Genomic DNA, 70,170 nt, shown 5'->3' on the forward strand with positions numbered 1-70,170 from the left:
AAAAATTTCACAAACCCAGATCTGCAAATTAAGAATAAAAATTTCACGAACCAGATGCGAGGAAGATTGAAGATTGAAAATTTTCACATACCCAGTTGTGAATATGGGATAAACAACGAAAATTTCAGAGACCCAAATGTGAGGAAAACAAGATGAAGAACAAGGGAGTATTTCACTGACCTAGAAATGGGATAAAGAACTTGTGTATTTTGGGTGAGTGTATTATATTCGGAAATATAAGAAGACTAAGCATTAATTGTCTCTTCCCACGTTAACTTATCCCTTGGAAATGAAGAAATCAGTTTTTCTTACTACAATGGAAGATTTAGTGCTTGAATTCGATTGTGGGTTTTTTTAAATAAAGCTTCATTAATGGTGAAAAGCAGTGATGTTGAAAAAGATAACAATATATACTATTTGGGGAAGCTAATAAAAACTATTGTGGTTCCTCTGATTTTTTTTTAAAATTAAGGTTCATCAATGGTGAAAAACAGTGATGTTGAAGAAGACAACTATGGCTAATTTTTGGAGAATTGTAATATAAGCATTTGTTTCATATATTCATATATTTGGGGATATAACCAAAATATAATTGGTATTATAACTGTGAACATTTTACATATGTCGATCTAGTTGGGAGTAAACATTGTGTAGTAACAACATATTTGGAGTTATAACATAATATATTTGTCGTTATAACATGATATATTTGGGGTTGTAACATAGTATATTCGGAGTTATAATAACTTATATTTAGGATTATAACATAATATAATTGGTATTATAACTGTGACATAGGTAGATGTAGTTGAGAGTAAACATTGTGTAGTAACAACATATTTGGCGTTATAACATAATATATTTAGGGTTATAACATGGTATATTCGGGGTTATAAAAATAACTTATATTTAGGATTATAACATAATATAATTGGTATTATAACTGTGAACATTTGACATAGGTTGATGTAGTTGAGAATATAACATTGCGTAGTTTGTTTTATAACATAATATAGTTGGGAGTATAATATAGTTTAATGGGTGTTATTACATAGTTTAATTGGGATTACAACATAGTTTATTAGGGGTTATAATATAGTTTAATTGTAATTATAACATTGTTTAGTTTGGGGTAACATTATTTAGTTGGGATTATAACATTACTTTATAAATCTAAAATATTATAAACTACGCACAATTATATACACTATTATGAATCCAAATACACACTATTATACTTCCAACATAATTCCAAATATGAATACATAACAATACGACAAATACCACTATTATAAACCCAAATACACAATATTATAAATCCAAATACATAATATTATAATTCCAGCTGCTATAAGCCCTTTGTTTGGGTACTTAATCAGTCACCTTTAATTGTTGATGGTTGTCATTTTGATCCTTAGAAGAAATCTTTATGATACCTTTGTGAATACAGAAGTCAGAACGACACCATCACTTATCTTTCCCAAATTTTAAACCCTAAAATTAAAAACAAGTAAAATCAAAAAACAAACAAATTTAAAATTTTAAAATATCAAACTATAAACTTAAATTAGGTTAAAATACTAACTTACTTTCTTTCTTCAACATTACTATTATTTTTACTATTGTTGTCTTCTTCGATATCACTATTTTCACCATTGTTGTCTTCTTCAATGTCACTATTTTCACCATTGATGAAGCTTAATTTTTTTTAAAAGAAAATAAGAGGATTGTAATTCCAACTAATATATAACACAATTAACCCAAAAAAAAAAAGGAAAGCTTTGAAAATGAAAATGGTGAAGATGAAACATAAATACATACCTTTGATGGTCTTACAAATGTTGAAAAAGATAAACAGATAGTAAACGACAAATAGATTTGAGAAAGAAAGATGAATATTAAAAACTACAAATAAAATTTAAGAGAGAACCATAAAAGGTTTATGTCATGAAAGAGTGAAATGAAAAATCGAAAATAAAAATTAAAAAGTTAACAGAAGCGTGTGTGTCTTGCACCAAATTAACAACAAAACTCAAAGCGTAAATCAAACATTATTGGATGTAGTTTTTATATTTCAGTTTAGTTAATTTTTTCGCACGTGACTAATCAAGAAAGTCGAAATTAGAATTAGCAAAAGAAGCCTTCTAGCTTTTTGTTTAACACACTCTTTAATGATCTTTTAAATAAAGTATGTAGCTAAAATAAGTTAGATAAGCCTCCAAATAACATAAATTTTCTTATGTGAAACAATTTATTCGTGAGACGTTATTTATATATGGACTTAATAATCTAATTAATACAATTATTAATATATAGGCTCTTTATTTTAATATCGTCTCACTAAGAAATGATCTCTCGTAATAATAGTTCTCAAGATAATGAATTACACGTCCAAGTGAAGAATTTGGGCAAAAAGTTGATTAAGCTAAAGAGAAGAATACCAGTGAAATTATTTTAAAAATATGTTTTATCATAAAACATTCTCAAAATAAGTTTGGGTGAAAAAAAATCCTAAAATATATAAGTATCTTTTAGTTCGAAGCTAAGACCTATGTATATTCGATATTATTATTAGCGAACAAGACAAACTTTAGGATAAAAAGTAAAAAAATTTGGCTACTTCGTCATTTGTTGTTACTAACAACGAACAAGAAAAGCTAATCAAAATTTGTCAATTTTCTAGTCCGTTGTTAGTAACAACGAACAAAAAAGTTAACTAATTTGACCAGCTTCTTTTATTGGTTATTAATAACACTCCAACATTAAACAAGATCGATCTAAATAGCAGACTGCTTCTTCACCATTTTATTAACCCTTAAAACGACCAAGTCTCCCATAAATATGCCATTAAATCCACTTCAAGCTTTAAAATTTCTCTACTTTCTTCCAATTTAGACATTCTAAAGTGTTCTGCGACGAATTATGGTTGCTTTAACGTATAAATTACTTCAATTATGCCTTTTTTTTTATTTCAATTTAGGCTTTTTTAAATGTTTTTCTTGACCAAATGTGGGCCAAAAATTTGCAAATTAGTCCTCTATTACTCATATTCATTTGAATCAAGATATTTATTAATTCATTTTAGTACTTTATTATTTGTTTTTTAATTATAATATAATATTTGATGGCGAAATTAAAATTTATTCACTACTCTTCCACAAAATATAAGATTGGGGTCCATACATTATATCTGTCAACAATAACAATGTCAGACCTTAATGGCTCTACATGTTTTCACTACCTTCACATTAATATTTTTATATTGCTTATGATCTCTACACGTTTCCACAATTTTTATTTTTATGATCCTATTCTTTTCTATAAAATTTGTTATTCAAACAGCTTTCAAATTAAGGCAAATATCCCATTTGATTTTTTAAAATATTCATCGATCACTTTTAATTTATAAATTATTTTTAATGTAAATGTTAAAATATAATAGTTAAGTAAAATTTTATTATTTTAATATAAAGTTTATTAATATTAAATTTTTATAATTTTTAATTATATATAATTAGAGATGTTTAACATTAAATTACAAAAATCATACGAGACACTTGGTATGGCATGAATTGGAGTGAGTATATTATTTTTAATTTCAGTAAACATTACATGATAGTACAAGTTATTAAGACTTAATCTTCTTTTCTCCTCCATTTTTTAAATTCCTTTCTCTCATTATCTTCTCAATTTTCCACCATTGACGAAAAACTTGAAGAAGCATTACTGCTTTACCATCTCCGTAGTTCTTCACTTTGTGTCCGAAAAAGGTTGAAGTTGCTGAATTTTTTTAACATTTGGAATTTTCATCAGTTAAAACCATGGTACGATATGGCTTTACTCTTCCCGTCAGTTTCCTGTATACATTTCATGCAATTTTTAATATTTTCCGTTTTAGTATCATCATTATTATGTTAAATTTGCAGTAATTTCTGAACAAGTAATTCAGTAATTGGGTATAGTTCAACTACACTAAGACTTTATACAAGATTTTTAAAATGGAAAATCATGGTGGAAAGCTTACTTTTCATTGTAATATTTTTCTCCAAAGCATGATGAAAACAATTTTCCATTTTAGAATGATAGTTTTCCTTTTAAACAAACAAGAAAATAATTCTCATATGCATGTTGTATTGGGAAATTATTTTCTGTAGAAAATATTTTCCATAAAACAAAACACCCCCTAAATGTATTGTTTCAATCTTTATCAAAACTCTAAAAAACCCACTAAAATTTTTGATTAGTGAAGTGGAATACCAGTACAAATACATTGTTTGGTACTTGGGGTTCTTGGAATAAGAAGGGTCCCAGCAAGATTGAATCTTGTAAATGGGTTTTTGTATATTTTGATGATTTTGTGCCTTGTGGGCTGCATTATATAGTTTTTTTTTATTACATTTGCCCACACTTTTTCATAGTTTATTTGTATTCCCTTTACACCTTAGTCCCCACACAGCACAGCAGCAATTTTCTAAGGTTTTTTAGTAGGGTTTTGAAATTTATTGTGTGAATAGGACAGGTTGAACAAAACTACAAATACCCTTCATTTCTTAACCTCAGCTTTCCTTTCATCAAAGCTCCACAGAAATCTACAGTTTAAAAAATGAACAATGGTAATGGCCAAATGGGTAGCACATGTTTTGTAAAATGTCTCATGGAATAATGTGCAATTCATATTTATGTGAATTTGTTAATATATTTGCCATGAAAACAACCTTTAGAGTTTAGTTTGCGTACATTTGACCCATTGAATCTCGGGTAGATTATAGCTTAAATGGAACATTAGGGTACTGAAATGTTGTTCACTTTTCTGAAATTACTTTATTATTAAGCTCCTTTACTTCTGTATGTCTTACTATAATGTAAGCTTGTTTTCTTCTATGCTTAATATTTTGATCTTTTACTGCTTTTTATGTCATTAAATTCTTGGACAAATAAACTCACTGATTCTGTTGTAATGTTCAGCTATTTGTGCATGGAAAAACTTAGTTGATCTGGTGGGTAACCTACCCACTACTAATAGACATATAAATATATTTGTTGTCGGTGAGTTGGATCCCACTACTTCCTAATATCTATTAGTGGTGGGTAGCTTACCCGGTGCTTAGATGTAGCTAAGCTCTCTGTGGATATATAGTCCTAAAAACAGGGCATGATCGTTCAGATAAAAAGCACTTGAATTATTAATTAACATAAAACATCTAGATAAGTGTGTCATTGGGCATCAATATGTTGATTTTTGTCCCCCTCCCCAAGTTTATTCTTTAAATTCCCATAGTAAGGAAGATATTATTTTTTAAGTTTGTTTCTCTGTTTTGCTGTATTATGCTTCAGTTAGCATTTGTGGTTAATTTTGCTACTTTCTTCTTGTTTGTTTAGCCAGCATACATTTTGTTCAGTTAATGTTCGGATTCTGGTAAAGTTCGATTCAAAAAATTTTAATCTGGCTACATTTCCTTATTTAAACCATTACCATTACCTTTTGCTTTCAAGAGATAGACCCTTTTTGCTTCGATTGTTGATGCCTTTTCAATTTTGTTACATGGCATGTACAAATGACTCTTTATGTTTCTGTCATTGTGGTTTTCTTCACCATGTGGAATGCATATGTGAATTATGGTAATTGCTAATATCACCTTTTTTTTGGACTTTAATTTTTTATGAATATGAAACTATCTTGAGGGGTGACAATGATGATGACCGCTGCTGTATAATCTCAAAATTTATGCCATATTATTGTGATGAGTGTCTTGTGAAGCATTCTATAGTCATCATTTTAATCTTAACAATAATGAAACTTATACTTTCAATCCTGTGTTTGTGAAATGATAACGTGTTGAATCCTTCACACGTAGATTTTCATCACTGCTTGTGAAGCTTCAACTAGCGGAGTTTCCTACGAACAACAAAGCTCTCCGAAACTATGGCCATAAAAAGGAGTTGTTGTTTCATTTGTGAATGGCTGTTAACTCCATAGTTTAGCTTTATGTATGGTAATTGCACCAAGTCAAGCACACACAATGTATGCAAGACAACTTTGCTTCAGCCTATGCTCCTCTTTGGCACAGATCTATGTTCTGATGACTTTGTAGAAGAATGATGTTATGCTGTTAGTCAAGCAATCTTCATATAGTAATTAGTTTGGAAGGAGCTATGTGGATCAAAAGTATTTATTTTCTGCTTTTAATTTATGTGCAGGAAAAACCATGTGAAGTATGTGGGGATACTGGCTGGGTACATGCTATAGTCATATGCACTAAATGCAAAGTAACTCGTGAACATCGGTATAATAGCCATCTCTTATAATTTCTCCATATTGAGTGCATTGATTTTCAAATTATCTGAGGGTACCAAAATGTTGTCTCAAAGTTGGCATATTCATGGAAATTAACTAATTAAGACTAGTTCAAACAAAATCGTCACTATGAGAAAGCTTAACTCATTTCAATCTTTACTACAACAAGTATTAGTCAAAATCTTGAGCAAAGTTTTACAATCATAGTAATATACAATCATAAGCAGCATAACGCTGTTAAATTTAGAGAAGCATGTCCCTAAAGAGATCATGGTGAAGAGGGTTACTGCCATACAACGGTATTGCATGCGTATGTATGGTCATAGCTGAAAAGACGGCTTTATCGTCAATGTGCAGATTAATTAATACTTGTATGACTTTGGATGACAAAAATGTGAAAGGGTAATGGTATCTTTTACGCTGATGGTTCTTTCAAGATAAGCTTATTGTACTTTCTTTTGAGATGAAGAAGAATGATTGGTAGATTCCTAGACTTCTAGAATTTATTTCTATTATGAGATGTTTATTAATTCCAAAAGAATTTTTGCTATCAATAGGAAATGTTTAAAAGTTAAACTTGTCATCTATCAAATTAGGTGTTATGAGTTGCGTTGCTATCAAGTTGAAAAGGAAATGCATCAAGGTTTGATAGTTGCTAACCACTCACTGCAGTTCTCAGGATTCCCAAATTGTTGGAAATTTTGTGCAGATTTGGTTTTCAAAACTTTCTTTATAATGTATACATTATTTGTCCACTTTTCTATTTAGTTGTCATATTTGGTTACTTTTTCCATATGTCAAAGACAATGTTGTTTCTCCATCGTTTAAATCCGTGCTGGCTTATGTTTGCGTAGAATGTATTGGAGAACATATTCCATCTTCATAACATGGTCCCTTATCTATGTATTTCAGTATTTTTTTCATTGGCTTTGTGTTTGCTTCTTGCATCTTAATGAACTTTGAAGACTGTAACTAGTGTCACATGATTTGTTAATCTCCTTGCGAATCGCGAATTGAAAAATGGGAATAATGGTCGTTTCTGGTCTATTTTTGGACATATTTGAGCAAATCGTGAATCCAAAAGGCGAATTAAGTAGCGAATTATGTTACACTGACTTAAACTGAAGTTGCAAATGGTAAAAGTGTGCGTTAGTATCTTACGTGGATAGTGGTTACGTAAACTTTTGTTGGGGTCAGTTATCCTGTTGAATTAAACGTAATGAAGACAATTTTAGTGTCTTGAGTCTTGACCCCCTTTTCAAATTTAATATTCCAGGTATTGCATGAGAGTAATGCTAGAACATGATCCAGAAAATTGGGTCTGTGAAGAATGTGTCTTCAATCATTTACATTTATCCAAATTGGGTATTTTTCTTTACTTTTGAAAGTAATTTCAACTCGGTAAGATATTTGTACCAATGTATGCTTTGTTTTGCAGCTCAACGCAAGCAACCTAGTGGCTCAGGTATGAGGTTTACACTTAGGAGACCCCCACAAGATTCCAAGGTTCGGTATATATCACCTGAAGAAGCAATAGGCTTAAAATCTGGAGAATTGAGAAATAACTCGTTTACACCAAGGAATGCTCACAGATCACCAGTTAGAAATCCTTTAGCATCTAACATAGAGGCCATTCCATCTTCCTCTGCACCTTTTAGATACAAATTTAAACCAAATCCTTCAGCTGTGCCTTTGGGAAGAAGGGAGCCCCTGATTAACTCCAGCAGGCGTAGCTGTTTGAAGGATAAGAAATTGTCACCATCCACAGGTAGTAGAAACCCTTTTAAACTATGTTCTTCCAAATCCTTGTAAATATAAATCCTATGTTTTTATTTAAGTGCACCAGTACTCCTGATAATCTTAGGAAAATTTGCATCACAAGGTTTTTAGCTTTTGTAAAATGACGCTTTTTGATGTCTGTGGCAGAGAAAGATTTTTTACACCAGAAACAACTTTATCGGAAAGAATCATCTACAGCTAAATGTTCCTCACCTACAAATACACACACATCATATGCCATGGAGCTGAAAAAAAGTTATCCATCCATACATTTATTTCTAGTACATGCCTATAGTAATATCCCGAAATATGCATTCTTGTTTAGGAATTAGGATTCTGAGTAATTAACCTAGAGTTTTTGGGTTTGATTATCCCAATTCCCCCTCCTTGAGGCTTGTGGAATGTGGATTAATTGTTGGGTACTACTTTGTGGCAACCTTCTGTGTAAATATGCACAGTAGGCCATAGTTGTTGATTCCCTCACAAGCTCGTGGAGGTTGTGTTCTCTGATACTAGTGATTTACATAAATAAATATACTGTCAATCTAAATTCTTTCACCTAGGTTTTCTTCTAGCATATTATCTAGCTGATCTGGTGCAACAGTATGCTGCTAAAGCTAAAGGGATTAACCTTTCTTCATGGGCCTTTATCAGATGGACCTGTACAACAGCATACTGAGGAAAACCTGACAGCCAAGTGTGTTACTTTTGGGAATCTTCCCAAATCTGGTGTGAGTACAGGTACATGATGGAATTGGTGTTATTTGTCTAAGATGTTTATCTTGAACTTAAAAACTTGTCTTATTGGCTATGCTCGAAAGGGAGCACTACCTATGCATGAATAGAGATGCTAATTTAAACAGTTTTCAAAGGCCTCAAAACATTGTCACTTGATTCTAAAGCTTTAAATTTGTCTGCTTGTTGATGCATTGTTTGTATAAAAAAATCTCTGTAGTTTTATGCTCCGAACTGATTTTCCTGATAAGATAATATTTTTTGAGCAGGAACTGATTATGATACTGGGGCTCAACCCAAGCATATTGGTTCCAAGGGGAGGGAGTCTTCGAAAGTTACAATGGTGTTCGATAGGTACCTACCAAACCATCCTGCAGTGTCTCCAACATGGAAGTAAGTTACATCTTTCAATTTATGATGAATATATGACTCACTCAAATTTCATTATGATGAATCCTCTGAATCATTTTCGGAAACTAACAAATTATTAAGTCGTCTTTCTAGTACTAATCATGCAAAACTATTAGTTGATGGAATCCATTCCCGAATTCTATATAGTTTTAGGTAACTGGAATTGCTTCATGTCTTTGCTTGGGGGAGATTAGACACGATAACTTGGGATATGCCTCTAACTTGAGGTGTCAATACATGCTCAGAAGCTAGTATGGTACACCGTCTAATTTGTATGTTTTAAGGGTCTAAACTGGAAAGTTCTTAACTTGCTGCTGTGGCAACTGGAAACTCGGTTACGATTGTTATAGATGACAAAGTCTAGTATAGTGCACAATAATTTATTGTGAACCACTCCTCACTTTCTAGCGTACTAATTTATACCCCTTACTCTCCTCTCCACTATCCCGCACTCTTCACTCTCCACTTCACTAGCCCACTAACATATGTTATAAGGGTCTAATCTGGAAAGTTCTTAACTTATTTATGTTGTGAATAAATTACTTCACAATATATGAAGGCTTGCGCATTTTGGCTATCAACCCTCTTCCCCTAATGAGCAATACTTTATTGCCTGTTATAAATAATGTTGAATTAAGTAATATGAACCAATTGCAATGGATTGGCAATTCCAATTTCAATATTAACAAACACAGGTTCTTAGTTTCAGGAGTTAATTCTTATTGATTAACATCTTAATTATCACTTTGCTGGAAATCCATTTTCCTAATTCTTGAGCATACCTTGTTCAATATTCAAAAAATTTATGGCCTATTGGGGTAATTCCTCTTTTAAAGTTGCAACAGTTGAACAATTAATTTTTCTCCTATTCATTTTATTTTTTATTTGTTAATATGACAAGCATGCATGTTGACATACTGAAACATCTTCCGGTGTGCTGTGTGTGAATATTTCTCGTGTATCTCTGAGTTATTAATGGAGTAGTGCAAGAGTCGATAAATATTAATCATTACTGTATGATACTTCTCTTAAACTGATTCCCTATATGTTGCTTCACATTAGAAAAAACATGATGGAACTTATTCCCTTAAACAATCGATAAACATAAATAGATAAATATTGTTCAATTAAGAATAGCTTTCGTTCTATGTTAAAGTTTCGCTGGTTCTTAGTGTGCTTTGTTTTGTAGTTTATGCTTTGTCTTTCTTCCGAACTTTCTCTGCTTACTAAAATGAGTTATTCCCCTTAAACCCTAAGGCCTAAACCAGTGTCACACGATTTGTTAATCTCCTCACGAATCGTGAATCGAAAAAAGCAAATTATGTTCGATTTTGGGCTATTTTTCAACACTTTTTAGCGAATCCCGAATTCAGAAGGCAAATTAGCTAGAGAATTATGTTACACAGGTCTAAATCCTAAAAAAACAATTTTACTGCCTAAATGCTAAATCCCAATAGCTACGATCGGCTACATGAACCAAAAGTTTATCTTCTAAGATTGTCAACAACAATCCTCTTTTTTTCTGTTCACTCCTGTCGCTTGTCTAGTTTTAGATCCTGTAGACCCAATTCCTTTTATTCACTTTTATTAGTAAACAGTCATTGCCTTTTCTCAGAGAACTTTCTAGACGAAATTCCTTTGGTGTGATATTTGTGATTTATTTACTTGCCAATTTCGTTTTTTCTAATCTGACAAATTCTGTTCGCCTTTAAAGGGGAACTTTCAAAATCACTGGAGATGTGCATTGGAGTTTCGTTGTTCATGCACATCCTCCGTGTAAAGTTCACAGAAAAGTCTACATATTGTCAAAACAACTACCCAATGCGCTCCAGTTCAAAATGCTGCCTCGACAGAAGTCTTGGCTGGACATGTTCGATGGCGATGTTCCCAGTGAACTCGACATTGGATTGTACTTTTTCCCTTCTATGACCTCTCACTTTGACGGAGGTGGTGAATCACCAAGAGTAACATATGATGAACAAAGTTGTTGCTCCCTTTTGGAGTACCTGGATGAGCGCGACTTGCTCTTGGTAAGCTACATTGGTGAAGTGGAGATTTTCGTTCTCTCTTCAAAACATCTGCAAGAGGCATCTCAGAGTAAACTTCATCCTTAAAATTTCGTATGTTTAGACAACTACATCCCTCCTATACTGCTTTCTCACTTTTATTACTGCAGAAATCAACAAAAAACGCTTTTTGTGGGGCCTCTTCCGCCCTTCTGAAGCAGCGTTAAGGGCAGTGGATTCGATGAGGGCACATGCAGCACAATGCTCTGTCTCCCAGCAAAACCGTTCTGATCTGTTGCAACAGCGTCTTTTACTGGACGGTGAATCGATGGACATGGATGTTGACATGCAAGGAGGACACAACGTCGGTTTTGTTGATGTCGTTGTGGCGAAACCCAATAGAGAGTTGAATGGTAAAATTGAAAAAACTTTACCTTTTACAACCTCTATTCTACCCGATTCGTTGGAATTTGAAAAACAACTGCAAGAGAGGTTCGAAAAGTTCACTGCGTTTATGAAAGCAGAAGAGGCAGCGAGAGAATGTATGAAAGTGAAAGTGAAAGAAGTGGATGCCTAAGAGCTATGCCACTCGAACATATGCTCGTGTGATTACGATTGCAACATTAACATCTGACTAAATAGGTTAGTACTCGAATGTACAGTCGTCCAAGTAACTTGTTAGATGTCGTGCATGTCGATATAGGACGGGATTAGGTTTGAATCGGAATTGTGTATATTTTGTTACACTTTGTATGTGCTCTGTAATACTAAACCCTTGACTTTTGTTCCCTTCAACTGCTGGCCTGCTGCTGCCTTATGTTGGCTTCGCATCGACTTAGCATATTGGTCAATGGTCATATTACTATCGGAAAGGTTTACGTTGGGTAGTGTCAAATTGTAAAAATATGAACCATGCTCCCTCGTCCATCATATTGAGTTTGTTGCCGTGACATTACACTCTCACTAGAACATTATGAGGCAAACTCATGGGATAGAGGAGTGTCCTTCAAAGTTTTGAGAAGTTACGATTCGTTCTTATCTTTCAGAAATGTAAAATAAATTTTGTTCCACCGCTTTTAGTAAGTATTTATTTGCATAATACGATAAAAAAAAACAAAGCGTTAGACATTGTTGTTAAAAATATGACATTATTAGCCTCATGGGATGCGAGTGAGATACTCTATCCCCAAAACTTGCTCCATTTACTTGATTTTTGTGATAGTTTTTCTTGATATTTTAAGCTAAGTTTTTAGGAATCGATGGTAAATGTTTCCCCATTTTTACATTTTACTTTTACTTAGATTATTATTGTACTTCTTAGCCTGCTAACAATTTAAATTATGTGGAAACAAAATACAATTGCTAGCTAATAGAATTATTACAAAGAAGATTGGGCCCGGAAAAGTATGTTAACCATAGGCAAAGCTATGTTGAAAACTTTCCATTTAAAAAAATACTAATGGTATATGTTTAATTGTTGACACTAAATCGTGAAAATGATAATGAAATTGTAATTTAGCTGTAAAACTATTAGACAAGATGCATGATTATGCTTGTTTTAGTCAAAATTTTTGTATTCATTCGTTAATGACCTTGCTACAAATCACTTCATCATCTAGCTGGGTGAGCATCTAGTTGTCGATACTTACAAAATAGAACTTATCTTGATCTGTGGCAAAATTTTATTAGCAAGTATATTACAACCCGAAAATGTATAAATATAAGTATTTGCTCCAATTGTTACAAAATCCGACTCTCCTTTCAATTCTCTTTCTAACTAAACTACTACAAAAAATGTTCAAATTAGTGGAAATTAATGATTTCTAAAGAACAAACCTATGACACAACCATTCATGACTCAACCCAATTCCATGTGCATGTCAATTATGGCTAAAAAGAATTACACTGTATCCAAAAATTCTCTTTCACAGTCAAAAGCAACAGCAAAAATGTTTTCCTCCCAAGTTCTAGCAAAACAAAAACAACAGACAATATTGGAACGAAGCTGATTTACATTCCTGAATCCTGTCATTTGCCATCAGTATGAGGGAGATGAATGTGCTAGTGTGGTGCAGTCTGCTGCCTGGTTTTTTGATCTTCAAATTCAAGAGTCTAGATCATCTAGATTTCAATGATGCATGACCCGACTCGCTTAAATGCTTGTGAAGTTTTGTTCTGTGACATGATGATAGCACAATATTATCAAAATTACGACCAGGATTACAACAAATATAAAAGAAATGGGATGCAAGAGCTTCAGGAAAGCAAAAAAGTTACTAAAATTACCTTGACTCGAACTCCTCTCCACATTTCTCACAAACTGGGTCGCGGTTTTTTAATTTTTCCTACAGAAGAACATGTTGTCAATCATTAATGAATGTAACAAGCATGAAGAATGCAGACACGAGTTACACATTTCTTCTTTTCCTATGAACCAGTCAGCCATAATAAAATAAGACTTTTCAGATCAATGGATAACATCATCGTATTAAATGTTATTTTCAACAGTCCAACACAGCATGACATTACCCAATGCCATTACCGTGGCTGCCGCCTAGGTAGAGGCGTAGGGTAAGGGTGGTCAGGCGTATGTGGTCCTTACCATTGTACAAAGAGGTTGAGTGATTGCAAATAGCATTTACAGCTTCACATTATAAAACACATGGTCGGATGTACACAACCTTACCCATATTAAAGATAAAAGAGGTTGTCTTTCAATTGACCCTTGGTGTAGTATTTTATCAAACAAAAGTCATCATATATAGAAAATAAAGTTCACCAAAGACCTAAGTGAGGCATGACAAGTCATATACTACAATACATACCTTTTGTTTCCTTCCCTTGGAGTTCTTCGATTTGGATTCAGTATCTTGCTTGACGTTACCTTTCCTCCCAAAAGATTGTTTTTCAGCCTTACTAGTGCTACTACTAGCTTGTGTATGATATGCACGATCATCTTCTCCATTATTTGGGGCATTTGAAGCATCAATATTATTTTCCTCCACCTGAACATCATTTGCTCTTGTTGCTTCTGCTTCAGAAGCTTTTCCCTTCTCTTTCATGGCTCGTCTGCTCTTCTTTTTGCCTTTCTTCTTATTATATTCCATAGGTTCTGCATCATCCTCACTCAGGACATTATTGTTTTCAATAGATTCATCCTTTATAGTAACATTTGCCTTATTCCAACGATTGGAAATCAGGGTTTCAAGAAAAATTGACTCGTTCTCAAATCCAGTAGACTCCTCCTCATATCCAGAAGCAGACTCCTCAATCCCATTTCCTTTTTTATCGTTACCAATGACATCATCATCTGAAAGGAGTTCATATCTACTTCTTTCCTCCTCAAATCCAACACTTTCTTTAAAATCTTCAACTAAATCATCAGCATCATCCTCTACAGACACAAAACCATTACCAGAAACATCATCATCAGCATTATTCCCACCCACTTGCTTACCATCTTCATCTTGATACTGAAATTTACTATCAATATCCTCCTCAACATCCTCATAAATGTCTTCCTCCACAAAAGATTTCCTCAACTGATCCACCTTTTCCTTATGCTTCTTAGACTGCTCGTGATTTTTCCACTGTTTGTCTGACTTAAACTTCTTCCCACAAGCAACACAATAGAACTCCTCTCTTTCCTCCTCTCCTTGCTCCTCTTCCACTTCAAAATCCTCTACCTCCTCAACCTTAGCCCAGTCTGGCTCCTCGTACATTCTAGCCCTCTCCAGCTTCTCCCTTTCTCGCTCCTTCCTCTTTGCCAACTCCTCCTCCTGTTTCTTTTGCCTCTCCTTCTCCTTCTTCACCATCATATCAATCACCCTCTTATCTCTCTTCTTTACAAATTCCACCAGCCCACGAACCGTCTCATTAAACTCCCTCTTAGCTTTTTTCCTCAGCTTTTTATTCTCCTCCTCCATCACCCTCCTTGATTTTCGATTCACCCCACCTGCAGCATCCCACTTATCCACCCACCCAAAATCCATAACAGTACAAAATCCCAACCAATACCCATAAAAAGCATTAACCTGACTATAATCAGAACCCAAATCTCCAAACAACGGGGCCTCCTTAACCAATGCTAAGCTCAACCCTATAACCTTACAATAATTGATCTCATGGGCATAAATTTTATCAAAGACATCACCATAAACCTTGTAAAACCCAGTTTTCGAATTGGTATAATCAGTGTAGCACGTGGGTGAAAAATAGGAAAATAAGTCTGGGAATGGAGAATCAGAATTACCACCAGAACTGGAAGAAAAAAGGATTTGTGAACGATGGGAATCATACCAAGAACGCTCTTTTGGATCGGATAAAACTTCATAGGCACGAACAAGCTCTTGAAAAGAAGCATTTGCATCAGCAGAAGGTGTTCCAGATTGAACAAGCTTATCAGGATGACGTTGAAGAGCTAGCTTTTTGTAAGCGCTGCGAATTTCATCTTGCGTGCAGCTTTGTGGAAGACCCAATACCTCATAATAACACCTCTTTTCTCTTTCAGTATCAGCCATTAATTCACCTTCAAAATGAAAATAGGTGAAAAGTAATGTGTTATATTCTAGTAAAGTTCATCATGTCAAAAACCATATAAATAACAAAAAAGGCACTAGAATTTGTAGTTAGTTATTGTGTAACAAAAATAATACGTACATTTATTCACAGAATTTCATCCACAGACTTAATCAGTCTCTTCAATAAATCTTCTAAATTCAATCCACTTATTATTTTATCCCATGACTACAACTTAATATATCAATTTTCAATACTTTGTAGCTTTGTGCAGTATCCGAGGGACTAAGAAGTAGGTTTTCACTTGTGTGACGATACCTTTATCGTCAAAAATATAAATGAGTTTGGCAAACGGCAAAAAGCTTGAATATGATTGGAGCAGCTTGTTCAAAAATAGCTATTTCATGACATGTTGTTTCAAACCATTGGAATTACAAAGCTTGACAATCCAACAATCTATTTGTGTCAAAATAAGCTGTGAAATAAACTATTTCAACAAAGAGATATCCGGTACCAAATGTTATAACTTTCTCCAACTTTAACAAAACATTAAAAGAAAACATAAACAATTAGGGTTAACAAAATCAAGAGAAAAACATAGATGTACTGATTAAGGAAAGCAATTGAGCACACAAAGTAAGATATTCAGATCAATTCATTAGACGAACCCTCAACCCAAATCAACAAATATAGATATAAATTGACATAAAGAAGAATTATGATAAATTAAGCTATCGAATCAAAACTAACTTGAAATTTCCAAAAATTTGGGAATAAAACAAACTTTACCAATCGCAGATTGAGCAAATAAAAATAAGATAAAAGATTACTTAAATTGGTAATTTATGTGACTTTTGCTAAAAATTTATCTTCTGACTTATATTTTGATTTTGGTACTTAAATTATCATTGCTTGGCGGGGATGTAAATTCATACGGCTGCACTAACAACACCAAATGAATGGTTAAAAAATACTTCTACAAAAAAAGCTTACTTGATCAGTACTACGCTTGCTGGCTGCGTGACGCACCGAAAAAATGGAGGACTTTTTTCTGGTATTTTGGCTGTCTTAAGGGAGGAAACGAGAAGACAGAATGGGATTTTCGGCTTTGCGGACTAAACAGTCGGAACAACCTAAAGTTACTACGTAAGTTTATAATATTAATAAAATCGAATCTCTTCTAATCCTGTACTTCCCTCTGTTTGCCCAATGACTAGGGGGGTTAAAAACCAAATCGATCCATATATATCCTTTAATTTGAATTGGATATCAAATATTCGATTTTCTTTAGCTTTTTTTTAACATTTTACGTTTTTGTACACCTTATTTTTAAAATTCATTTATCGTTCTTTCTATTCAATCGAAATTGTATTTTAAAGTTTGACAAAAAATCATTTTGAGAATATGGTTGGATTTTTAAAAGTCTAAATTAATTATAAATTAATTAGTAAAGCAATTGAGTTGCAATGTTGCAATTGAGAATTGTAAATATTAGAATATTCAATAACCTAAATAGAGTATTATATATATATGAATTATGTTATTTGAATTATGAGTACTACTACATACTTTGGGCATAACTACTTTATTTCTTTGAATTTATATATACTTCTTCATTTCATTTTATAAGGGTTATTATCTAGCCTATGTGTCCTTAACCTCTTATTTGTATGGTTTCTTTTTTATTAGTTTTTTGTTTTCCTTTTGTAGTGGTTCTATCTTTTATAGGCTTTTATGTTATCTTTCTCATGTAATCACGTCCCGTTATCTTCTTTGAGTCGAGAGACTCTTTTGGCCGCGCTCTCCTTTATGGGTATGAGTTGCCGCTGTTTTTCCCTCTCTAGACCCCGACCTTAGTTTTCTAAGAGTGTAATATCTTGTGTAGGATGATGATGATTGATGATGTAGCCTATGTCATAGCCTCATAAGTTATGATTTAAGAGGCATTAAATTTATAAGTTTGATTAAAGCATCCACAATGGCTTCTCATCTTAGATGTTTAAGGATGAGGTCTAAAATAAGTGATATTTGGAAATCTATAAACCATTTATGATATTAAAAAATATAAAAAAATTAATTAAGAAAATATATATGACGATAAAACTATTGGACAATTTACATTTGTATATTAGGTACTCTTATGTGTATCTCCTTTTAAATTTGCTTCAAAGAACATAAATATGAATATCTATCTACAGTGGTAATATTCTATTTCTTTCACATCTCTCGTGGGTGAACATTACTATTGATATTAAATGAAGGTTTAACTCCGAGTGTGTACAACACAAGGATGAAGGAGAACAACAAGAATTGGCTACAAGGTTGACATACAATTTACAAACACGTGCAATGATATTTATTTAAGGGTGGATTGAAAGTGTTAAGATAAAATTTCTCACTTAAAAAGCTAATATTTAATGTGCGAGAATATTTTTGAAAAATTTTTTTGATATAACTTTTGTGACAAAGAAGATATGAAATTCTTTAACTAATTTCAATTGCTTTGAAAGTGAAGTATTTAGCCTTATTAGAATCAACTGTTTATAATAAACAAAAATAATTATATTAATGCCCCTCAAAACATAGGTTAGAACATCCTTTTAATATAACACTCAAATATCAAAATCCTTTTAATATTTCAACTTCTGTTTAGATGTAAGTATTAGTAAAACAGGAGCACAATTTGTTTTTATTTGAACTTTTAACAGTATTTTCTATCATGTTGATTTATTTGATTGATTTTGTATATAACATAATTTAAATTCAAATGAAATTAAATCAGAGTAAAAAAAAATCATAAAATAATATTAAGACAAATAAATGTAAAAAATATAATGAGATATTTAAAAGGTTAAATTTAAAAGGTCAACGGTTGATTTTTTACTAAATTGTTGTAAGTTTGTAACATGAGACACTCAATTTTTTTCAACTTATTTGTCTAAAATACTTTGTTCCACTATTAAATGATAAATTTATCTTATTGTTAAACGGCACAAAAATTAAAATGTTGTATATAATGTGATATTTAAAAATAAAAGAAAATATAAAACAAAAAATTGTGAGTCTTATGAAAAATGAGATAAATTAATTGAAATATATACTAATTAAATTAAAATAAGACAAATTGAATGACTAAACAATTTAACTTTTTTATTTTATACATAAAAAGCAAAAGGTTAAAGAGAAAAGTAAAAAGTTTCCCTCCAAGGTAAAACCAATAAACCAAATGATTTTTTTGAAATGAAATTGAAATGTCATTTTAAAATCGGTGGCAAAGAATTTCCATGATTGTCTCTCCATCTTCCTCCTTAGATCATTGGGGTGAACTGGAGTAGACTGAAAGAGATATACTTTACATCCTTAGAGAGAGAAACACAAGAATTGGAGTCGAATTCGAAGATAAAATGGCAGAAGAAGGAACTTCAGACATAGAAAGCTCTAAAAATGATAAGATACGACGACGTGTAGGGCTAGTGTATGATGAAAGGATGTGCAAACATTCTACTCCTGATGGTGATGATCATCCTGAGTGTCCCGATAGAATTAGGGTTATCTGGAATAAACTTCGCACTTCTGGTCTTATTGAAAGGTTAGGTTTAGAATTTGTTGCTACCTTTTCATTTTAATTTCAATTTTTTTGTTTTCTGATGAATTGTTTCAAATTTGTTATTTACAAATTGATTTATGCTAAATTGTTATGTGTGTTATTCAAGGGAGATTTTGAATTTTTATCAATTCGGTACGTGAATTGTTGCAAATGATGAACATTTCACTTTGAATTTATGTTGGAATTTCGAGTTTATAATTGATTTCTTTCTGTTCAAATTTGGGAGCTTTTTTCTTCTTCTTTTTTGGGATTTGGTTTAGGGTTTATGCACATGAACTTTTATTCAAGGGAAACTAAAATTTATCCTTCTTTTTCCTCCACTGCTTTTTTCTGTTTATAGAGTGGAAGTACTTGATTTGAATTTTCCGTACAAAGGGAGTCTGATGTGTTCCAGTGAGTACAACTATGAAGTTGCACGTTTTTATTATTATTTTTTTTTTATTGTATTTTAATTTTTATTGTTTGAACTTTGTTTTGTTGATTGCTCACTTTGTACTGCTATTGATTTTTTTCTTCATATATGGAAATTATTAGTGTTGTTTGCCATCAGTAGCCCAATGAAGACTTGCCAAGCATTTGTAGGAGCCCGATTTTGAGGAAGATTAATTTGCCTACTAAGAGTATAGGCTAATTATTTAGACGCTTTTTTTAGGGAAAATTGTAAAAAATAAACCAACAGTTGTATATTGCAACAATGCAACTCATAAGTTAAAAAGAATGATGAAGCCATAAGTCACTATGAAAGAGCATATTATGAATGAAAGGGCCATGTTGTTGAAATTTTTCACAGGACATGAGTATATGTGCCTATATATTTAATGTAAAATTGAAACCACATCAAAAATGAAATGTTCGGTGAAATAATCTTCAAACGCACAATCTGTATTTTTTCAAGCGGACCTTCTACAGTTATTAATTTTTGAGTATTGGGTAATAAACAACAATTAGATTGGATACTCATTGTTATAATATGGTTTCAGGTGTGTTGTTTTGAATACAAAGGAAGCAGAAGATAAATTTATACAATCTGTTCACTCCAAAAGCCATGTTGAGCTAATTCGTACTATAAGCTCCAAAAGGTTTGACTCTCGTAGGGACAGGATTGCTGCCAAGTATAATTCCATTTATTTTAATAAAGGTTCATCAGAAGCAGCTTATTTAGCTGCTGGCTCTCTTTTAGAGGTAATAAGATCAGTACTAGGTTTCACATGATATTGACCGTATTTGAGTGGTATACTAGGATATAAGGACTCGATGTAAAATACTGAGTTGTTACTGTTGTGTTGACAAATTGAAAGACTAGAAGGAAAATTATGACAGAATACGTATTATTAATATATTCAAATTGAAAGCATACCAACTATTTTATTAAATTAATATCAAAAGTAACTTGAACTAACATTGCTTTATATCCTAGTAAAAGTTACTACTTGGAGTCCCAAAATCTAAATGAGTAGCATTTAAAAATAAAATATAGAAGAGAACATACTGCAACCTTAGGAACTAAAATCATACTAAAAAACAATCCAACTCTTACAATGAGAAGCCATCCAAAGTAATGAAAATTAAAACTAATTGCATGCAAGAATTTGGTTATTGTATTCGACATTGGTGTGCATTAAAGGGAAAAAAAATTGACAAAATGTTATGCACATCAAAGGGTTTTGCTGTACTGGTATTACAATTGAATTGTAATATGAACAGTATATCATGATATACTTCTGTTGCAAAAATAAACCTTTTATTTTTCTAGTGAGAAATGCTGAGATGGTGTTGTGCTTCTTTTTCTTGTTTTGTTTCAATCTATCTCATTAACTTGACCTCATCTTTTCAAATGATAGGCATCAGAGAGAATAGCCAAAGGGGAGCTTAACTCCGCATTTGCGATTGTGAGGCCTCCTGGTCATCATGCCGAGGAAAATGAGCCCATGGGGTTTTGTCTATTCAATAATGTGGCCGTGGCAGCAAGTTATCTGCTGAACGAAAAAGTAAACCTTCTCTCCTCTGCCCCCCATGAAACAAAGTATTTGAATCAAGTAGAAGTAAGCAATATTTTAACATCGTTTTAATTTTATTGTTCCAGCCACAATTGGGCATTCACAGAATATTGATTGTTGACTGGGATGTTCATCATGGCAATGCTACTCAAAAAATGTTTTGGAAGGATTCTCGTGTTCTTTTCTTCTCTGTACACAGGTAGTTAGTATACATTAAGATTTCTTAATCTCATGATATACATATCTTTTTGTGATCTTAGGTATGAGAATGTACACACACAGTGGCGGATCCAGGGTTTAGAGACATATGGGGCACAACAAATGGATGAAATTTCGGTTGAGTAAAGTTTATAGAATTAAAAACTAAAATATTTTTTATTGTGTAAAATGACATGTTGAAGCCATTGTGTAGCAACAAAAAACAACTATTTTGAATTAATAGAAAATTGAAGATATTACTCAACTTACAAAGTCAAGAACAAGTCCATTGAAAGCTAAGGTGAAAACCAACATCATTTAACTGCACCAAACTCCATCACTAGTAGGATTCACAATGGGTTAATGTCATTAGTTTGTTTATCTGAAAAACATGAATACATGTGTGCTTACAGCAACATTGAGCAATATGAGATATGGACAAGAACCTAAAGTTGCTTAATATCCAAAAGCAAATACATAATTGTAAAACAAACATAGCAAAAGATACTTCTTTCAATAACAGACATTTACTCACACAATTCAAATCAATCAATAGATAAGTTACTAACACAAAAGAAAATCATAAGAGTCTAACTTATGCTCATTCGTGTAATAGAGTGATCAACGTAATCAATGTGACGAAGTAAATAACCAGCTAGAGACAAGTAAGTGTATCTACCTTCAATCCTGCTAACAATCTCTTTTTTACCTGAGCCACTGTATATGTATCCAAGAATAAGAATTACACCCAGTGCCACAAGTAAATAACCAGCCAGAGATAAGTAAGTAACTGCACCAAACATTTTTACATAATTAACCAAATCTCTAACTTATTAAACAAACGAAAATAAGATCTAACTTCAAAATTTACAACATTCAAAAACCATGATAGAGAACTTGTCCCTTACATCAAGATGAAGGTCATTGGCAAAGGAATCTGATGGCAAAATCAAACTATTCTGCAAATTACAAAACAATAGTAAAATTTTATTTAAGAAAAGATGAAAACATTGATTGGAGAAAAACATGACAAATTGTAAACACAAGATAAACAAACACATTAGCATTAACAAATATTCAATAATTCAAAGAAGATTAACATAACAAATCAAGAAATAACATTCTAACAAAATTTAAGAATCAAAATTAAGATCAAGATTAAAGATTAAAACATTAAGATTAAGAATTTAAGATTGAAGATTATAACATAAAGATTAAGATTAAGAGTGAAAATACTTTGAAAATTCAAGTTTCTGATTTTTAGGGTTTTTGCTTCGTGAGACAGCAGCGACATAGCAGCCAGACATATGGCTCAGTGCTGGCGTCAAGGCTAGGGCAGACGGCGGTGATAGACAACAGTGGCAGGCGGCGGCAAAGCTGTGGTGGCTGCAATTTTACCTTCTTGTTTGTTAGGGTTTTATCTTTTAGAGAGAGAATGAAAAATTATTGAGTGAATTCTAATTTTTGAAAGAAGCAAATGACGCGCGTTTCACATTCCCCTGATTTCTGATTTTAAAATTTTTTATAAATTTCACCCGGGGCACTTGCCCGGGGAGGCCCAAGTGTAGATCCGCCACTGTACACACACATAGCCTTATTTTTTCTTAATTAAGTTGCATTTGTATTTTGTTAGACATGACTTTGGATGTTTCTATCCTGGAAATGATGATGGATCTCATGATATGATCGGAGAAGGACCGGGAGAGGGATACAATATTAATGTTCCTTGGGAACATGGTCGTTGTGGCGATGCAGACTATTTTGCTGTTTGGGATTATATATTGCTCCCAGTTGCTTTGGAATTCAATCCAGACATGATTATTGTTTCTGCGGGGTTTGATGCAGGTTGGTTAAGCTTTCACTAATTACTGTGTGTGATGTGGACTGCTGTGCAGTCCTAGTTATTAGATCAGTGCTGAATAGTCAAGTTGTTGTTTGGTTCATGTTTTATGTTAATCTAAACTGTATAGGATTCGAAAAATTATGCAAAACCATTTATGAATTATGATATCTTATGGAGACCAAAAGTCTAGGAAATCTTCACAAAGAAAATATATTGTCATGACAAGTTGATTTACTTGGATGCAATCTCTAAACACATGTTGCATGCCGTGCCTGTGTTGATTGTACGACGTGCCCATTAGATACTTTCATAGTTTTTAAATTTAAAAAAACAAGTACCTACAGGATACAAAATGCTTTTTACTACTATACTAATAAATCATTTCCTATTTTCTAAACATGGTATACTGTTGTTATCCTAGCTGGTAATTGTGATTTTTTTCTCAGTTTGTTTACGTTATTCTTTACTTGGAGTTAATATACTTTTTTGGCAATAGCTCTTCGAGATCCACTTGGCGGTTGCTGTATTACTCCATATGGATACTCAGTTATGTTGAAAAAGGTCAGTATTAGAAATGTTTAGGCATATCTGCTTGTTAACTTGTATCATTTTAGGTCGAATCATCACCTTTTATGCCACTATGCTTTGATGTATAAATATTTCTGATTTGATACTTTTTCAAGGTTTTTTAGTTGAATATGATCATACAATTTTTATAATAGTTTTAATTTTAAATATTTTGAAATGCTTTATGTATAACTTGCTGTACTGCACTGGGCATTGCCCAACCACGATAAAAGAATGAAATATATCATAGCTATACTTATTATTATGCCTTTTGTTTCCTTGCATCACCTTGTTTTTTTTTCCTCACAACTTCTTGTACATTGTTCTGTAGTTAATGGATTTAGCACATGGTAAAGTTTTACTATCTTTAGAAGGTGGATATAATCTTCAATCTTTAGCAAATTCTGTCCACGCTTGTGTGCAAGTATTGCTAGAAGAGAAGGAAATTGTTGGATCTTCAGAGGCATATCCATTTGAATCAACATGGCGAGTAATAGAAAATGTAAGTTTATGTTTTTCCTGCTCGCGATTTTTAGGGCATACTTCTGAGCTTGTAGCATTACAAACTGTATCTATAAAACACAGGTTCGGAAAAAGCTAAGTGTGTATTGGTCAAGTCTCTCCACTGAATTACCAAAGGAGTTAACAAGCCTGAAGTCGCCTACTCCACAGGTAGTACTCAGTATTTTCAAAACCTTAGTGCTAATAAAGTTGCATTTATGTTGATGATCAATGACGCTGCTGAAGTTTCCGAGTTAAGTATATTTGATCTTTATTGTTTATCCTTTGAAAAGTATTATTTTTACTTTGTGGTTTTTTTTTTCCTTGGAGGCATTGGGAAAGAAGACAATAATATGCAAGTCCACGGAGCCACCTCTTCTAAAAATGATAACTTATAATTTTCTTTTGGAGGTGGAGTAAGGTGGGGATGAAGACAATTTTATTCTAGTCCTTGAATCACTTTTCTAAACTTGGCATATCTAGGGCTATTTAATTTAGATCCGTGGGAGGGGGATAAGTTATACTCTTATAGCTTTGTTTCAACCGACTATTAACAATAACAATAACAATAACAATAAATATGACTTCAATCCCTCTTATTATGAATTAAATCGTTTATTCCACTTGCATAATATTGCTTCAAATAGATGGGGAATACTTGAGGCAATACATACTTGAATTCGTGTTTATTAAGCTATAAAATTGACAAATGGTTGAGGTGGTTGATTACACTTGAATTGGGCTCCTGTACATACTATATCATAGGTTCCTTCTTTCTTTTTTAGGAGTTGTGAGCATTTAAATATAGGTAATGTTTATGTATAAGTACACATGGAACACTTGGTACATGACACAGTTGTCACCAAGATAGACTTGGGGACATAGGAAAAAATTGCAAACGTCGTGATTGCGGTAACTGTCTCGTGGTGTTAATATTTCATATGATTTATCATTTTGTCACTTTCTTATATATACTAATTTTCCCTTCTCTAGAATAGTCCTCTTCTAGAAAATACTTCATAACAAACCAATATTAAAATACCTATAGTACCCCCATATCCAATACATGACAATCTTGCTTTTAGAGATAAACATGATTTCTCATCAGCGTTTTTAAATTTTGTGACGACAGAAACTAATCAGGTATATGTAACATTCACTTTTATCTTACAGCCGTGCTTCCTAGTAATCATTTTTTTTGTATCTGAGAACCTCAGTTGGGTGATCTGAGCTCTGAGTCCGAAAGTGAAGAGATTGAGGAAGCTATCAAGGATATCCTACTACCCTTTTCAGAATTGCAAGTTAATGAAGGTGAGGGTTAATAGAAGTCTACTTTTTCCAATTAAGTGTACAATTCTCTCCCCTTCTAGCTACTTATGTCTATTTTTTGAAACTTAATTATTTGGGTACAGACCAGAAGAATACTCCAATCTCCTGGAGAGTGGAGCACAAATTAGTTGATGTTTGGTATGCTTCCTTTGGGTCAAATATGTGGAAACCTAGATTTCTCTGCTATATCGAAGGGGGACAGGTAAACCTTGTTAATTACTTTTTTTTTACTCATCTCATTTTTTTGTTGTAAAATAAAATTGTACCTGCCTTTCCTACATTTCTGAAACTCTTAAATTAACGTTTCTTGTTTTTGTTTCAATTTCTGGTATCGGATCAAATTTCGTTTTAAATAGCATTGTTTTAGATTAAAATATTTTTTCATTTAAACATAAACTTGGAGTTTGGGGCAGAAGTTATTGAAATGTTAATCTAGAGTTTGGGCACGAATTGGGTGGGAAGTTTCCAGTTTCTGCTTAGCCACCATTTCCGATTTGTGTCTATACTTCCTTTCTTCATCTTCTGAAGGGGAGTGTGCTTGGGACTTTTGTGAGTCTTGTGTACTGCTTATTTCAACTGCAAATTACTCCTATATTCTTGTGTTCAATGATTCATTTTCCCCTGCATCATCATAGGTTTCATTAACTAGGAGCTCACTGTTTGAGCCTCATTGGAACTTTTTCATGATCAATGAAATCGAAGATGATGATGCAGTGATGCACTTACTTCAAGGGAAGGATTTCTTCTTTAAATGCAACATCCTTACCGACAAACACCAAGTCACATCCCATGATAATGAACCAAAACTTAACAGTTGACCGGCTAACCCCAACCTTTTGTGATTACAGCTTTGGCATTGTTGTAGATTTAAAGGATATGCAATCATCAAAATTTTCCATTCTTCAATCAGTATTCTAGCATAGCACAAGGAAGCAACCACCCTTAGGCCTTAAGTGATCATTTATTCATATTTAAGGTTAATTCCATAAAGTTTCTCATATACTGTCTTCCATTCTGTTTCTGTACTAGGGGAATGGTTGGGCAAATATCCTTGAAACCTCCAAGATCTAGTTGTTTTAAGAAGGAACCAGTACTTTTTTTTCAAGCCTTTCATTTTGATGTGGATTTTCAGCAATGCTTTTTTGATGAAATGCCCATCTCATTAAATGTTGTTCACATGTACAGACTGCATATTACATTTCCAATTTATCTTCTCACAACATTTAACTCACATTCAAACTGATTGATCCTTTCACTTGCTCTTTATTGGACTATATGTGTTGCAGTTGCGCCACTTAAAATCATTATGTCCAAGTTACCCTACTCAAGTTGCTCTTTATTGGACTGATTTTGGGTCTATTAATGACAGTAAAAATTAGCAATAAAATTGGAAGTTTTTGTTAGACTTCAATGTTTTTGGCTTGGTGGTTCTCTGTTTTTCAGAGGTCCCTTTTAATCTTTCATTTTTGAGTTTTGTGTGTGTTGACTTGCTTCAGATCAAGTCCAAGGTTCTTTTATATAGTTTGTGGATCCTTAGTCATTACATTAATCAAAAAAGCAGTAAACAGCTGAGAAAATATGTCCTGGAACAGACAAAGAAAAGCTTCTTCCTAGAAAGTTACCTTTGCACAAACCTCTCATGAGACCACAAATAGTAACTGAAGTGAATTAAACACCAGCGCCCTAAGACAATTTTTTATCTCCCCTTGCGTTTTTTTCTCTTGAAACTTTACTCTGCCCGTACTTGCCTACTTGCTTTTTTCTCTCCCTTTTAAAATACAATATATTGCAAATGAGGCATTCAGAATGAGATGTATAGGGTGTACAATAGAGGCTTACTAGTTATCCTACTACATACAGCTCAATGTAAATGACAAATTTTGGTTTGTGTTAATTTTGGTTTTATCTTTTTCATGAAGGTTACAGGGAAAGTTTTCCCATAGTTTACTCTGAAGTTTGAAGGTTGTGACTTGTGTACAAGTTTGTTTAGGATAGTGGAGTTTATGTTGACCCTAATTTGACTGTTTGATCTGCTGATGATATCAGGTGGAAGGTATGCAAAAACAATGTTCTGGTTCCATGGATAGAAGCCCACCAAAAGATCTCATGTGGAAGAGTATTCCACATAGATTGTTCTTTGGCCGTGATCATACTCAAATATGGGGTCCTGGAGGAACTGCTTTCATTCATCCTGAAAGTTCTGTAGCAGAGAAAGCTTATGTATGCATGTATAAAATTACGTGAGTGTTTTTATGTATATTTTTTTTTCAAATCTGTCCTGCAATTTGGTAAATTGTGCTTTAGATGAATCCTCCTTGTCCCTTTTCCCTCTCCATGTCTCCATCTGCACTAAAATATCCTCAGAGCTGCAACTTGGCAGTTCTTGTAATGATTTGCATCTTCTATGTGCAAACTAAGATGATAAGATTATTCGTGTGCAGGCTAGAGCAGTTTAATGATGTTCTGTTTCAAGAGAATTTCTCAAATTGTTATGTTAATACTCCCTGGTTTGGTTTGGAAGCTCTCAATGCTATTAGAAGTTCTAGTTGCATCTCCATTGATAAGGTGAGTTGCATACTTGCGCATGCTCACCCCTCTTTGTTTGCACATCTAAACTTTGAGACTGTAATTAATGTGGCTTCAAGTTCTATTCATGATTAACCCCTCTGTTGTGCTTGGATTTAAGTGATAAAGTAATTTACAGAATACGATTTAGCTATGGAAGCTCTCCAGTCCAATATCACTCATTTTACATGGAGAAGTGGGAAAGGGGTTTATCGGTAATTCTCATCTCCTATTCTAACTCCAACTGTTTGTGTCAAATGCAGGACGGCTGGTATCATAATGTTGTCTTTTTGGGGGAGGAGCAAGGCGTTCCCATCCTGACCATGACGTATGATTTACAATCTATGTTAGCTCTGGGTTATATTCTGAGTTACAGTAGTCCTGAATGATGCCAGCTTAATTTCGTTTCTTTCAGGTGCGATTTGGATGACGTAATGGCCTTTAAAACTGGAAAAATACCACAACGTGCTCCTGCCAAGGAATATGCTAATACCTTGATCAGGGGATTGTCTGAAGGCGGACAACTTTCTGAACCAGAAGCAAAAGCATACATAGAAGCTGCTGCTACAAAACCTCTTTGATTCTAAGTAACTACAATCTTATTTATCTTACTATTAAACAATAACGTTTTGGGAATCGTTGACTAACGATGAATGTTTGTAGTGCTGACAGCAAAATTTGTAAAATAACGTGCACTCCCAAGTGAACTAGCCGGTTTTTGTGGTAATGGACCACCATTACCGTTATATTGGAATGCAGGATTTGTGGGCTGTTTGTCAAATGCAGAAGTCATCTCCTATAGTATGCACTTACAATTTACATTATAAGAAAATTACATGGTCTTTTATTTGTTCTTGCAAGAAGTTGCAACTTTCTACCTACTAATAGCTAAACTAAAGTCAGAATTCAGTATTTTGCATTTTCATGAGGCTGCTGCTATTGGGGTGTGTCTAATTGATCATTTACCGAGAATTTGGTAATCGTATCAGAACATATAGATCATTAGAAAATTGGATGGAATGACGTCATGAATGTTTTTGACTTCAATGATGAACCATCCTATATAACCAGATGTGTCACAAATAAATTGATCTAAATAATTACAGCAAATATTGAGGTCCCCCAATTTATAAAGAAACAAACCATGAATGAAGATTACACAATATTCAAACGAAAATGTAATCAAAAAGGAAATTCATTGATTGTTTTCATTGCAAAAATTTATTTTGATATATTGGAATTTTACAGAGTACAATTTTTGTATTTGAACCGAGAACATTAAGGCATCGGAACAGTACCATGTTACAGAAAGAATACAAGTATCAGTCGAAAAATCTTCTCAATTCAAAATTGGGAATCTGCTAATGTTCATTCGCTTATGGCCTTATCTCAGTCAACTCTACAAGGGGAACTACACGTATGCTAAATGATTAGTGAATCTATACAACAATATCCCTTCTGTATGCACGAAAAAGTCATGCAGGGGAAAAAATTGTCAGTATCTCGAGTGTTCCTGAGACAATTCACTTAAGAACCTTCCAATTCCATTTTTGAGATGCCGGAAACTTTCTGTTCATTTTCTGATCCGCAACTGTTCATTTTCTGATCCTCTATTGAACTTCTCTCTGAGGAATTCTACAGTCATGAATGTCAAAGCAGAGGCTGGAACATACCATACGACTCTTGGGATGCTACCTCTGAACAATCCTTTTGCGCCTTCAATCACCCATGTCCTATGGATGCAATGAAACCAGCCTTTGTACCTACATTATCATTCGTAAAAAAGGTGGGTCATAGGTGCGAAACAGAGGTGAATAACCAAATAAATAAAAGAAACCAGGTCATAACCTCTTTTTCTCGGATTTGATGCATGAATCGCATAAGCCATTTGGTAGTCAAATTTTCAATATATATTTCCGTCGGCTAGTCTATTGAGAAACCTTCTCTTTGAGAGACGTATCTCAAGCCCAGTCCATTAAAGATTAATGTCTACTTACCGTATTCTTAATGCCTACTTACATTATCTCTAATGCTTACTTACCGTATCTTTAAAGTCTACTTTCAATATTCTAAATGTCTACTTACATCAATCTTAATGCTTACTTATAATATTTTAAAATGGACCAGTCCAATTAGAGATGGTCTCTTAACAAGAATTTGTGAATTTCCATGATGTAAATCCAACCCACGTCAAAATGAAGGCACATGTTTGGGGATGAAGTAGCATCACGTTGCTTACTGGCATAAGATTCATCTTACAAAATTATATATGCCCTCAGACCCTATTCCCCCCTCCACCCCACCCCCCCCCCCCACCCTCTGCGAAAAAGGATCTAGTAGGGGGTAAATAAGGACATATCCATAACCATACAACCAATTTTACACTTCCTAGATGGCCATCAGGCTTCAAGTATTGTTCACAAAAAAGAAAACTAAGCTGTACCAAGCCATTGTAAGAATAACAAATCATCCCCAAATGCAGCAGAGAACAACTTGCATTACCTTCACAACACCCACACAGACGTCTCAGAAAAAAACAACTATGAGAAGAAATTTCTTATTTAATGGGAGATATTCAAAATTGAGTGTTTGTAACTTCGTAGTTCATAACCCACACGGACATCTCAAAAATAAACAACTACGAGAGGAAATTTCTTATTTTATGGGAGATATTCAAAATTAAGAGTTTGTAACTTCATAGTTCATACAATATATACATGGCTTGTAAGAGTACAAACATGTGTAAATGAGCATCATTATACCTTAAATCAGGCCCTTGGACTTGCAATCTAGTCTTGATGACATCTAATGGAGTTGTGACATAAGCACTCAAACCTGCGAAATTGTTGTTTCAAATGAGAGTTGAATTTTCAAATAGTTTCATCAAAAACATGAAATACACTGAATTTAGAGAAACAAGTGAAAACCATACCTCCAGCTACTCCTCCTAGAATCAAACCCTCTAGACTACCATTGATCTGGTAGTCTGCATCACAATGCCACGGTTTCATCCCATAATATGTCAGATCTTTCAATGCTTCATAGAACATTACCTGTCAGCAATTTAACGTTAATACTATTAGCACCATACAGGAAAAATCAGAAAAAAATAACCCCTAATTCTGAAAAGATATATATACATGGCAGGTCCTTTTAGACTCGAGCACTTGTATTGCACTTAAACAATTTTTTTCCATTAGATTGTAACTTGAAAACAAATAAGATTAAAATTGAAGGCGTAAAAAGTCAAACTCTTCAAAGAACCTAGCATACATGCATGCAACTTGTAGATTGTGACCTAAATTCGAGGACAGGATGAAAAAAGGCTTACAACATAAATTTTGTCAAAATACCTACCATTAGACCAGCAAATGGCATATCTCTTGCTATTGTAGACCAATACCTATCAAGAAACATGAAGAAAAAGGATACAAAATTTTAAGAAAATAATTTGGATAGAAAAACTGCAGGCAATGAACACAGAAAAGGTAAAAAGACAGGTGACTTTGACCATTTACGTTATCCATATTCACATTGAACCCAAGCCCACAGTAGTGACACTGGAAATGTCATCTGACAGAGGATGTGGAGAGAGTCCATTCTTGAAGAGGAAATACTCGAGGACAAGAAACTCCCTCCCAAGAAAGACAAATGAGGTGTCCGATTCCAGTTGGCATATATTGTCAAATTCAGGCCAAAGAAACGTTAAAATGTGAAGCTTTGTGGTCCTAATCCACTTGTAGTAATGTTGCAAAAATCTTGGATAGGGCTGTGGTTGCGTAACGTCCGTATTTTTTGGCGTTACAAGAAATATTATATGGTTTAGGCCGATATTTGGCAGTATGGCAAACAGCATTATCCTCGTAGCCGCAACCATGACATTTTTGTAATAAGATATCATGGTCAATGTCGATGGTTTTGCGGTTATTGCATCTTAAATTAGGGTCGTGGTAACCTCAAAAAAATTTACAAAGCGGTATGTAGTGATGCGGCCAATATTTTGCACTATGCTTGTAGTTTGTAATTTAAGGACACTCAAGATCTGGAGACTATATATGGAAGCCAACAACAAACATACCCGGCATATAGGCCCTTTGGCCCTTGTTCATTCCATATTGAGCGGCCAGCATGAAACATTCCATTATAATAACCATACATCTGCACTCCAGGAATCTTACAACTCTTGGCTTTTGAGGTAACAATACTCCAGGAATTACTTGTACCCTGAATCTGCATTCGTTGCTTTATCACTTCACATGGAACATATACAAAGGACCCAAGTGTATCCCCTGTAACAGATGCATAAGATACAAAGTCACAATTGTCAATTAAAACTCTAATTCAACTTATAATCAATGGACGAAAGTTAACAATTGACATCAGCAAACTGATGGAAGAAACATATTCATGAAGATGAAACCTGCATTTAGCAATGTACATAGCTCCACAATCGAATAATAAGACCTTACTGATTAGACACAAGCTTATGATATGTAAACATTGGCTTTACAAAGTATATGAAACTAGTTCCCATATTAGAGATAGAGCCAACAATCAAACTAAACAAACTAGTAAGACCTAACAAATTTAAAACAAGTCCTCACACGATTAATCAGCCAAGTGTTTTTGGTCCCCTCTTCAGATACAATACCACCTAAAATACCTCTAACAGTTCAAATCAAGGACTTTACTAACGAGCCTACTACCCTAGATATTTCTCAAATTGCATCTCAAAGAATTTTGCAACATGGTCATGATTCAATCATGTGTACAATATCACTATTGTCACAGAACACTGGTTAAAGACACAATTAGACAAGTGCCACAAAAAAAAGTTAGATAAATGGGGATGAGAGTTCGAGTACATATATATCAATCATTGATTCATTGTAACAGTTTGTCAGTAGATTTTACATTTATGAAGACATTATACAAATGAAGATACAGTCCTAAACCTCATCAATTAATCATAAATCGACAGCACAGATTTTACATTTTTTCAACTCGCAAGCAATTAAATTATGATGTTCATTCTTACTTGCAGGTGCTCAATAAAATAACATATTGCCAACCACATGCCTCCAGCAAGCAACCTTCTTGTCTACAACACATCGATGATTAAACGACAAAAACATTCAGTGTCAAAAACATTTACCCATGCCTCCAGAAAGGAAGTGGGCCCAATGACCTCCAAGGCTAGGGTGTGATTCTTCAATCCACTTTTTAGTAGACTCAATGAAACCAAAATAAGTTGCTCCAGTTACAAGAGAGCCAGTAACTCCAGGAATAACTCCTCTGTAGAACCCTAAAAAAATTAAGAATAAAAAATAAACAAAACATACTGAGCGAAACCATGAAGACTTCATGATAAAAAAAACCTACAAATTTGTCAAGCAATATCTATGAATGTTTCCATAATGTGGAAACATAGAAAATAGACATTTAGAAGATATCAGTTAAAATCACGAAGACCATAGCTTACGATCAATCAACATAGCAGACCTCTTATTCCATCACCAGCCCAAACAGTTCTAATCATTTGTAACACAGTTTTTTGATGCTGCAAGTAAACAGATACAATATTAAAAGTTTTTAATTTCTACAATATACATTATACAACCACCAAATCCATATAAAATAATATTTCAACATGTAAGATGTAAAAAGACCAGAACCAAGATTTTTTATGAAGCATTATTTTATTAAACAAAAAGAAATTAGTATGAATGACAAATTGCAATATGTTCGCATACTTGAGATCCACTCAAAATAGCTTGACTTTGAATCCTTGTCTTCACAGTATCAATTGGGTGCATCAGTCCTTCACCAAAGCCTCCGGCAAGAGCTCCCCATAAAAATTCCCTCCATACTACAGCCAAGTAAAGCACATTTCATATTTCATATCACATAACACAACAACAATGCCTATCGCCTTAATCACAACGATGCCAGAGCCTTAATCACAATAATGCCAAAGCCTTAATCCCAACAATGTGGGGTTTACAGCAATTCACTAAATTCATCAACAGTTTCTAATTACATTTAGAGCAAGTAATTTTAATTCAGAAACTAAGAACCGGTAATGCAAAAAATAATACATTTGCAGTTTTGCACGGTAGACTAAAATTCATCACGAATGTAATTCAAATATCTCAATATCATACAATATTGAACTTAACTGAAACAATAAAATGAAAAATAAAGCTAACAAGAGGATAATAAAAATGAAATGAGCAAAAATATGCAAACAAAAAATATATATAAATAGAAAAGCTAACCAAAAAAAGGTTTGGTAGAACTTTGCAATAGAGCTTGTGTCTGTAAAGAAGAAGTCGACGTTGCCATGGCCGCAGCAGATAGGTGGCTTTCCCCTTGATTGTCCGCCATAGAAGGTCGAAGTCAGTGAATATAGTAAGTGTTCGGATTTCTCGCTCCTTGGAAATGGGTCGAAGCAATAGCGTCGTTTTAGGGTTGAGTATTTGTCAGAAATCGAAGTGTACGGGCTATTCGGCACCCAAGCGCCTCAGTGCTTACATTTTGCACACCATTCGACCAATTATTAGTAGCATTCTAGCTGTTAAATCATTTATTTGAGTAGTTGTTAGAGAAAATATTCGGTTGTAGGTTATTTATTGGGGAAAATTTGATTAAAAAAGCTTTAATTAATGCAAAACTATTTGTAGTTTTTAAATTTTGTAGTAAAAATGAATGTGAAATTTTTTAAGTTGATTTAAAAGTGATTTATTAAATTTTTTTGGCCAATTAAAAAATTAAAAAGCTTATCGAAACTTTTTATGATCAGATCATCCAACTCAAATTATTTGAAAATAATCTCATTTAGAAATTAGAAATTTTAATTGGTCTACTAACAATAATGTGTTTAATGAGTGATCAACTCCGATTTCTAAAACTTTTATTGAGTGTGATTATCCTTGATATGTACTCGAGTCTACCTTCTCGTCCTTGGGAACAGTTTACTAATGTTAGATTCATACAAAATTAAACTGTAATAATTAATTTGGATGATATAATCTCTTAGTCAAATCGTAAACAAACCTAAACAATTGGATCAAAGCAGTAATCCTAATTTGTTAAAAGTTCTGAAGTAGTAACCTTTGGAGTTAAATTATGATGAGATTGGACTTTTATTGTTGATTTTTAACATTGTTCGTATTTTCTTATTGTAATTACTAATTTTTGGCGAAGTATTAGATAGGGGAGCATAAGGCATTTTGCATCAGTTATAACAAAGACGCACCCAAATCTATAGTTCATGAACTGTTCGAGCTAAAATAATTTCTTTGAATTATAATCTTTGCCTCATTTTGAATATGTGTACATATTAAGTAGTTGTTGATTAAGTCATCATTAAACATATACTAAGCGAGTTAAAAAAATAGTGAATGATATTAAAAGATAAATTAAATTTATGGATAAGATTAAAATAAAATTGTAAGGTCAATTAAAAAAAAAGGACAAGCTGTAAAGTAAGTGAGACAATCTGAACTATTATTACACTAAGCAAATTATCACAAGGGGTTAAAAAGTGGAAATAATCTCTGATGCACAATACAATGTATATAGCGAATGAGGACGACCTAGAAAGCTTAATCCTAAGTGTAATGTCACTTTTAGCTTGGAGGAAGTTGTTATATATATATATATATATATATATATATATATATATATATATATATATATATATATATATATATATATATATATATATATATATATTTTACCGTTAGACATTGATAAATATTTGCAATGCAGTTGTAAATGCTTGTTCACAAAAGATTGAGAGTTAAGAACAGTAAATAAGTTCAAATTTTGAACGCAAGGTTAAATTGATGGCGAGGAATGTTGGAGTATTTATATGAAATCATATAATTGACTTAAAACCGTAGAAATCCTAGTTTGCTAATGAATGTCCTTATACACTTTTGTGTACATGGGCTGTTTATTCTTTATGCTTCCACACCTTTTCAATAACCTTATGAGTCGTGTCAAATGTATTTTTTAATGTGACAACTTTCCATTGGGTGTACAGTAGGACATTTGATATAAAGTCAAACTTTTGTTTTGGAAAGTTATTTACTTTATCAGATAAAACATGCATTTGAAAACTTATTTACAGTGTAGTTCATTGTTATCATGCATTTAATGCTACGTCCTTTTAGAGATTTAGAAAAAATCATCCAATTGAGCATAGGGATTAGGCTCCATGTTTTGGGATCCAACTTCGAACAAATGCAACTATCAAATTAATCTTATTACCTTGTGATTCAACCCTTCTTATCGCATCGCATGTATTTTCTATGTGGTTATGTAATACCTTATGAAATGTTATCAAAAGAGTATTTATATCATCCACATCAACAAGATTTATATTCATTTCGTAGAAGATGGAAGTATAATTCTACGGTCTACTCTCTAGTGTGCTTTGTGCAAAATATTCTAGGAAAATAAAATAAAAAGTCAAAATTTATATGTTTGGCATCATACGACACCGTATAGCAAACTGCTAATGCTAGCCTGAAAGCACTAAGTCAATCCCTATTTTCGTTGTTCTTCATTTCATTCTCATAACCAAATACCAATAAACCAAGCTAGGGTTTCGGACCCCATTTTCGACCTCAAATCTTCTCTAACAAACCAACAATGGCGATGTCAGCTTTGAGACGTGAGGGAAGGCGTCTTTCCTCTATTGTTTCCTCTAATCCGATCAACACTCTTCGCTCATCTCTCCTCTCTTCCGAGTAAGATCTCCTAAGTATCTTTTTAATGTTTTTTTTTTTTTTTTTTTTTTTTAATTTTTTTTTTTAATTTACTTCGACGTTTTTTGTTGTTTTGTATATATGGATCTGTGGTAGCTTTTATATGGTTGAAGTTAGGGTTTTGATTTGGTCGGTTATGATGGTGTCCATCATTGAATCTGGAACTTTGATCTCATACCTGTATTATATAAATGATTTTGGGAATGCAAGACTTGAATTCGGCTGTTTTTATTTTAAAATAAATTTTATGAATTGAATATCTTCTTGGAATAGACGCTGGAATATCGGTGGGACGTGCTTTTGACATTGTGCAATATAAACTAAAAAAACGAGTTAAAATCTCACTATTTATCTGATAAAGATGATGAAATAATTATCATTTATTGGTGTTAGGATATTTAGATTCTTCCCCTATTGTTGATTTCACCATTGTTTTCTTCATGATTCATGCTAATGTTATATTTTTATTCAAAGATTATTTTTTAGTAGCACAGAAAATCACACAACTCATTCGCACGATTGTGGATAGTTGGGAATTTTAGTTAAGAAATGTTCACTTATTTGCATTTTGAGCTATTTTGGCATCGAGGACTTTTTCAATGGGGTGGTAGTCCAAGTCGTTTGATTGATTCCAAAATTTAAACAATAGTTAATCTGGAGATTTTTGTTGTCATTGTAGAAGCTGGCCACTTCCCCCCTGGCTGATCAGTGAGTGTATTGACTTTGAGTGACATTGGACAATTGAGTTAATCAACCATCAACACAATTCACAATTTCTTTAGCTTGTGGTTTCACAATTAGGAAGTACTGTGGTGGGAATAGTTACTTGCGGTGGGGGAGTGATGTGTGATGTATGCAGTTCAGATTTCAGTGTATTAAATTTTAAACTATGGTATCTATTCTACAGGGAGCAGACATCATTGGGAGCTCGATGCATTTCAACTCAAGTTGGTGTGTATTATTCAGCATATGAATCATAGATTTATTATGGTTTTGGGAGTGCTCCCTCACTTTCTATCTGATGTGGTTGGATTTTAACTATGGTAATTTGTTGATGTATATGATAAATGCAGTTAGAAATCGCATGAAGAGTGTAAAGAATATCCAGAAAATTACAAAAGCTATGAAGATGGTTGCAGCATCAAAGCTAAGACAAATCCAAACAAAAACTGAAAATTCCCGTGGCTTATGGCAGCCTTTCACAGCACTTCTTGGGGACACTCCTAGTATGTAATTTTGTTTTATTTTTTCTATTGCTTGTTTGGATTGTTATGACAGTTAGATTTTGTTCTGCAGCCTGGTGGATATTATGAGTGATTGCAAATTTTAAAAAATCAACCTAATTGTGGAACCTTATATTCCTGAATAGCTCAGTTGCTGGCTATTTTACTACTTTTTTCATTGTTTTAGTCATGCCTTGTATAATTTTTTCACAATAAGAATCAAATTGGAATATCTGGATAGTATTTTTTTCACATATTTAAAAAATGCTCGAGTAATGTGGCGAATAGGGTTGGCTTATGCATATTATATGACCTGTTTAGACTTTAGGAACATCTCAAAACATTACCTATGTACTTGTTTGGCAGTTTTCTTTTATTTTCTATCTTAACTGCTATAAAGAGTTGACTAGGGGCGTACGTTGGCGAACTTTTGCTGTTACTTAATCTAAGCACGAGGCTGGTCTATGTTATTAATTTTACAAATTCTCTTCTATCTGATAGATCCTCAGTTTTTGGACTCTAAAGTCGCTAATTTTATATTTTTAGTAGACTAGTTTGCTACCAAGAGTTAATCGGAAATAATCTTTTGTTACTGTTATCACTAAATGACGCCAACAATGGTAAAACCGCATATATCTGACCCCCAAACCCCAATCTAAGTGGGAGCCACTTACTGGTATTGGTGTAATGTAATGTAATGTACTAATAAAGCCATGATTCGAAGATATGTTTTTCAATATGGTTATAAGGTTATTTCTTAACATATTATCTATTATATTGTTGTAGATGTTGATGTGAAGAAGAATGTTGTTATTGCAATATCTTCTGACAAAGGTCTTTGTGGTGGTATCAATTCCACTTCCGTCAAAATAAGCAGAGCTGTTCGCAAGATAAATGATGGTAACTGTTGTTGATCGATCTGGAATAATCATCTTATGTTTTTGTTCTCAGATTTGTAACTTTGCCCTGCCGTGCTACTCACATTTTAAATCTTTTTATGGCTTTGCTGCCGCTTGCTGCAGGCCCTGATAAAGAAACAAAATATGTTATCTTGGGTGAAAAGGCCAAAGTGCAGCTGATTCGTGATTCTAGGAACGACATTGACCTTTGCATAACTGAGCTGCAAAAGAATCCTTTGAACTATACACAGGTTTTTATGTCCTTTTCTTCTCTTCACTGTACTTGAATATCAAGCTAGATTGTGTTTCTTTTTTGTTTGTCAAAATTATGTTGTCAATGATTTTAGGATTGATTGATTGATGTTAGTCCAGTGTTTTGTTAATGATCGATAGCTTTTAGTTGATTAGTTACCTTATGTATGGTTGGTGTTGAATTTACAATCAGTTATATCTCTGAAGTTGCTACACGACATGCACAAGTTTTTCCTTAACCAAAATGAAAAATAGAAACATTACAGCGCGCTTGTTTTAATTGGTAGAATTTTCCCAAAGGCAGTCAATTGTCATTATTCTGTTACTAATGTTTACACCATCTTATCTTGAAGTCTTTTTTGTGATCTTAACTCTTTGTCTACTTTCAATGGCCTGGCTTTCACTATAATTATTAATCACTTCCTTTTTGAAATGACTTATTGAACCCAGCTTAGACTCCCATTTCACAACTACACCCAAATCTCTCCCCTTTCCCTCCCAAAAGATAGCTATTACCCCCTCAACATCCATAGAAAAAATAACCTAACCATCAACAGCGATCATAAAAACAACCCAACTGTCACCGCCGATTGGAAAATCAACCTATCAATTAGCATCTTCCACCAGAACTTTAAAACCACAACCATCAATCATTAAAGTTTCATCACAATCGCCACCATGCATTGTCAAAAGCAGTCAAAAACCATGTTTCACTAGCAAAATTCAATTTTACCACCACTTATCAAACGATACAAAATAATTGTTACCATCCGTAGAATAATTTAACACAACCATTATCTTCTTTACCCATACAACCATCCTTTTCTCCGATTTGGGATGAGGATAAAGAATATGTCTTTTAAAATCACGATGAAGGACAGAAGAGAGAAAATAGTGCGAAAATGTTCTCTTTTGAAGGTTATTAATGAGGGACGCGGAGGAGAAAGAAAGTGGTCCTCCTTTATTACTTTCCAGTTTCCAGTGGTGCTTATCTGGGCAAATGGAGAGGAGAGAGGAAAATGTTTGGTGGTGTTCGGGGATGGGGAGAGCAAGAATAAAACAGTTGAAGAGGTCCGGCTGCGGGTTTTGGGTCTGACATCATGAATGAATAGAGAAGATGATGGTTTGAGGGTGAAACCAGAAGTTCAAGGAAAAAATTGACTGAAATAGAAAGTGCTGTATTTTATTTGGACCTATGCCACTTGCCCGATAAGGTAAGTGGTGCACTTTTATAAAACAATGGAAGTAATGGTGTATCTTTCAAAATTTTAATTGATTATACATAAAATAGAAAAGGCTTCTACCTACAGTTTAGTTTTCTTCAGATTTCTGTTTTTTTGTGTGACTACATATACTCGGTTCTTTATTATCATTGTTTTGCATTGAAATTGTTGCTACTCTTCTGTCCTATTGAGATCATAACATTATGCAAATCTATGTGAGAGCTTTTGAGATGAAATGATGCAATCTCAATTGGACGGATTGATTTGTTGGAACTAATGTCAATAATCATGGCTTTTGATCCATGATATCTTCCAATAAATTTTCTTTGTACTTGTCTAAGAGACCTGTTGTGGACCACTTATACGGCTTTCTAGGGAAGTTTGAATATCCATCTTATTTTGTGATTTTGTTACTTATTTACTTACCTAGTTGTAGATGTTATTTTGCATTTGTTAACCAATTATTATATGATGTTTGGAAATTTTCTCTACAGGTGGCCGCACTTGCAGATGACATCTTGAAGAATGTGCAGTTTGACGCCTTGAGAATTGTCTTCAACAAGTTTCACTCTGTTGTTTCTTTTGTGCCAACAGTGTCAACTATCTTGTCTCCTGAGGTATTACTTAGCAGGATTAGGAATTGTTACTTGCCTATATTCTTAGTTTTGTTGCTTACTGATCTGAAGTTGTTTTCTTGTAAAGATTGTTGAGAGGGAATCCGAGGCTGGGGGTACACTTGATGAACTAGATTCTTATGAAATTGAAGGTGGAGAATCAAAGTCAGAGATACTTCAGAATCTGACAGAGTTCCAATTTTCTTGTGTAAGTATCTCTTTTAGATTTAACACATTCTCCACCTATTGATTAGGGATGGAAATTAAGTCTGAATCCGACTCGATTTGAGAAAAATAATCAGATTCGAATCCAAAAAAGATGTTCCAACTCCGAATTCGTTTGTATACTCCGAGTCCTAGTCGGATCTTAGAAAATATGACTCAACTCCGATAAAATTTTACTCCTGATTCCAACTTGTTCAAATGTTTGATTTTCTAGTTTATTTTATACAAATTTATATTTTTTTAGGATTGCTTTAAACATATAAATGTGTCTATTTTGACTATTATTTATGATTTTCATTGGTGGTAGAGTTATTCGATCCCATCATAGAAGGATTTTCTCGAGACATTAAATTTGTTTAAACTTTGTTGTGCCTATTCAAAATATATTATTACGAGTTTGCCTTTTGTTACTAAGTGGGATTTGGGCGAATCGTTGCATATATAAGTTATGAAGTTGAACTGTTTGAACTATATTAATTTTTTAAGTAGAATTTTGGCAAATCATAGCCTATTTGAAACACAATATATTTAAGAATTTACTTGTAAAAAAATTTTGTTTTATTGAAAAAAACGTCATAATCCGACGGAGGTTCAAGAATCCGAGTCAAATGACATAAAATCCAAGGCTGAGTCGAAAATGGAGGTGAAAAAAGGTCCTACTTCGATTCGGAGCGAAGTCAAAGTATGTATAATTTGATCTGAGTTCGACTAATTGCCATCCCTAATGTTGATAAATTAGATGTGAATATGTGGTTCTTTTGTGAATGACCCATTGGCCTTCATTCTCAAGATGAAGAGTTTGCGTGTGATAGTGGCTGCTTGTGGCTTGTCTAATTTTTGACTAATCCTCATACTCTAAAATGTCTCAGGTGCTGTTCAATGCGGTCTTGGAGAATGCATGCAGTGAGCAAGGTGCTAGGATGTCTGCCATGGACAGCTCAAGCAGAAATGCTGGAGATATGCTTGATCGTCTCACGCTTACCTATAACAGGTTCTATTTTCTGTGCATGGAAATTTGATTGTTTGTGTATTCAAAAATTATTGACAAGTAATTTATGTATAGAAAAGAGTATAAAAGTTAAATGACTTGAATGTTGTTTTCCTGTATTTGTTTTGATCATCTTATTTATTGTGGTTGATCTTTTGCTTGTGATTGTTACAGGACTCGTCAAGCATCTATTACCACCGAACTTATTGAAATTATTTCTGGAGCATCTGCTTTGGAGGGCTAATGAGAAGCAATTTTTTTGATTTACCTTGATGGTGACAAATAAGTCAACATGTAATCTTTGTTTTGGCATTCCGCTGTTTCTTAGGAGAGCTGTGAAAACTTAATGCAATAATATCCTTGACAATTTAATTTGGGAACATCAGATAGGATTTCCTTCTTTCCGATGGTTTTTTTAGTTGCATCGTGAATTTTACACATATATATATATATATGGTAATTGAGGTTTTGTGTAAAACTAATGTGCTTGTGCTGGCACTAAGTACTGAACTGCTGGCTTTTTAAGTTGCTTCCTTATCCTTGGATGAAGATACTGTATCACTCATATTTCTATTGGTGCCTCCAGGCACATTTTTGCTACTTACGTATTATTAGAGTTAATTTATAGTTCCAAATGGGATCATGGAAGTATATGGGTCTTGATAACTGTACAATGGGAGTGTTTGGTAACTGCAATTAGTTTATTTTATTTGGCTTGTTTGACCTGTTGAAAAAAGCTAGGTTAATGAATTTTCTGTTTAGAAAGATGTTTTGGAAAATCATATATTGATTGTTTGCTATATATTAGTGAAAAAGCAAGTCAATAAATTAAAAGTTAATAAAAAATTATTATAATTATTTTTTTTTGATTTTAGAGTAAGACTTAGTTAAGAGGGAGGACTAGGTGAAAAGTTATTAAACTGACTATTTTTTGACTTTTTGACTAATTGAAAGGAAAACCAGAAAACTCAAAAGGCCAGCTTTTAAAAATATATCTATATATATATATATATGATATTTTTCAAGTCAGTAAAGCATATTTGGATTTAGTTGCATCATTGTTTGTTTACGATTAAAGATAAACGCTTAACATTGTTATAAAACTAATTGATCAACCCACTATCGTAAATTGGTAGGAGGGACTCCTTTCCATAGCCTACTATCCAATACAATTCGTGCAATGATTGTGCAAATCGATTTTGCAGGAGATGGGATGTTACAAAGTTGCTCTTACAACCCAGTGCTGGGTCCAAAGCTTGCACAGAATGCGTAAAAACATGTTCATATGGACATTAATCCCTATCATCTACACTACGACAAACCTATCCTAATGTCGAGATTGCATGTGCTGGAGTAATACATAGGTTGCAGCTTACTGCAAAATGCTTTTGAGCCTTCTGAATACCGTTACAATGGGAGAATCCTTTTATCCGATTAACTTTTGGCCACTAGGAATTTTTCATCCTTATTTACGACGCAAAAGAGTCATGACTTGTGACTTCCACTTCCTCGTTATTTGCTGGCAGACTTACTTGCTCAATTTCAAGTTGAAACACTTCAGAAAATTCCCGAATGAGTGATTTATGAGCGATATCAATCAGCAGAGAATTGCTAGCACTAAGTTTATCCGTGCTCAAACCATGGCGGGATGCTTGGAATTCTCTTAGTACTTGCTCAATGCTTCCAACTTCGCGGTCTCGTATTCCACATGGTACAATCTGATTGAAAGGTGTCAGGTCCATAGAAACATTTAGAGCTAGCCCATGGTATGCAATCCACTGAGATACCCGTATCCCGATTGCTGCCAGCTTCTTGTTTCCTGAATTTGAGAACTATTAAAGAACTCTGAGAGAAGATCCATAACGGACTAACATGACAACTGAATAAATCAACTTTTGATAAAATACAGGTGTTGAGGAACTTCTAAAAAACGTTGCACTTATTTATGTAAACAGCCTCAATTTCAGGTTATTCGTATGTATGTACTCAAAGAGGTTTCAGTCGCAACACATTTGTGAGCAAAAAAACATAAGTTGCAGAGAAATTCTCATAAGATGAAGTTAAATGTGAATTACATATCTTGCTCACAAAAATTTTGCGATTCGATAAACTTTGCTAGTACTTACTCATTTATTCTATAAATTGTTTTCAACACTTCAGTAGCAAAGATGGCAAAGATGAATATGGATAATACTTCTATGATGAATCACTACAAAGAATACTATACATACCGAACCAAACACCAGTAAAGCCTTCTAGTCGAGAAGCCTCGATAGAAAAAGTTGAGAAAAGAACACGAATGACCACCTCCTCTAGGGCCCTGAGATACCAATGAAGATCCATATTGTGATTCCGTAGATTGACAATAGGGTACATAACCAGCTGCAGTCAAATATGCAGAGTTAGCATAGGAAACAAGAATAAGTTGTAATGCTAATTTTCTTGTTGCAACCAAATACAGATGCAGAGATGTGCAATAATCAGCAATCAGCATAGTCTAGTGATCTAGTCTCATTTCTAATACTTCCGGGACATGTAACAGAAAGGAATACTGCATGATTTCATCATCTCTATAACCAATGCATAAGCCATGCTTACCTGTCCATAACCATTGTGAAAAATGGATGCTATGAAGCACATGACACAAGATTTATAGTTACTCTCTCAAAGCAACTACACAAAAAAGTGAAAGAGACATCCGAAAATAGTACCTGTCCAGGTCCATGATAGGTAACTTCGCCGCCGCGTTCAGTTCTTATAACATCATAAGGGGAATCTTTCACATTAAAATTCAAGTACTCCTTGGAGCTACCAGTGCCAAGAGTATAAACAGGAGGGTGTTGCAACACAATTAGAGTATCACAACATTTTTCATTCCTCTCAATTAAACCTTTCTTCTCTGTAACTACGGCCTTTTGCAAATCCCATGCCTCACCATAAGGTACAAGCACATTGTGAAGATCAATGTATTCACACCTGTTGGAGAATGGTCATGCTACCCAATTAAGATAAATAAGCAATGTCAAAACTCCAAACGCTTACATAGGAATTAGGAGTTTTCACCTTATCTAAATGAGTCTCTGAAGTGTATCAAATCGAACTCACCGTTTCCACGTGGAGCACTTTATCTGGCACTTTTTACTGACTGAGACCTGGTTCAATGGATATAGATGACGGGTGTAGGAACACCACAGTCGACTATTAATAGGATAAACTATAACTGAGTCAAGTGTTGCAATGGCCATAGAAAAACCCTGTTACAATAATATCAAAAGCAATAACAATTTAGAATGAAATACTGTTAGATCTAATTAATCATTACACAATTGTAATTTGGTTCCATATGAAGATTTACAATGATCAACAATTCTTACTTGAGACCGTCTTTTCTAAAGACGGTTCTCAAAAGCCCAACCCATTATGTTAATTTAAAAAAAAAAACTGATGCGCGCGTGTAAATGTAATGTGAAAAGTTACATAATATATTTGAGGTTATAACAACATTTATTTGGGTTATAACGTAATATATTTGGTGTTATACCAGCATATATTTGAGGTTTATAACATAATTTATTTTGGATTATAACATAATATATTTGAAGTTATAACAATATATATATTTGAGGTTATAACATAATATATAGGGGTTATAACAACATATATTTGTGGTTATAACATAATATATTTGGAGTTATAACATAATATATTTAGAGTTATAACAATGTATATTTGAAGTAATAATATAATATATATGAAGTTATAACAATATACATTTGGAGTTATAACATAATATATCTGGTGTTATAAAAATATAACCCCAAACAAATATATTATGTTATATACCGAATATAATATTATAATCAAAAATATATATTATGTTATAACCCCAAATATATTATTATATATCAAATTATAACCCCAAATATAATATTATAATCAAAAATATATATTATTATAACCTCATATATATTATGTTATAACCTCAGATATATATATTGTTATAGCTTCAAATACATTATATTATAACCCCAAATAAATTATGTTACAATCCTCAAATATATGCCGGTATAATACCAAATATATTATGTTAGAACCTGTGACTTTTCACGTTACAATTACACGCGCACGTCAGTTTTTTTTTTTTTAAATTTACATAATGGGTTGAGCTTTTGAGAAGCGTCTTTAGACTAGACGGTCGTACAATGATAAGATATAATTAAATATCAAGGGATTGACATGGTTTGCGAAACGCTCTATCCTACTACCTTGACGACCCTAAGCAATTACACTCAACCCAAAAGGTAAGCAATAAAACCAACAGAACAAATAGAGAGTTAGAGATCCAACACACAATAAAACAGAACAAAATTACCTAGACTAGAACCCGAAAATTAGGGTTTCTGTATAAAATGAAATAGAGAACTGAAATTAATCAAGCAGAAAACGAAGCAATTCATTAGGTAATTGAATAAATAAACAATCAAAACAAAAACTCAGATACATCGCTATAAACGGAATCAAACACACAATCGCGAATATGGAATGAAGGATACTGAGTAGCAGAAGAAGGGACTACACAAAACGCTAATTATCTAAAACGAAGAGGAGAATACCTGAAAATGGAGGACCAAAATGCTCTGCTTACCTTCGATAATGGCGGACAGAGAAACAGAGAATAGGAGAGAGAGAGAGAGAGAAACAGAAAATGGAGGAACAAATGGAATTCTCAAACCCCAAAAATCCGTCTGAAATCCGTCTGGCACAAGGGGAGCAGCAAGTGACGGCTGCCGTAAGAAAGAGAAGAATGAAGAGCAGTCCAATGGCTGCCGCTAGATGGTAGGAGAAGTATCTGCGGCTGGTGATCTGTATTTCCGCCTTCCGGCCGCCACAACTGGTGGTGGTGTAGCTGCAGAGTGAGGGAGGAAGGGGAGCTCTGGGGCTTTGCTTGTGAGTGTTACAACTTAAGTGAGGTACATGAGTGATGAGTAGTTTTTTTCTTTTATAAATATATATTTAAATTTTGAAATAATTTTTAACGCTTTTCTCGTCGTATGGAAAAATCTATATAATTAGTTTATTTTTTTATTAATTATTTTAAAATTATAAATCATCTCATTTTAATCCGATTAAGTATAATAGAGATACTCTTACCATATATGTACATTTTTTTGTGGTGTTATACCTTATAGGCCTATATTCACTTTTGGATAATAGTTGTAAATTGGAATATAATTTATTAAGAAAAAAATTCGAGTCCGAAACTCAACTTTACTCTCTTTATTACATTAAATTTATTTCAATAAATGAAATTATCTGTCATAATATTAATTTTAAATAGACCAATGAGTAATTGACAAAAACGTACAAATACATAGTAATATATTTACAATTACTAACTAAATAATCAAATTTTTAATCCAATAAATAACTAATGTTTCTAACAATATAAATCATCTTACTATTCACTTTGATTTTGGTAAGATTAAATAAACTAAGTTTAATCTAAATTTTTTTACATTGAATCAATAGCTTTCTTTGTGGAACACAAATCTAGTTGTGGTTTTAGAAGAAAATTGGGTGCACAAATCTTGCAGCTCTCTCGCCAACTTTAACGGGCCACAGTAGAATACTCCTGCATCACGTATTAATCCATATAATTAATAATTTAATTTATATTTTCATTTTTACCAATTTAATTATATATCAATTAAAGATCGTTTTATCGTAAGACGAGCCTAAATAACCATAGACAATATGATATAAAGTTATCCAGAATTTAGAATAACTCAAATCTTATTCTTACCAATGTTTGAGCCAACATGTCTAAGAGCCAAATTCGAGAATACTGTGAACCAATTTGGTCGCGAAAAATGTGTCGGCACCTACAAATTTAAAATAAAAAGACAAGGAAAAATAATTAGTTGGACTATTTTTGCATGCAAAGTTGCATTGCATATATTACTTGTAATATTATTTCGCTTTTTCTAATAATATAGCAACAAAAATTTTAAATAGTTACTGGATATATTTGCTCCGTTTTTTTATTTTTAGACAAATTTATTATTAAGACCATCTTATTGTAAACGGCTGAATATAGGCTGGTCCAACATTTAGTTTAAAAAAACTGAAAAAAATAGTTTTTCGTTTATTTAATTTTAATTTTTTTTAAAAAAAGATATTAATTAGATTGCTTATATGGACCCATCTTATGGTGAGACACTCACATATAAAACGAACCGAAAAACTATAAATCAATTATAAGCAAATCAAAATAAAAAAATGATTTGAAATATTGCTAATGGCACGGACCTAATAAAATCATACAAACCTGAGTTTGAGAGAAAACGTCAAGACCCGTCTTTGCAAAGTATAGGGCTTGAATAATGGTTAAGAACACTGATCTTGCATCTCCACTTTTATGTACACTAGTAAGGAAGTTATGCATCTCTATCACTCGCTAGAAATTCAAGAAATAAAATATGCAATTTAATTACACTTTTGTAATTATTTTTGGGTGAGAAAGGATATAAAAATTAATTAAAAAATCATTTAAATGTAATTAAATAATTAATATGAATAATCACCTGCTTTTGGTTAGCTTGTGAAATTTCCTTCATGGCATCTTTAAACCAACCTAATGAACCATGTTCCCTAGTCACCCAATAGAGATAGGCTTTTAAGGGTCCTTTTGAAAAATCCGAATATCTTTTATTTATCTGTTTGCTAAAATATAAATGTATTATTTTACATATAAGATTTGGAGAAATAAAAAAAAATATGTACACATATTCAATAATAAAAACATTATTATGCTCATTTATATTAGGTTATTTATTCTGACAGTTCAACCCAACTAAATTTATGTTAAGCATTATCACTACCACTCATCGCTTTCTTTACCAGTCTCACTTTATTGGAAGTCTCTTTCACTATATTCATCCTGCCCTCTCTTTGGAAAGGGTATGTGTATAGTTTATTTGTTGCTGCTCCAGACACTGCCACTTAGCGAAACTGAATATAATGATATGGTATGGTTTGGCTAGATACTTTCCGACAATTTTTATTTTTATTATAATTACATTGATTAGTTGGCTCATCATATTAATGCATGGTTCAATTAATTAATAATAAACTTAATACCTGATTGGAATTAAGAGGGCTTTGAAGTTTATCTGCAATGTCTTTGAGGACACTAATGAAAGGTGTTGCTCCAATGCCAAGACCAATGAGTACAACAACTTCATATTTGACATGGTCTTGAGAAGCTGCTCCATATGGTCCGTCCATGTATACTTTCGGGTAATTATATGCCTTTGACAGCATTGCCTTTATAATTATTGTTCATGAAATTAACAAGCTAATTATTCACTTAATTTGATGTGTCTAGAATAAGGAATTAAAATTGAAGATTACTACGTGTAAATATGCTATAACTCAATTAAAAGATTAAACTTATGATTAAAGCTCAGATAACGTTATATATTTTATTAAATCTATTTGGCCTTCACATGAGAGCTTTTTAGATTAAAAATATAGATGCAACACAAACCTATCCCTTATATATATATATATATATATATATATATATATAAAGGGTGATTGATTTTGAATCCCTGATCATTTTTCATGTTGTTTTTAGATATCAAAGGTTTTAGTTAGGGCCGACCCTATAAGGGGGCAAGTGGGGTTTGTGTCCCGAGCCCATGCAAAAATATTAAAAAAAGATGCTTTAGTAATTAATAAAAATGGCCCATAATAGTATATTTAGTAGTTGGGGCCCATAATTAATATTCTACCCCGGGCCTTACAAATTTTAGGGCCGGCCCTGGTTTTAGCTGAGATGTTTAGTTGAGAATATATTAAATTATTAACTTTAGAATTAATTGGAGCTTCTTACTTCATGGAATGTGTTATGCATTTGATAACTCCAATCTCCAAGATTTCTAACATGAATGCTTAGATGGTTATCATTTGGTCCAGACGTTAAAGAAAAGGGGTGCCTGAAAATATATAAAGCAAAGAGATCATATTAATTCTTACAAATTAAACCAAGTACTAGGGCAATGTAAGTAATAATAACTATATTTTTAATTGAATGCAACACATATCTTTCTTATATCTGGTACCAATATTCAACGTATAAAATGAGGGGCAAATTATATTCCTCTCATGATATGTATATTATATACTCAATCAAACTCTACTTGTATTTTTCAATGATTTTTAGAGGGGTCTTTGAAGATGTGCGAGGTGATCGACCGCACGTAGTCTTCTTTTTCTCCTCTATATAAAAAAGTTAATCAAAAAAGAAATATGTTAAATTTATTAATAAAATATATATATTTACTTTAGAACATGCGCAAAATAAAAGTTTTGCACAGGGCCCTCAAAATTTTCAAGACGGCTCTATTAATACTCCTAAGTCTTACTGCTCGTTTGGTTAGTCGCTCAGTGTATTGAATGGCATATAGAAAAGATATTGAAGAGTTAGTGTAATTTTAGTAGATAAATTTGTCGACAAATTTAATGATATGCTTGCTCTACTTCAATCATCTCATTTTTTTTACAAAATTAACATTTTAATAATAATAAAAACATGGCCCAAGTTTAGAGGATTGATAAAGATAGAAGTTTGTTTCACATACCACTCATAAGGTGAAACTTGGGGACATTTAATGAAAATATACATGCCACTTTTGTAATTGAATGTTGATGGTTTGGACAACTTCAAGTTTAGAACTTTTCCAGGATACATATTTGCCTGCAAACATGGAGCATTAATAATTTCATAGTACAAAAAAAAAAAAAATCAACTTTTAAGTTAAATGATAATTATTTTTACCTGGATAACATTAACTTCAGCAATCTCAGACCTTATATTTCGATAAATTCGTTCACCACCATACAAAAAAACTGGAATTGCCAGGTACATCCATGTCTAGGCATTAACAATATTCATGTAGAAATTAAGTACGTACAAATGTAAATGTAACACCCCTTATTCTCAGGAATAGATTACCTTTTAGAACAATTTCAAAATATATTTTAAAGAAAATACAAGACAAGACGTTTAAATTGGAATTATTGGCTTTGGTAATTAATCATTTGTAACATCTGAATTTTCTTTCGTCCCTTGCGATTTTAGTTTCGTATAGGAGTCGGAAATAGAGAGGTGCTAAAGTAAATCCTAAGGAGATTTAACGCGAATCATATCAATTGTTACCCTATGAAATTGACAAAAATTGACGAGAATAATTTCAAGTCAACGGAGAAAATTAATTAGTAAGTTTTGTATAGATCACTTAGAGTCTCAGACCACACAAAAATATAGGAGTATATTTTTGTGTACTTATTTTATTTAAATCAATCAATTCTGCTATTTAAATGAAAAAGTGCATAATATTAATATGAACTAAGTCTATACAAAACTTTTACGAAAAAAAGGAAGCATACCGTTTTCTCAGCAAAACTGGAGACGAGAAAAAGGAACATGGAGTGAAAAACGAGCAAAATGTAGACAAGGATGAGCAAGTGATGAGAGTACCAAAAGGTGTTATACCCCGTTACACGACGAATCGGCTCAGGCAACGACGTGGACTGGCGGCGAGGCATCCTTGTTGCTAAAGAAAAGGCAATGGCCATTAGAATGACCATGGCAATCCCAGTTGCTACCTCAGTTGTACACAAAACCTCTATATATGAAGGTTGTTGGTTGCCAAATTTATTCCCAAATGTACTTTGGAAAATTAATGGATTACATGTTGTTATTCTTGGCAAGTCACAAGTTAGGTGTGTACCACCATGTAGAATCACTCCTATCACTATGCCTCCTCCAATTAGCTACATTTGAACAACATTTAAAAGGTAAGTATTAGTTAACTTTCTTACTTTAATTAAGTTGAAGGTGTCTATAATTGATTACTATTAGGGTTGATGTGTCGTAGGTTTTAAAAGTCAAGTATATAATGAATAATGAAATATGAAATATGAAAATAAATTCATTTATTATTTATTTTTAAATAAATTTATTTATTAGGTATCTTTTCTAAAAATAAACTGACCTATTGTTTATAATTTATAAACATCTTCAAAAGTTTTTTGTAGGTCAAGCATCATGAATAATAGTTGAGTTTATTTTCAGCAACTATATCGAATAATTAATTTTATTTAAAAATAATTAATAGATTAAGCAAAAGATTAGTTTATTTTTACACTTTCACCTTTAACTTATTGATTAAGAATAAAATACAAAATAAGATTGAATAATTGTAAATAGTACTACAAATTAAAACAAATGAGACATTTGATCAGACGAGTATTGAGGATGTCTTGTAAAATAACTTATTAGGCAATTTTATCTTATTTTGATACTAATAGAGGGTTGGATGGTCAAACCATCTAATGTTAGTGTTTGGTTAATTAGCCGGTTGAAATAGTTTATCGTTATAAATAAGATGTTTTAACTACTCATAGCAGGGGGTTTAAAATCAGCTAACAAAATCAGTCAATAAAATAAACTAGTCAAATTAGCCAATGTAATTAGCTATCGGTATTTGCAGAACACACACTTATAAAAAGAGAGTAGTGAGTAGGTGGTTTTACCTTGTGAAAGTTGATATTATCATTAAAGGGAACAATAGAGCTAATATGAGGACTCTTCCTAAGGCAAGTTAGCAAGTTTCGACAAACCGGTAGAAGAATAAGAGCCATATTGAGCTTCAATGTTTCAGCAGCCCCTTTAGCTGTGCTTAAGCAGTATCCCATTACTTGAAAGGCAGCTCTATGTTTATATTGTATGAATTTCCATGTAAAAAGGGATATACAAACCAATAACCATAGTGTTACCACCCATGCTCGTCGCCAATATGTTCTAAATATGATCTCCGGCATTGAAATAACTGTCTGATTTTGGTTTGAAATTATTTTATCGGAATTTAATGTATTGAAGTAAACTGTCAACTTTTCTTCGGTTAATAGGTACTCTTTTGTTATGACTGTTTTCAAGACCTCTTTTAGCTCATACATCTGCAATATAACACCAATATTATAGAGATTTAAGTATTTATAGCAAAATTTTCATATATAACAGTATAGGGACGTAGCAAAGATTTTAGAGATATTATTTATTTTTACGATGTTCTTTTAAAATGGGACTCTTTATTATATTAAAAGATAAAAATTTTTTACTTGAAGAAATATAATTCAAGACAAAATGTATTGTAACACAAAATTCTAACATTATTTCAAATATAAAAAAAGTTTACAAATAAATCACTTTATAAATTGTTGTTAGAAACTAAGCCTGAATAGCACCATTTAAAATTAAGGCTTCTTATTTTTGGGGGCCCTAGGAGATCGACTACTCGAGATATGCTAAGAACCGACCATGAGATGGTCTCATGGTAATAAAGTCCATTTTTATTAGAGTAATTTAATATACACTTTTAGTTTTAAATTGATCACTTATGATCTTAAGTGATTATTTATTATCTTAAACTGACCAATTATGTATAGTCTTAAAGTAATTACTTTTTATAGTTTTAAAATAATCACTTATAACGACCTTAAAATGACCAATTATAAAAATAGATTGATTATATAGATTTGTCTTGGACGATCTCATGTATAATACAAGTTGTATTTATAAATGATAGTGGCGAAACTTGGGTGAGAAATTGAGGGGCAAAGGTGTGTGATAAGTGATTTTATTTTCACTTATTAGTAGTAATTTTACTCCTTTATTTTTTGATGATTTTTAGGAGTACTTATGTTCACATTGTAAACTTGCATATTTTTATCTTATGAGTTTAACTGTGTATTCTGTGTAATATAAATTTTAAGGTAAAAATCAAAATTTTATAAATTCTATGGAATAATAAGAGAGTGAAAGTTTAAAAAAATAGCTTAAGATTCTTAACAAAGAAACAGTATACTAAAGAGCCCAAGGAACAAAAGCCACAGGTCATAGCTTTCAAGACCATTAGTGCCATGACTCGCCGCTCGAGAAAACTGAGTACTAAATAGTAGTATAATGGTTGATTAAATTGATATGATTTAAATCTAAATACAAATTTTTTTAAATTGCCAAATGAGTATTAAATTTAAGTCAAATTTAGATTTTCAAATGAAATTGTCATTTTCATATATAGCATTATACAAATAATATTTGATTAATTGTTACTCCTCCTTCCCAACAATCCGAGAAATTACTATATTTTCACTAAAAACTTCTCGTATGAGAGAATAAAATATAAAAAATTAACAGAAAGAGAGGAATATTAAATAAGTATATAATAAAAGTTAAAATATTTTGAAACAAGTTAGATTAGTTACAAGTGACTACCTACCTCAATGTAGCCCTTTTGTTGAGTATCAACTTCTTGCATGAGCATAGATGCAAATCTCTCTGTCTCCTCTTGCTTGAAGCCCATGTTATTAGTACAACCACTTAACGTTATCATCTGCAATCAAATTTTTTTTATAAAGGAAATATACGAAGATTATATAATATTATATTATCAAACGAAATTGTTTTCAACAAACTTATAAAGTAATCAATAACTAATTAGTATATAATAAAACCTGCTTCAAATCTTCTTTAGTAATTTTACCATCCATATCTTTATCACACCTGAAAATTAAAAAATTGTTGCATATACATTAAGGCCGAAGATAAGCTATAAAATTGAAAGTCCAGTTTTGTTTACCTTTTTTTTTTTTTTTTTTTTCTTCTTTTTAGATTTAGAGTACTAAAAATAATTAAATTGAAGCAAAAACAATGTAATCTCAACTTATATTTGAGGATCCTAAATTTAGAGGCTATGTGCGATCGGACATCTTACACATACTCAAAACTACACCTCTCTCTCTATATATATATATATAAATATATATATGAGCAGAATATACTAAATATAATGATGATGAAATATTATGCTAATATTTGTGCAATCATTATAAGATATGATATTATTTATATATAATTACATGTCAAATAAAATTTGGATGGAAGAATCATAAGAAGGATTGGAAAGGCGAAGCCAATTGCCATAAAGTTCCCTTTTGGTGAGTTTGGTCAGCTTTTTTCTTCCTTGTAGTGCTTGTAGAAGCGCACTAGCAAATTGCGAAGAATTTTGCATGCCTATCAACAAAACCAAAAATTGATTTATTATTATTTGCCAATTATTCTTTGTTTCATGATAATAAATAACTTTAGCAGATAAGGAGTACATATTTTAAGTATATTACTCCTACATGCTATTAAATGAATCAAAATTTTTAAATGCATTAATTATTTATTTTGTTATTTTGATTCTAGAGCTTTATAATGAGGCAAGAAAAGTCAACATAAATCATATATCCTCTATTTCAATTTTTTGCTTACACTTTTGGCCAAAATGGTTAAAGCTTTTTATCAAAGTGTAATCAGCAAACTGAACAAAGGGAAAATAGTCAAATGCATGTCAAGGTGATCATATTTTAAGTTGATTAAGAGGTTGGATTGAATAAATAGAATTGAATTGTAAAATTGTAAGATTTTATATAGACCAGTTTAGATATGCTAGAACTATAATTATACTAGCAGCTAGATAAAAATGTTTAATTTAAATTTTAAATAATTATAAAAATTCTCTTTAACTTTATTTTCCAAAATATGACAAGGAAAAGCACAAAATAAAAGTAGCTCATATCATACAATTATATGTAGAGGAGAGTAAAGTTGGATATCTGATTTGAAACACGCAATCAAATCGAATATCCGATATCCACAAACATACAATTAATGGGATAATTTGAGAAATGTGAATCAGACATCCAAAATGTCAGATACATGACATCCACACTTTATCAAAAATGATTTTTTTTAAAACATATTCTTATTGATATCTCATATCCAAATTTATCTCTAATTTTATGTCTGATATGTGAATTTTTGAATCAAATATTTTAAAATTTAATCTTTCTTATAAATAACGAGAATGATTAGAGTAAATTTGAAGGGAAACACAAAAGCAATTATGTAAGTGGTCTCACCTATACAAAAACCAAAATGAGATGCATCAATAGTAGGAGTGGACTCATGGTCATCATATCCCTTAAAATCACTAAAAGCAACCCGGTCGAACCGTTCTTCCACTTCTTTCCAATGCATGGAATAACCCTTATCAATCTCCTTCACGTTAACAAATCTCAGCCATTGATCAAGCCCAAATTGCTCTACATCTCCATCATCAACGTCCGAGAATGAAGAAGACAATGATGGACGGCCATTAATCTCACAACCAAATGATGAAGTTGATGATTGTGATGAAGATGATAATGAATTATTTGCAAACTCCCCCTTACTATCTTTGATCATAATTTCTCTCTTTTGTATACCAACTACTTGTATGAGAATTATGTCTATAAGATCATATATATTATATGTGGGAATGTAATAAAGTTATTAGCCTAATAATAATGGTATCATGAGAAGGGTAGGTGAAGTAAACAAGAAAAATTAAGGTTTAGATGAGAAATAATTAATAATAGTATATCACAATAATAATCATTGGTGGTATAAAATACATAATTTTTTAGACCCTATTTATTTTTTTAAAATTTTTTGTAATTTTAGGTCTAAGCACGAGTAATTAAACTGATACAGATCTTATACTTGTGTTCTTCAATTATAAGGGTCATATGTGGTTAGAGGTGTTTAATGGGCCTGATCAGGGCGGGTCGTGTCAAATGTTAAACGGGCTGGGGCGGGTCAAAGTCCATTGAAATCCGACCCACTTTGATCCGTTTTTTAAAAGTTCATAAATAGTTTTTTTAAAAATTATACTTTATGGCCCGTTAGGTTGACCCACTTATGTATAGAATAATATCATTTAAAAATATTTTAAAAAAAGTGGTAAATCTTTTTTCGCAATTAATACTAGTAATTATCCGACCTGGTCCGACGCGACCCTTTACACTAAGGCCCGTTATTTATCCGATCCGCTAATAACCCGTTAAAATGTGACCCGATCCTTGACTCGTTGGATCGACCCGCCCCATTAAACACCTCAATATGCGGTGGAATACATTACATGTATGTAAAATCTACTTTTTATAATGGAGTGGATGAAAGTACGAAAAAAGTTGGGAAGATATGAAATAATGGAAACCAAATATGTTGACTAGAGAGTATAACTTGATGTTAATGAGGGGTTGTTGGCTTGTTGCACTAAATAAGCTTAGTTATACCAAATTAAGTAAATTGAGTTTGGTCATGTCTCTCGTGCTTAAGAAAAGTTGGATTTATGGAGAAATTAAAACGACTAGCCATCCCATTTCCATGCATAATATGTGATATTATCTTTATTTCTTCTTTACTTCATTTTACTTGTGGACATTTAGATTTGATTGTTTACATGTCTACGTATTTTAATTTTAATTTATTAGAATACAAGTCGTTATTTAATCCTAATTGTTTATGTGGTTGTTAAGGAAGAGATGTAGTGATTGGAAAGATATATATGAAGTGAATGAAATTTAAATTTGTGATTTGATATTTAGTTGTTTTATTTAAAATTATTTTTATCATGAATTGGAAAAGTTTTGATATGACATATATACATCAATAAAATGATATTTCACCTATGAACTAAAAGGATTATGATCTGATTGCGCGAAAAAATATCATCTGATTTAATCACCTAAATTAACATACAAAATTATGTGAAATTTTAATCTTGTGGATTATATCAATATTAATAATAATTAAAAATATAAGCAAAAATAAAAATGGAAAATCTCATCTTAGCTTGTCAACTTTGAAAATTTTCACATTTGAATTATTTTTTCAGAAATTTCACCTTTTAATCATATGAATTTTAAAAAAATTAAGCAAATGGAGGTCGTGTAGGAAGCAGATCAAGCGTCTTATGGGATGTATTCTCTTTATCTCTTTTGAAAAGGGTTATAATTTATCGTCATTCAATCATCTCCAAACACTAATCATAATTTCAATTGTAAGCATTCAATATTGCCTATGTATGGTGACTTGGTGATGAAGTAAACTAGTACTAACACTACTAACAATTGTGCGAATGGTAGACAATAGATAATGCTTTTGTTGATAAAGAATAAAAGAGAGAATTAAATAAAGTTAAATGAATAAATATATCCTATAGATGAAAAGAATGTAAATTAAACTTATTTTCAAAGAAATAGATGGAGTAATATTTAGTAAAGATCAGTTGAATTAAGTGAAAAAGATATATAAATTAATCTAGTAATTGAAAATTTTCTCTTTCATCTTTATAATAAGGCCCACACCACCACCTAGACAATTAATTTCCCATTTCCCCTAGCATCTTTAAATAATTTTTTAACCTTATTCTTGATAAAAAAAAATTAAAACAAAACAATTAAGGTTTATTTAAAACATGGGATTCTCTCCATTACTTAAACGGCCCGTTTGGTAGGTGGTAATAAAGGGCAGTAATGGGAATGAAAAACAAGCGTAATTTTGGTTGAAAAATCTTTTGGTTACCTTGATGGTCATGCTTTTTCAATTTCAATCATCTCATTTTCTTCATAAAATTCATTCCAATACATTACCATTGGGAGAGGTGGTATTAGGTGGTAATGAAAATTTATAAACAAAAAAACTTTTTTGTGATCAAAGTTTCATTACCATGGGAATGATAAGGAACTTTTGATGAAATTTTACACTATAAATCATTTCCATGACCGCTATTTATTACCATTAACCAAACGGACCGAAAATATAATGGAGAGTTTATTACTCAATCTGATGTTTAGAATTGCTTGATGGAGAGATTTTAATATTTTATTTTTTATTCTAAATAGTTGTCCATATTTTAATATGGCTTATAAAGAAAAATAATAGAGAGGATCCTGATACGATTTAAATGAGTTGATGATTCTTTAAAATAAAAGCTTACCTAAAACCGCAAGCATCATTATGATCAAAAGAGTTAACTTGAAAGGGAATGTCATTTTCAATTTCTAATAAAAAACTTACAAAACTTAAATTTTGGTAAATTATAATATGAAGAGGATGAGTAATAACTTATAAATCTTCTCTATTTATAAACACTGTTCTACCGTACAGGCGTAGGGCAAACATTCAATATTAGTACCCAAGTTATAAAAAAATCTATATCTGATTTTACATCGAAAAATTAAAGAGAGTTAGAATAATAAAAGTATATAAATTTGATGAGCTAATGTTTCTATTACTAATTGATTTTAAGATAAATTTCATAAGATATATTTGCAGTCTTACGTGATTGAAACATAGCAGCATGTTCAAAATTAAATGATGAGTCACCTTGAATAATTGCCTAATCAGTAATGTGGTTGGTATATTACAAACTTACAATCATAAATACTATTAAAAAAATTGTAAAATCACAAATAATAGCTCTTTACAAGTTTCTAAATGTTACAATTTTACAGGATTTAATTTCAGTACACGGCATAAAGTTTTTCAGTTAACAAACTTTTTTAATTTGAAAAATAAAATCAAATATAAGTTGTAAATTTTAGGACATCTGATTATATCATAATCATAAATACTATTAAAAGAACAATATAATAACAATTATAATCATAAATCATAAACACTATTAAAAGAACTGTAATATGACTGACAAGTTATTGCAACTCTTTAAAAGCTTTGCCAAATATCATGATTTTTTAGGATTTTATTTCATTACATGGTATAAAGTTGTCCAATTGACAAATTTCCTATGAAAAGTAAAATTAAATATGAGTCCTAATATTGTAGGACATCTTATAAATGCTAAAATTAACAATTGATCATTAAATTTTAAATAACTGGCAAAACTTATTTTAGAAAAATATTTAAAATTTTAAGTCAAGACTGATTGTTATTGCGCTTCAATTGCACAATACTGCTAAGTATAATTAGCTATATTAACCATAAATAAGAAATACTTTCAACTATTAATAAACCAATTATTTAATTGACCACTCACTGAAGTATATTCACTTGAAATTTAGGTTTATTACAAACAATCCAATCAATTAAATAATTCTGCTTATAAGGTCCAAAAATTTCCATATTAACACTACAAATTTTTTAAGTGACGAAAGCCAAAATTGTCAAATGTTGAACAATTCTATTACATTGACCAAGTATTGTAATTCAAACTTAGATTTTAAATAATTTATAAGTCAAACATGTCATATATAAAAGTACTACATAAGATTTCAGGTTCTTAACTCTTATTCAAAGAATTTTCATTTTTTTTTTTTTTTTTTACCTTTTTCATGTTAAGGTGGAGAACGAAGGATGGAAAATTGATGTAAGATTTACATGATTTGTTTCCCCATTAATTGTTTATGTAAGAAGAAATCTAGTTATCTTCTTCAAAAAAAAAAAAAAAAAAAAAAAAAGAAATATAGTTAGTTCTTCCTTGTTAGCATCTCTATAGGGTTCTTGCACCTCATCAAACTTCATAAATTAGGTATGTTTAAATTAGAAAGTGACCCTTAAGCAATATCCTAATAATATTTACATTAAATTATATATATAAGTTATAACTTTTTTTAGGTAAGTATATAAGTTATAACTTATAACCATTAAAATTGTGAAACATGAAAAACTTATACGCTCTTCAATTCAGAACAAATATTTCATTTAAGATTTGTACAAATATTAAGGCAAGGAAAGAACCCACAATAAAAATACAAATTAGGAGGAGACCACAGTAAACAAGGTTTCCGCATGTACAGTTTAAAGTAGGGACCACCACTCAAATAGTTGTTTACATGTACAAAATAAAGATGAATTGACATAAAAAATGAGACATTTATTGTAAATACAAATTAAGAGGAGATCACATTAAAAAGGTTTTCACATGTGTTAAAAATCATTACTTAAAATAGAAATGGAATAATTTAGATAAATTGACCTAAAAAAAAGACATTTATTGTGAATTAGAGAGAGTACGACCTTATTATCTCAAAAAATATTGGTTGGTGATTGTCTCTTTTATTTTAGTGTATTTGAGAATTCACATAAACATATATGTACATCTTTTTTTTTTCTAATGGTTACAAAAGAATTAAAAAGCTATAAAAGAATCTTCATTTCTACTTCTTTCACTTCAAATTAGTTGCAATATTTGCTTTTTCACGAATTTCAATGCATTAATTTAATCATTAATATCTTTAATTATGTATAATAAAAAAAATATTTGATATTAATAAATTTTGCATTGAGACGAATCAAATAAGATCTCACCTAACTATATTTTAACTTATAGGTTAAAAATTAATAATAGATAAATAGTACATAATTTCCAATATTACAAATAATTTAGAACGAAGAAGATATAAAATAAATTGAAAAGATTTAAAGAAAAAACAATCAATTCCTTTCAATTTTTTTTTCTTGTTAATAAACAAATAAGAGGTACTTTATTCTAAGTTCCATTTTTGCAATAAGTAGGCCGGGCTACTAAACGGATTGAAAGGGTTAGAGTCAATAATGGGTACCCCTCAACAACTAAGATTAACAGTGGCTATTTCGTATTTCGCCGAGTATGCCGATTTGCAGAAAATAACGTAGTAACGGCTGAATCTCAACTACCTTTTTCAGAATTCTCCGAATCCCAATCTGTTCTGCAAATTCCCCGCTTTGGAGGAGGATTGAGCTTGAGATAAGCTTCTCAAGTGGTTCAATTTCAAAGGATTTTGAGAAATGTGAGTATTTCTCGATTTTAATGGAGTACTTCATTTGTGATTCTTAATTTTTGATTTGTTTCGCATCGATTTTCATGTTATGGAGCCTGGATCTTTCTTTAATCTTCCATACTTTGATCGTTGGTTTTTATCGGTTTTTAGAGCCAATAATCCGCCATTAGTTGCGTGATTCCTTCACTTTCTTCTTGTTTTTGAGATATTTTCTGTTAAAGCAAGTGCCAATAATTTTAATGATGACGTTAACTTTAAACATACAATCGAACATGCTTTGTCTTGTACTTTGGAGAGCTTAGATAAAGATGTATCGAATATGGGTGGTTTAAAGTTTGGAACGGTCGATGAAAATTGCTTGATCAAAGCAAAAAGGAAAGAAGCAAGACTGTGAGTGGCTTGATCAGGCGCTCGATGGAGCAGTGCCTAGCTCGACCAGTTGAGCGGTGTTGGCTCGATCGAGCAGAATGTCCAGAACAAGTCAGTTGCTTGACTGGAAGCTCGCTCGACCGAGTGAGGTAGTGGCCCGGTCAAGTGACAGTCGAGCAGACTACATTGAATTCTGTTTTTGGTCAGAATTTGTAGTGACTATGACGGGTGCAGGACCCCACACATCGGAATGAATCAGCATAAAAGGTAAATCAGCTCTATTCAAACTAGTAGAGTATGAGTGTTTATGACTCTTTGCACGAATACAAGTTTCACACTTGAAATCAGTTTTTAGTCCTATAAATTGTGGAAAAAGTTTTTCTAAATACCCTATTGATGGATGCCCCAAACGTCGATGCCATGTCCACAGTTGTCTTTCCTCTGACCCGCGAGCAAGAACAGCTTTGCCTTTTTGAGTCTCCCCTTCCAAGTAGTATAATCCTCCTTTTTCAATACCACGCCCAATGACTTTCCCTGTCCGAACATCCTGCACAGTACAACATCCGGGCTCAATGAGAACAGAACAACCAAGATCTCTAGTAAGTTGGCTTACTGATAATAATTTATGAGACAAGTCGGGGACAAATAAACAATTTTTTAAAGTAAGATTTTCTGTAAGAGAAATTGTTCCAGCGCCGCTCACTTTAATCCCTTCCCCATTGGCTGTTTTAATAATGGTTTTTATAGGGGTGTCACGAGTCAAAAAATCGTTCGGGTCATACGACATTGTATCGGTGGCACCACAATCAATTATCCAACCCTTATCAAAATAAGACAAGTATTAAATGAGGACGAAAAAACAGAAAAAATATGGGATGAGGAAGATGATGAGCCACGTGACTCTTGGGCTTGAAAGAACGAGCCACGTGACCCCCCCTCCTTTAGGGTTTCACTTCCTTTAAAAGGAGATGGGGGGTCTTCCCTTCCTTCACTCCTTTCTCTTCTTCTCACTGTTAGGGCGCCTCCTCTAGGGTTTCTGGTACCTTCTTCCTTGCCTGTAACATTCATGGCTTCACATGGTTTCTCACCTTCTTCCATGGTTGTGGATCTCTCTTGGCGCCACCCCACTGCTGCCTTTCCCATACGAGTTTGATCTGAAAAACGCGCCGCCGGTTTTCTTTCTCCCCTCTTCTTAGAATCCGGCCACCATTCTGGGTACCCCACGAGTTTGAAACATTCGTTCCTTGTATGCCTAGTACCACCACAATAGGTACACTTCAGGTGAGATCTTTCATCCTCCCTCCGGTAAGATTTCCCTTTGACTGAAAAAATCCCTCCGGTGTCTGGTGACTCAAAATCCGACGAGGGGTTTGTCTTCATGATTCCTCGTCTCAGAATCTCCCTTCTGATGCTTGCATAGGCCTCCTCCACTGTGGGAAGAGGATCTAAGAGGAGGAGATCTCTTTTATCCTTGTCGTATGTTTCATTGATGCCTCCTAAAAACTGGTATAATCTGTTTTGTTGAGTTATTTGATTATAAATGATGATGTCGCATGGATCCTTCATCGGATTTGGTTGTCTTCTGTCGATTTCTTTCCATAACACAATCAATTTGCTGTAGTATGTTTCAATGGTGTCTGGCCCTTGTTGGATCTTGTTGGTTTTGACTGTTAAGTCGAAAATTTGCAGGCCATCCCTCCCACTGCTATACAGTGTTTCAATCCCTTGCCACAATGTTTTGGCTGTCGGGAAATCGAGATATTGATTGACTAGATCAGACTCTATATTCTCCAGAATCCATGAGATAACTATTGAATCACTTCTGATCCATTGGTTGTACGCTGGGTCATTTGTGGGTGGAGGATCGTCGATGATGTGATTGAGACGATCCCGTCCACTAATGGCTAAGTGCATCAGCCTGGACCATTTTGTGTAATTTTGATTAGTTAATTTCTCTGAGATTAGGAGGGTATGTGTGCTGGTTTCAGTGGATGGTTTGTTGGGGTTTAACTGTTTAAAGAGTTGCAACAACTGCCCCATTGTGACCGGTTGGTCTGGTGCTATGACAGTTCTTGATTCATCTTCCATTGTTGGATTTTAAGGTAGGTTAATTGGTATGTGATGAAGCTGCGAAGAACGATTCAGAATCGTTCTGGCTTTGATACCATGTTTTTTGTTTAATCAGCAAGGTTTTTTTTGTGTTTTTGTATTTTATTGCTTGTATATCATCCTATCAACTGATGATGGTTATTTATACAGAAGTTAAAATAACTGCTCCTAAGAAGATCTAGTAACTGCAACATTGCTTGTTTAATCAGCAAGGTTTTTTTTGTGTTTTTTTTGTGTTTTTTTTTTTTTTGTGTAAGTTTACTCTTTGATGCCTTTATGCTATTTAATTGCGGGTATGATTCTTAGAACTATTTTGCTTTTTTTGTATTAACAGATAAATTTGATGGAAACCTTGATGAGTGCACATATTGTGAAAGTTCCTGCTTGTCATGTAAAGCAATATAATTTATCTATTTTTAGTGCCTCTAGTCCAAGGTTGAGTGGAAAGGTACATCAAAGTGCATTTGGGATGATTAAGTGCTCTAAAATGGCAAATTCAGTTGCTTCTTCCATTCAGCCACTTGATACTTCAACTACTGAACGCTTCGATAACACACTACCTTCAAAAGGTTGGTAATGTACTTCAATTTTACTGTTGTAATTTATTTCTATTGCTGCTGGTAGTAGAGTAGAGATTTTAACCATTTCTAATGGAGCCACATAATCTTTTGTTTGTCCATAAAAGTTCACGAATAACTAAATACATAATAAGGTGATTAAAAGATTAATTATTCATGCCAAAACTAAATTTACCAGACAAACAACTCTTTAATCTGCTTTAGTTTTATGACCAAGTAAATTCTGTACATCCTGGATTGGGTATTTTTCATGTCACATTTGCCTGATGCTTTTTTGAATCATCTCAAGCAAAGGAAAAACTGGTCTGTATTCTGTACAACTATCAATCTACTGAAGTAGACCACACTGACTGTATTGACAGTGAGAATATAGGTGTTTAATACTCCCATTGACTTGTGATATAAGCAGCGAACTGGTTCAAAAATCTTCCACCTCAAAAATTTTTCAGTCGTCTACAACTGATTTTACATCATAAGCCAACTGATAAATAGGCTTTTAGGAGATGCTAAGCTGTTGCACATAATTTTTCCTCAGGTAAGCCTAGGATAATGTCCATCTACTTGTAAACTTCTGTAGCAAAAACTATCATTTTTCACTGAAGAATTCAGCCTCGAAAGGAGAATAACTTCCATCAGCTGCATAAGGCACCCTATTTCCTATCCGTGATTCGGCTCTTGCAAGTATTTTATTGACAAGACATTTACAGTCTCTATTCTTGAGTTTCTTAGGTGACAATGGCACTGCCAGGTATCATAATGGAAAAGATACTGGTGTTATATGAATATACGATATATGTAGTGTCAAACTTTAGACTGTTTTTCTGTGCCCGTATATGCCTGTAAAGCATGCACTGCTTTTACTAAGTTTGCTACTACTGTGGAGAAAGGAGAGAAATGATAACTCTTTATGAGCTTTATGACATATATTATCTGCTCTTGCAAACAACACTATACCAGCAAATGTTGGATGTGGAATATTGAAATTATTACACCTTAGATGGGTATCAAAACCTGGCTGAGATGAGCGCAGTTTCGTGCTTCTAGTGATACTCTCATTCTTGTGGCAAAAAGTTTATAGTCGTCGGTCTCATGCCCTTTCAAAATTTTCCACATTCACAATATTTGGATTCCATTCTATCCAAATTCTTCTTTTTGGTAATGTTGGTCATTGTTGCTCCATCCTAATGTATAAACTATCTCATATAGATCTCTTTACTTCTCTAATTTTATGAATTTTGGTATCATACATCAGTCACTGCACACACAATTAGGGAATTTCTCAATTTTTGTGCCTGAACTTCAAATTCTTCAGTTGCATCTTAACACTCACATGACACAACCCCATCTTCTACAACAAAAGAACAATAACAGGAGCCTTACTTTTTTCTGTGTGGACCAAGCATTGTTTTTCCATTCTCATCTGGTAACTGTTGTATTTGTGATGTTTTGAGGGTCATGCTTATGCTGTTATATTTTCAGTTATTGAACCAATTGCTAATATATAGTCTATAGCAGTCAGCTTTTGTTCCTAAGGACTTGCATTCACATCAATTTCATTCACCAATTCATCCACATCAAAAATCCCAAAATTTCTATTAGCAAAAACCCCGTTTCTGCTCTCCAAGTTCCCCCAAACTATTTTGAACTCAAATCTGATGATGTAATGTGCTACAGTATGTGTTTCCATTTCAATATTATCCCTCTGGATAACTCTTCGAGTGGTACTAGTGTTTACTATCAACTTGAGTTTTGTTATGCGTCTGCATTGGGATTCTTTGTTGCTGCTTGTTCTTATTAAATTTCTAATTTTTTCCTTTGCCATGAGATAGAAGCACATGGTAGCTTTGTTAGTTTCTTTTCTTTTTTAATGGAGCCAAAGTTTGTAGCTTTAAAGTATTTGTACTTCCAAGTTGGTGAAGTTGCATATGGTGTTTGCAATTAAGTGTACATTAGAAACAACTTCCTTTTTTTTTTACAAGGGTGAGGTTTTGTATGTCCAACCCCCTCTTACCCCCACTAGTGGGAGCCACTTTAGCATATTTGGGACAATGTAATGTTATAGACTTATAGTAGTAGAGTGGCGTTTGTATTTTTCTCATTCTCTGTTTGTTTTGAGTTTTAACCATTTAAATGAACTTCACTTTTGTGTAACTTTGACAATTGTTTGGAGTTTTGTTTTCTTAATGATGACTTTTTCTTTATGAAAGAGTTCGTGAAGTCTTTAGTCATTTGATTGGTAAATTATTGCACTCGCATTCGAGATTAAGGTCTATTTTCTATTTTTATCCAATTTATTATACCTTTTTTTTTCAATAAGTTAAGTTTAACAGTTATGAGTCCTTATTCTTAGTTCTTACTCTTTTTTAGTACCTATAAGTTCACATTAATTTTAGTTAAACACTAATACAGATAATCGCATGAGTTCAGCTTTGATATGTTCACAATATAAGCATAAGTGGTCGGACTCTAGTAAAGATATGCTGTCAGTCTATCAGCTACACCCCTGTATTTAGATAGAATGATATTCTCTGTGTGCAAGAAGAAAAAAGGCGGGTGATTTTCTGATGAATCTTCGTTTACTTTTTTTGGATGTATATCTTCTTTTTCTATCTGTTATATCTGCCTATGAATTTCTGTCTCCACTTGAAGGATGACGTCATTGCTTTTGTCCATTAACAAGATTCATAATACTTTTCTATAGTGATTAATCAATTTGATTAGTTATTTCTTTATATGCAAAAGTGTTAGTATGAAAGTGCTTTTGTCTGTCATTTTATATTTCAACATGCCTATGATGTCCATGGTGATATTCTCAGGCATAATAGTACATTTTCTTGATACTATCACATCTAGTGTACATGGATCTTTGCTCTATCAGCTATAGTATTTCTTGATGTTTACATCACTATTGTTCTAATGATGGTTTTGTGAGTAACATATCTGTCATGATACTGCAGAAGTGCTTGACCTGTGGAGAAATGCGGATGCTGTTTGTTTTGATGTTGATAGCACAGTGTGCATAGATGAAGGTATTGATGAATTTGCTGAATTTTGTGGAGCTGGAAAAGCAGTTGCAGAGTGGACATCAAGGTTGAGTTTGTTATTATAAATTGAAGAATCCTCGCATCTTTTATGTTTTGGATGCTGATATTTGTTTGCCATCCTAATATGCTTTTCATTCCTTTTTGCAGAGCTATGAATGGATCAGTTACCTTCCAAGAAGCGCTAGCTGCTAGGCTATCCTTAATAAACCCATCTCTTGCTCAACTCCAGGATTACCTTGAAAAGAGGCCTCCAAGGTAAGCTAATGACAAACTTGTGGATTAAATAAGTTACATGTGTGTTAGATAAGGCAAGCAGGGCTCTGATGTCTTGTGTATACAACAACCCAACGTATTCACATGGCATAAATGCTAAAATGCCTTCCTCTTAACTTAGCTGCAATAAATATTACCTCTCGCAAAAAAAAATATTGTTGTATGGCCAGTAACCATTTTTCAAAAACTTGGCTAAATATAAAACATGTCCAAGCGTACCAGTATCTTTCCCATGTCTACTATCCATGGAATAAAAATGAGGTTGTTCACTTTATAATGAATTTTGAGCTTAGTGTTGTGAAGCCTTGTTACGTAACCTGATCATGGACTAACAGCTATTATAAGGTCTTGTTCTAACATATAAGCCATTATATCTTTCTTTTTTTTAATATGTATTAGGTTCTTTAAGGTTAAACTTTGATTTTATTATATGATCTAGAATATTTGAATTATTATGATAAATGGATATTTTTCAACTTCACAATTAACATTCCGATGTCGGCAGATTAAGTTATAACACCGCGAGGTGCCGCGTTTGCGACATCACGACTGTTACCACAACCACATCAATATCTGCAATTTTTTTCCTATGCTACTATCCCACAAGATCTACTCTACTCCAGAGACAACATTGACAACAAAGAATGCATTCTATTACTCCATGTCATTAAGTGACTTTGACCTTGGCATAGGCCGGGTTCGAAGGTCAGATAAGCATCCTTACCCTTGTTATTGATAACAAAGATGTTGTTTCTGATTGACCTTAGGAAGCAAACATCATCTACAACTTTACACAAATAAGAAGTGCACATAATTTAATATGTCATTTTAATATAATCGATCAGAATCTGAAATCAAAGAAAACCATAAATCTTTGGTCTCATCCAAATAAGGGACATACACACTCCAGAGCCGAGATGAAATATAAAGACTTGGTCACATGCTACAAAGAATTGTTGGCTTCTAACTTTTCAATGAAATTGATGATAGTTTTTTCTTCAATCTATAATTGATTGCTCTTGCAACATGCAAAACATGGTCATTCATGTTAGTTTAAACAAAGATGTGGCTTTTTATTTTTAAATGGCTTGAAGGTCCTTCTCTTTTGGTGGCACATGATTCTAGATTGAATACTATTTTTTGTTGCTGTGACTGCGTGTCTAACTACTAACTATATATAACTCAGCATCCTGAATTCCATGAATAGACAGTTCTGCAGAGACATACATAAAGAAAATAATTGTATCTTCTGCCACATTTAGTTTTCCTAACCTTGAAAAAAATTTATGGTTTTCCCCTTTTTTATTATTGTTTATTCTTGTTTGGCCATTTGTATTTTCTGGAATATTGCTTAGCCATTTTGGACGCACACATCCTGCTTGAGTTTTCCTTTTGTTTTTCACCTAGTGTAGAATTTTTTTATTAATAATGTTTTCTTTTGCCGTTGAACTTCACGAATATGGAGAATGGAGGCGATGTTACTTCTAAATATACAAAGGATATGCAGCATCAAGTCTGCTGCATTG

General features: G+C 32.7%; 9 protein-coding genes across 14 annotated transcripts in view; 4 read left to right on the plus strand and 5 right to left on the minus strand.

Moving 5' to 3' along the window:
• Window positions 1-3,687: 3,687 nt before the first annotated feature.
• On the plus strand, window positions 3,688-12,259 carry LOC130798373 (uncharacterized). Its single transcript, XM_057661315.1, has 8 exons — window positions 3,688-3,824; window positions 6,199-6,284; window positions 7,572-7,660; window positions 7,734-8,063; window positions 8,729-8,815; window positions 9,079-9,202; window positions 10,935-11,317; window positions 11,397-12,259. The coding sequence occupies exons 1-8, from the start codon at window positions 3,822-3,824 to the stop codon at window positions 11,801-11,803; spliced, it is 1,509 nt and encodes a 502-aa protein (XP_057517298.1). The 5' UTR covers window positions 3,688-3,821; the 3' UTR covers window positions 11,804-12,259.
• Window positions 12,260-12,698: 439 nt separating this feature from the next.
• Window positions 12,699-16,914, minus strand: LOC130798372 (DNAJ protein JJJ1 homolog). Its single transcript, XM_057661314.1, has 4 exons — window positions 16,738-16,914; window positions 14,052-15,754; window positions 13,513-13,571; window positions 12,699-13,401 (listed from the first exon to the last, which is right to left on the minus strand). The coding sequence occupies exons 2-4, from the start codon at window positions 15,744-15,746 to the stop codon at window positions 13,344-13,346; spliced, it is 1,812 nt and encodes a 603-aa protein (XP_057517297.1). The 5' UTR covers window positions 15,747-15,754; window positions 16,738-16,914; the 3' UTR covers window positions 12,699-13,343.
• Window positions 16,915-18,971: 2,057 nt separating this feature from the next.
• LOC130798374 (histone deacetylase 5) lies at window positions 18,972-29,211 on the plus strand. The gene is made up of 14 exons (XM_057661316.1): window positions 18,972-19,333; window positions 20,332-20,533; window positions 21,193-21,339; window positions 21,435-21,547; window positions 23,180-23,391; window positions 23,886-23,950; window positions 24,288-24,458; window positions 24,542-24,628; window positions 25,675-25,768; window positions 25,870-25,988; window positions 27,833-28,026; window positions 28,228-28,351; window positions 28,615-28,679; window positions 28,767-29,211. The coding sequence occupies exons 1-14, from the start codon at window positions 19,149-19,151 to the stop codon at window positions 28,930-28,932; spliced, it is 1,944 nt and encodes a 647-aa protein (XP_057517299.1). The 5' UTR covers window positions 18,972-19,148; the 3' UTR covers window positions 28,933-29,211.
• A 62-nt stretch (window positions 29,212-29,273) lies between these two features.
• On the minus strand, window positions 29,274-34,986 carry LOC130798375 (uncharacterized). Its single transcript, XM_057661317.1, has 9 exons — window positions 34,630-34,986; window positions 34,105-34,220; window positions 33,854-33,911; window positions 33,507-33,656; window positions 32,430-32,640; window positions 31,709-31,754; window positions 31,284-31,404; window positions 31,114-31,186; window positions 29,274-30,114 (listed from the first exon to the last, which is right to left on the minus strand). The coding sequence occupies exons 1-9, from the start codon at window positions 34,736-34,738 to the stop codon at window positions 29,925-29,927; spliced, it is 1,074 nt and encodes a 357-aa protein (XP_057517300.1). The 5' UTR covers window positions 34,739-34,986; the 3' UTR covers window positions 29,274-29,924.
• Window positions 34,987-36,900: 1,914 nt separating this feature from the next.
• LOC130798376 (ATP synthase subunit gamma, mitochondrial) lies at window positions 36,901-43,200 on the plus strand. The gene is made up of 9 exons (XM_057661318.1): window positions 36,901-37,110; window positions 38,036-38,079; window positions 38,202-38,354; window positions 39,138-39,251; window positions 39,374-39,501; window positions 41,220-41,342; window positions 41,428-41,547; window positions 42,434-42,555; window positions 42,727-43,200. The coding sequence occupies exons 1-9, from the start codon at window positions 37,013-37,015 to the stop codon at window positions 42,794-42,796; spliced, it is 972 nt and encodes a 323-aa protein (XP_057517301.1). The 5' UTR covers window positions 36,901-37,012; the 3' UTR covers window positions 42,797-43,200.
• A 407-nt stretch (window positions 43,201-43,607) lies between these two features.
• Window positions 43,608-47,538, minus strand: LOC130798377 (octanoyltransferase LIP2p, chloroplastic-like). Of its 3 annotated transcripts, none has more exons than XM_057661320.1 (5): window positions 47,198-47,536; window positions 45,658-45,806; window positions 45,264-45,528; window positions 44,784-44,934; window positions 43,608-44,371 (listed from the first exon to the last, which is right to left on the minus strand). In XM_057661320.1, exons 2-5 carry the CDS (start codon window positions 45,795-45,797, stop codon window positions 44,022-44,024), a joined length of 906 nt encoding a protein of 301 aa, XP_057517303.1. In that variant the 5' UTR covers window positions 45,798-45,806; window positions 47,198-47,536; the 3' UTR covers window positions 43,608-44,021. The 3 variants fall into 3 exon arrangements, with proteins under 3 accessions (XP_057517303.1, XP_057517302.1, XP_057517304.1); XM_057661319.1 differs by having other exon boundaries at window positions 47,166-47,536; XM_057661321.1 differs by having other exon boundaries at window positions 44,094-44,384; window positions 47,166-47,538.
• Window positions 47,539-47,828: 290 nt separating this feature from the next.
• Window positions 47,829-57,063, minus strand: LOC130798378 (respiratory burst oxidase homolog protein A-like). 2 transcript variants are annotated; one of them, XM_057661322.1, is made up of 14 exons: window positions 56,587-57,063; window positions 55,540-55,693; window positions 55,135-55,183; window positions 54,900-55,013; window positions 53,155-53,577; window positions 52,006-52,392; window positions 51,395-51,490; window positions 51,198-51,313; window positions 50,450-50,552; window positions 49,693-49,878; window positions 49,137-49,268; window positions 48,881-49,009; window positions 48,356-48,434; window positions 47,829-48,184 (listed from the first exon to the last, which is right to left on the minus strand). In XM_057661322.1, exons 1-14 carry the CDS (start codon window positions 56,909-56,911, stop codon window positions 48,075-48,077), a joined length of 2,403 nt encoding a protein of 800 aa, XP_057517305.1. In that variant the 5' UTR covers window positions 56,912-57,063; the 3' UTR covers window positions 47,829-48,074. The 2 variants fall into 2 exon arrangements, with proteins under 2 accessions (XP_057517305.1, XP_057517306.1); XM_057661323.1 differs by lacking the exons at window positions 47,829-48,184; window positions 48,356-48,434 and having other exon boundaries at window positions 48,885-49,009; window positions 49,137-49,203; window positions 56,587-57,057.
• Window positions 57,064-62,033: 4,970 nt separating this feature from the next.
• Window positions 62,034-70,170, plus strand: part of LOC130798380 (phosphoserine phosphatase, chloroplastic) — a 10,429-nt gene continuing 2,292 nt past the window's right edge. Inside the window, exons 1-5 of one of the 3 annotated variants that reach the window (XM_057661325.1) lie at window positions 62,034-62,280; window positions 64,900-64,962; window positions 65,084-65,318; window positions 68,285-68,417; window positions 68,519-68,626. In XM_057661325.1, the coding sequence (XP_057517308.1) occupies window positions 65,093-65,318; window positions 68,285-68,417; window positions 68,519-68,626 (467 nt within the window). In that variant the 5' untranslated portion in view covers window positions 62,034-62,280; window positions 64,900-64,962; window positions 65,084-65,092. Of the gene's footprint in view, window positions 62,908-64,899; window positions 64,963-65,083; window positions 65,319-68,284; window positions 68,418-68,518; window positions 68,627-70,170 lie in introns of all 3 variants that reach the window. The other 2 variants (XM_057661326.1, XM_057661324.1) reach the window with 2 other exon arrangements.
• LOC130798746 (uncharacterized mitochondrial protein AtMg00300-like) lies at window positions 62,822-63,427 on the minus strand. Its single transcript, XM_057661846.1, has 2 exons — window positions 63,344-63,427; window positions 62,822-63,187 (listed from the first exon to the last, which is right to left on the minus strand). Exons 1-2 carry the CDS (start codon window positions 63,425-63,427, stop codon window positions 62,822-62,824), a joined length of 450 nt encoding a protein of 149 aa, XP_057517829.1.

Source organism: Amaranthus tricolor, chromosome 13 (genome assembly GCF_026212465.1).
Source record: "Amaranthus tricolor cultivar Red isolate AtriRed21 chromosome 13, ASM2621246v1, whole genome shotgun sequence".
NCBI lineage: Eukaryota > Viridiplantae > Streptophyta > Magnoliopsida > Caryophyllales > Amaranthaceae > Amaranthus > Amaranthus tricolor.

Bases quoted from the DNA above. Each gene is read 5' to 3' on its own strand.
- LOC130798373 (XM_057661315.1), top strand. The intron at 6,285-7,571 runs GTATAATAGCCA...TTAATATTCCAG, and splicing joins AAAGTAACTCGTGAACATCG to GTATTGCATGAGAGTAATGC. The intron at 8,816-9,078 runs GTACATGATGGA...TTTTTTGAGCAG, and splicing joins CAAATCTGGTGTGAGTACAG to GAACTGATTATGATACTGGG.
- LOC130798372 (XM_057661314.1), bottom strand. From the start codon at position 15,746: ATGGCTGATACTGAAAGAGAAAAGAGGTGTTATTATGAGGTATTGGGT. The intron at 13,572-14,051 runs GTATGTATTGTA...GTTCTTCTGTAG, and splicing joins CCAAGGGAAGGAAACAAAAG to GAAAAATTAAAAAACCGCGA. The intron at 13,402-13,512 runs GTAATTTTAGTA...ATCATGTCACAG, and splicing joins GGAGAGGAGTTCGAGTCAAG to AACAAAACTTCACAAGCATT.
- LOC130798374 (XM_057661316.1), top strand. From the start codon at position 19,149: ATGGCAGAAGAAGGAACTTCAGACATAGAAAGCTCTAAAAATGATAAG. The intron at 21,340-21,434 runs GTAAACCTTCTC...TTATTGTTCCAG, and splicing joins GTTATCTGCTGAACGAAAAA to CCACAATTGGGCATTCACAG. The intron at 28,680-28,766 runs GTATGATTTACA...CGTTTCTTTCAG, and splicing joins GTTCCCATCCTGACCATGAC to GTGCGATTTGGATGACGTAA.
- LOC130798375 (XM_057661317.1), bottom strand. From the start codon at position 34,738: ATGGCGGACAATCAAGGGGAAAGCCACCTATCTGCTGCGGCCATGGCA. The intron at 34,221-34,629 runs GTTAGCTTTTCT...ACTTGGCTGTAG, and splicing joins TTCTACCAAACCTTTTTTTG to TATGGAGGGAATTTTTATGG. The intron at 32,641-33,506 runs GTAAATGTTTTT...CATCTGTTACAG, and splicing joins CTTCCTTTCTGGAGGCATGG to GGGATACACTTGGGTCCTTT.
- LOC130798376 (XM_057661318.1), top strand. From the start codon at position 37,013: ATGGCGATGTCAGCTTTGAGACGTGAGGGAAGGCGTCTTTCCTCTATT. The intron at 41,343-41,427 runs GTATTACTTAGC...TTTCTTGTAAAG, and splicing joins CAACTATCTTGTCTCCTGAG to ATTGTTGAGAGGGAATCCGA. The intron at 42,556-42,726 runs GTTCTATTTTCT...TGATTGTTACAG, and splicing joins CTCACGCTTACCTATAACAG to GACTCGTCAAGCATCTATTA.
- LOC130798377 (XM_057661320.1), bottom strand. From the start codon at position 45,797: ATGGCCATTGCAACACTTGACTCAGTTATAGTTTATCCTATTAATAGT. The intron at 45,529-45,657 runs GTGAGTTCGATT...ATTCTCCAACAG, and splicing joins AAGTGCTCCACGTGGAAACG to GTGTGAATACATTGATCTTC. The intron at 44,935-45,263 runs GTACTATTTTCG...ATTTGACTGCAG, and splicing joins CCTATCATGGACCTGGACAG to CTGGTTATGTACCCTATTGT.
- LOC130798378 (XM_057661322.1), bottom strand. From the start codon at position 56,911: ATGATCAAAGATAGTAAGGGGGAGTTTGCAAATAATTCATTATCATCT. The intron at 50,553-51,197 runs GTATGTGAAACA...ATATATTTTCAG, and splicing joins CAAGTTTCACCTTATGAGTG to GCACCCCTTTTCTTTAACGT. The intron at 48,435-48,880 runs GTTTGTATGATT...TTAAATTTGTAG, and splicing joins ACGTTTTCTCTCAAACTCAG to GTGCCGACACATTTTTCGCG.
- LOC130798746 (XM_057661846.1), bottom strand. From the start codon at position 63,427: ATGTCGTATGACCCGAACGATTTTTTGACTCGTGACACCCCTATAAAA. The intron at 63,188-63,343 runs GTGAGCGGCGCT...TGTACTGTGCAG, and splicing joins CCAATGGGGAAGGGATTAAA to GATGTTCGGACAGGGAAAGT.